Raw genomic sequence first — 64,103 nt, 5'->3', positions numbered from 1 at the left:
GCTTATCCCATCAGGTTAGGTTAGGTCAGGTCAGGTCAGTCAGGGCAAACCAGGCCACCCGGGCTCATCTCATTAGGCCAAGTCAGGTCACCCGGGCTCATCTCATCATTCTAGACTCATCTCATCAGGTCAAAAATTTTCACAAAGAACAAACACCTATTTGCCGGGTATATTTCTCACTCACTCGGTAGATTGTCTACTCAACTCACCCAATCTACGAGGACATCATCAAGTAGTTTCATCAGCACAAAAATATAGAGTACGTAGATTCTCTTGTTAGTTTTGCGTAATATTATAGATATGAACATGAAGTAACGTTAATGTGAATGTTTATCTAAAAAAATTCAAATTCATGATACGAAAAGCCAAAACGCCCAACTTCCATATAAGCTACGACGACTTGAAGAATATCGATGTTGCTTTTTGAAAAATTTGAGCAATTTTTCTAATTTATTTTCAAAATTTAAAAAAATAATTTCTTTTGGGCCTGGAGTACTATTTGATAAAAATGTGATATTTTTGAAAATTAAATTAAATTACTCATCTATCTAATTTTTATTTTTTTGTGCAGTTGGTGTGAAAATGGTCCAAATATTGATGCCTATGCAGGTTGAAGGAGATTTTATTTGCTAGCTTGGTGATCATGACCCGAATTTTTACAATTCACCATTTTGTATTTGAGTGAGTCTCATGTGAGACAGTCTCACGAATCTTAATCTATGAGATGGGTCAACCCTACCGATATTCATAATAAAAAGTAATACTCTTAGCATAAAAAGTAATACTTTTTCATGGATGACCCAAATAAGAGATCCGTTTCACAAAATACGACTCGTGAGACCGTCTCACACAAGTTTTTGCCTTTGTATTTACCTATTATATTTTTCTAGTATGATGATTTTATTCTTCCATATCTCAATCTATGTACTCAGATTTGTATAAGATTAGAATGAATTTTACAACCACGCAAATGTTCCTGGATATTTAATTTTTTAGTATCCATCATATCTTTTAGTTTGTTTTCCACGCGTCGTCTTTAAAAATTAAGTGACGATATTTTAGTTTTGTATTATGAGCAGTCTAAGATATCTGGTTTTGTGATATAATGTGATCCCTTTAACTACGATAGAGTTCATGACTTATATCCAATATTCTATTTATTATGCCTTGATTTTTATTGTTGCAAAATAATTTTTTTGAGATTAAATTATTTTCATAACTCCTACATCAACAAATAAATTTGTATTTCAGCAAGAATTCTTTGGCATTGCGATATTGTTTACTTTTTGCTTTTGATTATATCGCATACATACAATGTATATGTCATGTATTATTGATTTTGAGTATATCATGACTAAATCATAAAAAGAAAGACATATTACACATACAATATATAATATTTATGTATTAATTCTTAGGTATACATTATAACATACAAATCAATTTATTCCACTAATAAACACCTGCAATTGATAAGTGTGCACTCATCCTACCAATCAAAAACAAGTGTACACTCATTCTAGACAAAATCAAGGAGATTCAGTTTAAATTTTTAGCTCCAGAAATATTCTTAAAACAGTAGTGTACATTTATGAAATCATAGAAGAAATATTGCAGGACACGAAAAATGAGCATATATATCAAACAAGGGATGACAACGATACGGGTTAGGGACGGGTTTGCCCAAACCCAAGACCAGCCTCGTGATCAAACTTTCTTATACTGAAAATCTTTAAATAAAAACAAATTTTTTTTATGTTCGATTAAATCGCAAAGTGCACGCGTCAAGTTATAATACAATGTACAAAGTACATATATCGTTCTCACAAATATTGATTAAAAAAATTTACTTCAACCACAATTTTTTTGTTAATTACAACGAGAAGATGAAATTTATTAAACTAAATTGAAAGTAAAATAAAATAATACAACAAACATAAAAAAAAATTAATTTCAATCAAATGAATAAATAAAAAACTTTTTTAGGATCTCGGTTCACCTACCTCTTAATCTCCTCTAATGATTGAATTCTAATTCATAAGATATACTTTTAATGAGATTTTCTAATTTACCAATACATTTTATCGAGCTATATTAATATAATTAAAAATTAATAGTAACCAAGATAACCAAGTGTCCTTATGTTATTTAACAACTGCAATCATATTAACGAACCGTGAAATTCTCTAGCTTTCGATCTATTGGACAATGATTATCAACATGCACACAACCTCATATGTCTATGCAAGTTATAGATCCATAGATTATGTTATTCTATCATGTTATAAAAATTTATCTCGGTCTCAATTATAATATATAAAATAACTTCGAAGTTGATTATGCTCCAAAGATGCAATAGAAACCAATTACATAATCAAGTATACTCAATAATAAAATTTAATCTTTAAAAATAAATCGAAACATAATTATATGGGGGTTGGATCCCCTAAATCCTAATTAAAAGAAGAAAACGATTGTCTGTGTTCTTATTCTTCTTTTGAATGCTTCATATGGCCTCTCTTCGCATACATATATATAGGGCAAGAGTTCAACAAGGTAAGAAATACGCACATACAAAAATTTTCCTCGTCGAGACATGCTGGGGCGGTTAGAAACTACCGCTAACTGCCCTAGCGTGAGAAGTTATGTCCGTGTACTTGTTTTGTCATCCGGGCGCGCTGGGCAATTATAAATTTCCGCCCTACCGCCAGGTCTTCTCTCTCAGCACTATATTTTTCCTTCAAGCGCGTTGGGGCGATCAAAACCAACTGCCCTAGCGCGACATCTTCTGTTTTGCTCCTCAATCTTTCATATGTTCGCGCTGGGTCAGTCGAAAATAACCGTCCTAATGCAATTCCTTCTGTCTGGATCTTCAGTCTTTCACCTTCACGTCATTATTTTGGTTCTTTTCCTGAAACTTCACCACCACCAACTATGATGAGTGCCTGTGAAACCCCGATTTTTATTCTGGAGATAAGAATTTTGATGATAAACCTAATTTTAGGATAAATAAACCAGATCTAAAATTTGACATGATATTAATACCAGATAAATATCTAAGATTTGACATGCTATTGATACCAATTAAAGATCTAAGATTTGATATGATATTGATACATCTGGTCTAAGATTTGATATGATATTGATATCAGATAAAGATCTAAAATTTGATATAATATTGGTACCTGGATAAAGATCAAGTAAGAGGATAATATGATCCCTAAATTTCGAAATCTTGGAATATTTAATTAGCATTTTCGAAATTATGAAGATAAGAAAAATTTTGCATGATAAAAAAATACAGGCATGGGAAAATTTAAGAGTTTGCCAACCAGAATTTTAGGGAAAATCAAAAGTATAATTTTTGGGATAATTTACCACAAATTTGAAATTACTAAAGAAGATTTTTGGGATTTAAGAGAAAGGATTTAATTGAACTGGAAAATAAAAGATCTACCGAATATTGGGAATTAGACACAAAATTCAAAATTTTTCATGCTTGGATAAGAGAATATTTCGAAAATATATCCAAGGAATGGATATATAGATTTCGAAATTATCCAGTATCATGGATAAGATATGATAATTATCCTAGATTTAAAGTTTGATTCAAAGTTCAAATACGAGGATAATACATGATCAGGATAGCAGCCAACCCCTATAAATCTAGAGAGTCATGCCATTAGAAATTCACACCTCCACATTTTCAAAATTTCCTCTCTATTTCTCCCTAGGAATTTTAAAAACTTTGCTCTCTTAGTGTGCCGAGTATCGAAGCTCTGCAGCAGTCCAGATCCAGGCTCAGTTTCGAAATCCTACCATCATTAGTTCTCATTTTTTTTCGAATTATTCAAGGTAAGTGGGTTTTTGTTATACTATAATTTGCACACTTTTCCTTCGTAAGTGCGCTGTTGTTATGTATATATTCTTTCGTAAGTGAGTTTTTGTTTGCCACACTTGTTCTTTGAAGTGGGCTTGCGTTTAAAGAAATTATAATTTGTGTACGAATCTCCCTTCATTTTTTGAAAGTTCGTTCGAGCATAATTCCTTGTTCATGATATATTTTCTTCAAGATTTGTCAAGTTATTATGTTCAAAGCACTGTTAGGATTCGATTGGATATGGGAAAAGATTTCCGAACTATGACCCTTATACAGTGGGATGGTAACCGTTGTACGGCCTCACTCCATAGAGGATTAACATATTGGACATGGTCTCACTCCTTAGAGCATTAACATATAGGAGACTGATATCAGGAAGCCAAGGAAATGAGATCACTTTCAGTGCTAAACAATTATGCTATACGAGTATGATATGTGATGACATGTTATAATTATGAAGTATGAATATTCGTTATTATTCAATTTATGATATGCTATGTAAAATTTGAATTCAAGTATATGTATATTTTGCTTCATGTCTCGAACGGCCCTCACTTGCTGAGTATTTCCCAAAATACTCACCCCTTACTTCCTCCCCACCCAGATAAGAACGAAGAGCAATTGGATGAAGAAGAGCAAGAGCAATTTTGGGAATGGTAGAAGATCCCAAATTATTCCAGAAGTTTTAAAGATTAGTTTATATTTATCGCTTCCGCACTATTAAAACTTTTTTAATCAGTTTATTTTGGTATTTAAGTTGTAAAGACGATTCTTTTGTTGATTATGAGAAATAAACTTGTTTTGGTATATAATATACTGCAAGGCTTGTTGTTTGACGATTATGTGATTGTTGAGCAACGCTGGCGTCGACTAACCCCGGTCTCGGGCAGTGATATTTAAATGGTATCAGAGCCTCCAGGTTCATAATCTTGATGGGAAATTTTTTTTCTCGAATTAGTAATTCGATGATCTAGGCCCTCGAAATCGTGTTTTAGGAAAGTTTCGTAGAGCCTATAACTTTTCGTAAGAAATTCCAAATTCGGTTCCGTCACTTGTTTTGAACTCCATGTAACATATGCTTTAAATCCATATGTTTTTATCTAAATGTAATGCCCGAGAATTTTATGTTGATAATCTGAGATTAATGATTATGACTTGTAGCGCTTATAGATGGATCAAGTCGCGATCAGAATGGGACATGCACGAGCTAGCCTAAGTTGAAATCCCGTAGGTATCGCGCACATGCGCGGCATAGAGACGCGCATATGCGCGAGTTCCATGTGCCGAGGTCGAAGGCCTCACGCATATGCGCGAGAAGCGACGCGCATATGCGCGAGTTGCTGGAATTGAATTATGCGGAGACCGTAGGTCTCGCGCATATGCGCGAGAAGAGTGCGCGCATATGCGCGAGCAGCAGAACAGCCAAAATGCCGAGACCGAAGGTCTCGCGCATATGCGCCGGTTGAGGTCGCGCATATGCGCGAGACGTGCAGAATGAAAAATAAGCCAAGTGTCCTTGCCATGCATATATAATGTGTATTGTTTCATTTCCTTCGAGATTTCAGCAGGAAAGTGAGAGAGAAAGTTCAGAAATTCCCTCAAGCTTCATCTTACCTTAGATTGGTGATTTTGAAGAATCCAACCATCCGATTATCGATCCGAGTTGAGATTCTTACTCCTCTCGACAAGGGCTTTGAAAGGGTATAGATTTTATTACTTTCCAGCATGTTTTGATATTTTTGGGTTGGAAAAATCAATATATGTTTGATAATATATGTTGTTGAGATGATGAGGCACATTTTTTGACACCAGAGCGAAGAACGGATATGTTATGCGATGTTGTGTAAATTCCAGCATGTCTTGAGTTGAATTATGTAAATGTGGAGGTGATGGAATATATTTGGGAGGATTATGAGTTATTGATATTGATTATTGATGTTTGAGTTGATCGGCATCGTGAAATTACGCCGTTATGCTGTCGAAACGTACCGAGATTGCATATTGATCCGTATATGTATTCCTTTGAGTTAAAGGTTGACATGGGACATTTTATACATGTCATTTCAGATTTGTATTGACTGATTAGTATCAAGATTTCAAGACTTCGACTTGTTCAGACCAGGATTACGACAAGAAAGGTATAATTCATGTTGATTCGGGAAGATACAACTCGAGTTAGACTTGATTCGAGTTTCCCAAAATCACATACTAGATTGCTATACATTGCTATGCTTGTTCTTTATATTGATTTGTATACAAGCATTGAGATAGGAGAGTCATTGGCAGAGTTGCCAAAATTTCTAGATGTTCGGTGGTATCGACGCATAGGAGCAGATGTCCTCCGATTGTAGACACTCGATACAGACAGGACCGAAGTCTAGGAATAAGACGTACCGCCACCACGATTGGGAGAGTAGGTGGGAGACTTGTTACGTCTTATTCACACCGGGATCCCTAGACTTAGATTTGAGTCGAGTCAAAGAATAAGAGTCGCTGAGTTATATCTGTATTCACTAATGTGTCATAAACATTGATTTATGTTTTATTACATTGTATTTAATTGCATGACATGCATGTATACATGTTTTATACTGGGATTTGTTCTCACCGGAGTATCCGGCTGTTGTTGTGTCTGTATGTGTGCATAACAACAGGTGGGACAGGATCAGGGTCACGCAGAGGATGAGAGATCGAGATAGCCTGGAGATTACGGGCGTAGAAGATTACTAGTGGTTTCTTACTAGGCATGTACTGAATTTATAAACACTAGTATGTTAATTGTAGACGAACATGTGAATGTTATTTAGAGTTGAATAAGATGACAGTACTTTATATAATGTTTTGTGCTTGTTTATATACATTTGAATAAATGTTAAAAGCAAAATTTTGACCCACATTTTCTAGCAAAGATCCAATTAATCCCAAAGATAATCGAGTTAGAGCCCGGGTCCCCACACTAAACTTTCCATTTTTGAAAAATTTCTCGAAAAATCCCGCCCAACGCATTTCCTGTAGTTTTTGTCTGACTTCAATGGAATTGGATTAAGGAAACAATTAGTATTGACATATATTGTTGGGATTATATCTATCTGACATAAGTTGACTTAAGCTTCTGACTTAGATGAAATATTTGATTTGGGGACAATAAATTATTTATGGAAAAAAAACTAGTATGTGAAAATCTAATATAAGAGTTATAATAAGTTTTGAATATTCCAATATAGAAGTTGATTTTGGGCAATAGTTAAATGTGATAACATTAATTTGGGTTCTTAAGAATGTTAAGCGTTTACTTTAAATATGTATGATTTTGGGTTATCTTGTATAAATGAGTTTGGAGACAATATCTTCAGGTTTAGTAATTTATATTATTTTGGGATAACTAGTAGATTACGACTTTATATGAATAAAATAAGTTACGAGATATTATTTGATATTGAGAAAAATACAACATAATAAGTTTTGAATTTTATTACGGTACTAAGAATGATTCAAGGAGAAAGACATTCAATGAAAATAGTTTGTGTTAGAGCCCTCTAAGCTCATGGTCTTGAGGAAAGTAAGGTTTAGGGCAAGTAAGATTTAGCACAAGAATTAATTGAGGATTAATTTTATTCGTATAAGGTTGAATAAGATTTTATTTTATGACGACTGAGTTATAATTTTTGGGATTTAAATCAATAGGATATAGATTGATATTGAGTTAAGTTCCAAGATTTTATATTAGTTTTAAGTTTTGAGCTATGTTAATATTGGGTTACAGTAAGTTGTTGTAGATTCAATGATTCTAATAATTCTGGTTCAATACGAGTATTCTAACTTGGTGTAGCAATAGAAGTAATAATAAGAAAATATTGTGTTACAAGTATAATTCAAAGTATAAGTAAATCGACACTTTAGTTATTAAGATGTCTGAAAAGAATCATTGGAATATGATTTAGGAATTTTAGACGATTTTCTAATCACGTAGAAAGGAAGCAGCATGGGAGAAAGAATGCGAGAAGAATATTTTTATTTATTCAAAGATCAAGTCAACCCAAGTTTCGTGGACGAAACTTTCCATAAGGTGGGAGGGATGTGAAACCCCGATTTTTTTTTCTGGAGATATGAATTTTAATGATAAACCTAATTTTAGGATAAATAAACCAAGATATAATATTTGACATGATATTAATACCAGATAAATATCTAAGATTTGACATGATATTGATACCAGATAAAGATCTAAGATTTGATATGATATTGATACATCTGGTCTAAGATTTGATATGATATTGATACCAGATAAAGATCTAAGATTTGATATGATATTGGTACCTGAATAAAGATCAAGCAAGAGGATAATATGATCCCTAAATTTCGAAATCTTGGAATATTTAATTAGCATTTTCGAAATTATGGAGATAAGAAAAATTCTGCATGATAAAAAAATACAGGCATGAGAAAATTTAAGAGTTTGCCAACCAGAATTTTAGGGAAAATCAAGAGTATTATTTTTGGGATAATTTACCACAAATTTGAAATTACTAAAGGAGATTTTTTGGATTTAAGAGAAAGGATTTAATTGAACTGAAAAATAAAAGATCTACCGAATATTGGGAATTAGACACAAAATTCGAAATTTTTCATGCTTGAATAAGAGAATATTTCGAAAATATATCCAAGGAATGGATATATAGATTTCGAAATTATCCAGTATCATGGATAAGATATGATAATTATCCTAGATTTAAAGTTTGATTCAAAGTTCAAATACTAGGATAATACATGATCAGGATAGCAGCCAACCCCTATAAATAAGAGGGTCATGCCATTAGAAATTCACACCTCCACATTTTCGAAATTTCCTCTCTATTTCTCCCTAGGAATTTTAAAAACTTTGCTCTCTTAGTGTGCCGAGTATCGAAGCTCTGCAGCAGTCCAGATCCAGGCTCAGTTTCGAAATCCTACCATCATTAGTTCTCATTTTTTTTCGAATTATTCAATGTAAGTGGGTTTTTGTTATACTATAATTTGCACACTTCTCCTTCGTTAGTGCGCTGTTGTTATGTATATATTCTTTCGTAAGTGAGTTTTTGTTTGCCTCACTTGTTCTTTGAAGTGGGCTTGCGTTTAAAGAAATTATAATTTGTGTACGAATCTCCCTTCAGTTTTTGAAAGTTCGTTCGAGCATAATTCCTTGTTCATGATATATTTTCTTCAAGATTTGTCAAGTTATTATGTTCAAAGCACTGTTAGAATTCGATTGGATATGGGAAAAGATTTCCGAACTATGACCCTTATACGGTGGGATGGTAACCATTGTACGGCCTCACTCCATAAAGGATTAACATATTGGACATGGCCTTACTCCTTAGAGGATTAACATATAGGAGACTGATATCAGGAAACCATGGAAATGAGATCACTTTCAGTGCTAAACAAGTATGCTATACGAGTATGATATGTGATGACATGTTATTATTATGAAGTATGAATATTCGTTATTATTCAAGTTATGATATGCTATGTAAAATTTGAATTCAAGTATATGTATATTTTGCTTCATGTCTCGAACGACCCTTACTTGCTGAGTATATTCCAAAATACTCACCCCTTACTTCCTCCCCACCCAGATAAGAACGAAGAGCAATTGGATGAAGAAAAGCAAGAGCAATTTTGGGGATGGTAGAAGATCCCGAGTTATTCCAGAAGTTTTAAAGATTAGTTTATGTTTATCGCTTCCGCACTATTAAAATATTTTTAATCAGTTTATTTTGGTATTTAAGTTGTAAAGACGATTCTTTTGTTGATTATGAGAAATAAACTGGTTTTGGTATATACTATACTGCAATGCTTGTTGTTTGACGATTATGTGATTGTTGAACAACGCCGGTGTAGACTAACCCCGGTCTCGGGGCGTGACAGTGACCATAGTCATAATCTGGCACTCAAATGAATGAAACATGGATTCAACACACATAAACTCGTGCAAAATAAACTTTAAAAATATCAATTAAACACGTAAATATAACCCCTATCAATTTTCTCATGCTGACCATAGTCAGAATCCGACATTCAAAAGAATTAAACTTGGACTCAACACATACAAACTCATGCAAAATAAACTAAAAACAAACCAATAAAACACGTAAATATAACCCCTATCAACCTCCTCATACTAATCTGTTTCTTGCCTTCGAGCAAAATAGTTTATAAAACAAGATAAAAAACAATAAAAACTAGTTTAATGTTGATTTCATGGCTTTCATTTTAATGCCTCGACGAATCTTTGGCATATTTTCCACCGATCACACTGCAACACAAGTCATCACAACCCTTGAATCTGGACACTACATTTTTCTTTGAATATTAACGTGTGTGTGTTATGTTGTTGCTAGTAGCATGCAATTAAAATACATTCATTCTCAAGAATTGCAAGTCACTCGGTCAACAAGTTAGTGCAATTCTTTCTCTCATACATCCCCTATCCATTAGTTACTCACCAACAAATACAAATCATCAAGACTTCATAGGTGCAAAATATATTTCAGATGAATGCTACAACAGGGAATGAACAAAAGGTGAGAGTACATAGGTCATTTTCATTTATGCAATGTAAGATTTTTCATATGACATTTTTTTCCCTATACATTCCATTCTTTTTAGCCTAGGAATAAGATTTTATCCTTTTATTTGGCTCCCCCTCACCTTACATATTCTCTTTTGAAAAGTTTTTTTTGGCAAGAAACATTTTTCTTTCACAAGTGCAAATACTCCTATAGGATATGAATGTATGGCTTTTGAGTTCATTTGTTTAAGGTTACAATATTGAGGCTTGATGTAAGGATGAGTTTGTAAATGTATGTTTCAAGACAGGCTCGATTCAATTCCATAATCACTAAAATTGTCTAAGTCATTTTCATGCAACTGGTGAGTACTTCATTTCAAAGGATATGCACTCAAGTTCAACAAACATTTCATGTTTCTTAAGTTCCCTACAAAAATTTTGAACTTCACTATTATTCACACAATTAACCATTTCCAACATTCGTGTTCAAAGTTATTCAACATTTAAATAAAAATTTCATGCTACAACAAAAAAAACATCTTAAATTAATGAAGTTATCAAAATCAGTGAACATGTATGTCATCAATTCATATTCATCATTGACCAATAATTACCAATCTCGTCACCACCTAAACGAAATATGGCTCGACACAACACAATGCATGATAAATTTTTTTTTTTTTTCATATGACAAAAAATAAATAAAAGAAAAGAATTACCCCCTCCCCATACTAAATTTGTGCATTGTCCCCAATTCACTGAATGACACATAAGACACAAAATCAATTGAACACAATTCTAAATGCAAGAATAAGAAATGTAGAAAAAAACTCACTTGGTTGATTGTAAGGCAGTGGGCTTGAGGACTAAGGATATATGAACATTAATTTTCTTCTCCTACACCGAATTCTAAAGCCACCACTCTTCAACTTTCTCCAATTTGCTCATCTTGAACGAAAACTTAACGGATTAAGCTAGGTTAACTCACAAAAAACAAGAACTCAATGCAAAAAAAAAAATTAATTTAAATAAATAAAAATGAAATAAAACGATTGGATTGCCTCTCAAGTAGTGCCTGATTTTTAGTCGGCAGCTTGACACTCAAAAGCATCCATCAAAGAGTGGTTGACACCCAAAATAGATGTCATATGATACCACATATAGGTCTTGATTCCATGTGCCCTCAAATCTGGCATGATGTACAATCTCTAAGCTCGTCACCTACACTCCACAAATAATGATAAAGAAGGGGAAGAGAATATCGGTGTTGGCTCTCGAGGAACAAAATTTTTAGAAATCGGTGTTGGAGGAAGAGAAGTATCACGTGGATGTCTATATCACAATACTAACGATGAGATCAAATCGATAGTCACGAGAATTTTGTCATCTCCAAACTTCATTAATGGCTCATTTTCATATGATATTTTTTAAAGACTTTTTCCGACTGAGCCCGATTTTTATAGCTTTCTCAGTCAATGCCACATATTCTTCCCTGATAACATCGAGTCGATCCATGATCAATTCCAAACTATATTCATCTCCGTCTTGATAATCATGATACCTAGAGTTGTTTGCAAAATTTTTGAACATATCACATGCTAAATAGAATGGCTTTCCCTGTTGTTGGGCAAAACTTGTAAATACTTATTGATGGAACGTTTCGAATATTACACAAGAAAAATTCCTGGAAAATATAATAGAAAACGATAAAGCACGCATGAATGAAGTACAATAAATAAAGAAAAAATAAACTAAAGAAAGTAACTAAAATAAAAATTTCTCAATTTCGATTCCCGGAAACGACGACAAAAACTTGATCGAGCATTTCTTGGACTGAAAATCCCCAATAAAAAATAAAACTTTTATTCTCGAATAAGTGCATGAGTCAAATTATAGTATAATGTACAAAGTACGAGTATCATTCCCATAGAAACTGATTAGACAAATTTATCTCAAACACAATTATTTAGTTAACTACAATGAAAAAATGAAATTTATCAAAGAAATTTGACAATAAAATAAAATAATTCAATAAACACAATAAAAATAATTTAAATCAAGTGAATAAATAAAAACTTGTTAAGATATCGGTACACTTACTCCTTAATCTCCTCTAATGTTTGAATTTCAATTCATAAGTCATGCTTTTGACGTGATTTCCTAATTTATCAATATATTATGTCGAACTATATTAATCTAATTAATAAAATGCAATAACCGAATGTACTTGTGTTATTTAACAATTGCAATCGCATTAATGAACTGTGGAATCCTCTAACTTTCGACCTATTAGACTATGACTATCATTACGTACTCAACCTCGTATGTGTATGAAAGTTGTATATCCATGAATTATGTTACTCTATCGTGTTATAAAATCTTCTGTCGATCTCAATTATAACATAAAATCACTTCGAAATTGATAATACTCCAATAATACAATAGAAACCAATAAAATAATCAATTATGCTCAATAATAAATTCAATCTTAAAAAGAAATTAAAACATAACTGTTTGGGGTAGGGTTCCCTAAATCCTAACTAAAAGAAGAAAACACTTGTATGTGTTATTGTTCTTCTCTTGAATGCACACGTGGCCTCCTTCGCTTTTCTCTTGTGCGGTTACTGTGTTTTGTCATCAACCCAGAGTGAAGCATGCTACAGTGAGAATATAATCACTATTACAGATTTAATGACTATGAGTTGTTCAAACATGAAGGGTTCATACTCGATCACATATTAACGAATGGATCCACAATAATTAAGGATTAGCTCAAGATGGATTGATTCCAAACTCTCAAATAAACCATATTGAAGGAGCACCCATTTGACCATCATTTACACTGGAGCAGGGCCGATCCTAACAATATTTGGGCTTGAGTCTAACTTTTAAAAAGAGGTCTCTGAATCATAATGTGTGTTCATATTTTTTAAGTTCCAAAGCAATTTTTCAAATTAAATCAATACGTTAAAGATAATATAAAAAACTAAATGAATAAAAATATCAAACATGTCCAAAATGATCACTAAAAAACAACATTTCTAACAGTTTTAGAGCTAAAAATACTACTCAAGTCTGTATAATTAAGTTGTTTAGTAATTTCTTTCTCAATCGATAACATAGTCAATCCATTCAATTTTTCTTGTGACATGGTTGATCGGAGAAAAGTTTTGATGAGCTTTAACTTTGAGAAACTTCACTCTGCACTTGCTACTGTGATCGGGACAGTCAACAAGATTTTATAAGCAATATGAGCACTTGGGAAACACTCATCCATTTTCTTCAAGTAATTCACTACATCAATGGCCGATTTTGCTTCTCTTGGTAATGAGCACCTCAAAAATGTCAACTCTGAAAATAGATCATCCCCATTAATATCAGAACAACCCTTATGAGTTAGAATTTTCAAGATTTTTGCAAGACCTCAACAAAGTTTCATCGTCTGCACGTTGTAACCTCTCTAGATTGAACAAAAAACCAAATGTTTCTTCATATTTTTGAAACTGTTCAAATCGAGCTTTTTTGAAACATATTTGCTTGTCTTCATATTTCTCAATCAACCACTCGATTTTTGTGAAGGAAGATCAAACATATTTCGAGATCGAGCCGTCGTTCGGGGTTGAGGTCTCGGAGCTGTATCCAGAGGTTGAATATAAAACAGTGGAAGAGTATCTTGATCAGTTTGTGCGATGTCTGATGTGCCTATGGTATTGTTGTGTGTGCGCTTATTTATCTGTTTCTACAAATCAATTTCAATCCCGAATGTGATCGAGTACAATTAAAACACATTACAAATTTGTATTAAGTGCTTGCTAATTGCTATATTTATATAAGTTAGTTAATAACCAATAATATAACAGATGTAGCGAAATCAACCAAAAATAAAATTAAAAAATAGCTTTATGTTCCGATAAACTAGTAGTTTTTTAAGCGAATTAAGATCATTTTATCAATCGTTTCAAAAAAAGCTACTTGCTCATAAATATGTTTAAGTTTTAACTTACTTATATTTTTTTTATATAACACTAATTAATTATTTGTATTGACCAAGGCTAAAATCCCAAAATAACTCTTTATTTTTTGGGCTATCTAGTATTATATATAATAAATTTTTTTTAAAATTTTTGGACCCAAAAAAAAAGATGCACCTGAGTCATTGGACTCATTTGACTCTTAATAAGCACGACCCTGCAATGAAGTTAGAGATTCCTATTTAACTAAGTAATTGAATTACTTCACAACCATTCATTCATTTGTAACATGAAAATACATCAATTTTTTTTTTAAAAAACATGGCCCATAATAAATTTATTGAGAAATCATAAAATAATTTTGATGATGAATATCCAAAAAAATTATAAAAACTCATTTTTTTAAAAGGGTATATATTATATTCAATTAATGTGGATATATATATATATATATATATCTATATGTATGTATAATATTGTTTGATATACAAATTAATTGATTCCACGTATTTATTTCATCAAACATTTGATTCAAATTATTTAAATAATTGGTTGTAATTTATTTTGTTTTTTTATATATATTAATTTAATAATAAAGATGATGTATTGAATTAATAAACAAAACTTTTAGGTGGCTGGGTGCAATGAAAAACAGTCAAAACCACAAGGGAAAAGACCGACAGTCAAACCACGGCGGTCAAACTAGGCGGCGTGGCACTTGTAAACAATTAGTTTTATTTCAGATTGTATGGGGTCAAGGCACTCTAATCAACAATTGCGTCTGGCCTTAAATTTCGACAGGTTTTTTTTTTTTTTTTCTTTATCGGGGACTTCATTGTATTGCATTTTGCTCAGGTTTTTCTCTTTCCTTTTTCTTCCAGAAGATCTCTGTTAAGTCCAGATTTATATTTGGTCTTGAAGGAGAAGATAAGGTACAAATAATTGATTTTTGGGAAACTGTGTTTATTATGAATGTTTTATGATATGTTGTGTGGTGATAGTGATGAGCCTTTTGGCCACAAAAAGAAAAACCCGATAAAGCGAAAAGAAACAGAGAAAAGGGTGAGGGGAGGAAAAATAAAGGTTTCCCCTCCGAAAGTGAACATTGTTGCTTGCTCATGTCAATGAAAGCCAGATACTCCGAGGAAAAAAAAACATTATTTGTTTATTCCCTTTAGCGAGCTTCATGCACATCAGTTGTATCTGTGACAAGATTTCTTGAAAGGCTGTGGGGGTGGTCAGTCCTTTTACAAGAGACTTCAGTCTTATAGAAGTTGGGCATTTTTTAAGAAAGATTGCCAATATACCTGTGTTTCAGCCTTCAAAAAAGATGTTGGGTTTGAGGATGGTGGAGATGGGAGGTCAAAGATGGATTCTTGGGTGGACTTCCACTTGCTGGTTATGACGGTGGGGTTGCGGAGAAACTGGATCCGCAGAAAATTATTGAAGAGCTAAATCTACCTGAAGTTCCATCAGTGTTTATTTTCCCCATTTCACTTGAACCCATGCAAGAACCTGTTACACTTTGCACCGGGCAAACTTATGAGAAATCCAACATTCTCAAATGGTACAGCCTGGGGCACTACACTTGTCCCACTACAATGCAAGAACTTTGGGACAATTCGGTTACGCCAAACAGGACCCTTTGCGATTGATTCTATGCTCGGTTCTCTCAGAAGTACGCAAATGAAAAAGAAATCCGAAGATGCACAGGGTCAGGCATCAGAGCTTCTCATCACCCTGAAAAAGGTCAAGGGAAAGGCAGGATCCAATCATTGAAGGAACTGAGATGAGTAGTCGGAAATCATTCTACTGCTAGGAAGAACATTGTGGATGAGGGTGGTGTAGCTCTTCTATCATCTTTGCTAGGTCATTTTACTTCCTATGCCGTATGCTCTGAAGTTATTGAAGTTCTCGTGAATTTGTCTTTAAGTTATGAACCGAAGACCAACTTGATGCAACCTGCCAAGGTATTGTCCATTGTCTTGAACGTAGGTTCCATTGAAACGAAAATAAATTGTGTTAGATTGATTGTGACTTTGATGGAGAACCATTTTCGAACAGAAATTGTAGCAAACCATAGCTTGTTGGTTGCTCTGATGAGACTGGCGAGGGATAGGAGACACCCGCATGGACATCTACCAGCGCTTGGTTTCCTAAAACTAATTTGCGCACACAAGCAAATTGGGAGTTTGATGGTATCCATTGGAGCTCAGTAGAGTTGATTAATGGCTTGAATATGGAGTGTACTGATTTAGCCTTGTTCATATTGGATGCTCTATCATCTGTGCCTGAAGGGAGACAAGCTTTAAAGGATTGTTCAAATACTATTTCTATCATAGTTAAAATACTGATGAGAATTTCATAAAGTTCTATTGGTTATGCACTTTCGATCTTCTTGTCTGTATGCCAACTTTCCCCAGAAGAATGTTCCTTGGTATCTGTCTGTGGATGCAGATCTTGCTGCAAAGCTTCTTCTTGTTATCCAGAGTGGATGCAGTCCCGTACTTAAGCAGCGGGCGGCTGAACTTTTGATGCTCTGCAGTTTGAATTGTTCTGATTCCATTTTCATTTCTAAGTGCAAACTGACCCGAACATTTCAACGACTGCTGAAGATTGACCATCTGATACAGATGTCACCCCTTGTGTGGTAGCTGGTGCTAAAGAAATTGAAAGGCTTCCAGATTTGGAGGATTCTATCTCAAACTAACTGGGAAAATTCTAGATTTTGGTGTTGCCCTGCAAATTGTGTAATAGTTCCAGCTGTTCATTCGACTTATGTGGAGGCCCACATTGTACGTAAACATGATTTGTTTTTTCCTTACAACAGTTGGCTCCAGCTGAAGTTCTCAATAAGCAGCAGATAGAGGAAATTTTCTTCGCAAATATTTTATGGTTTACAAAGACAAAAGATATGATGCAACTGCTAACATGGCATTTGGTGGAGCTAAGAATTGCAACTGTTCCTCGCTCCTATTCTTGGGTACCGTCCAATTTTCCTTTGTAGAAGTTTTGTTTTGGCCTTAAATGAGCGTGTAGTTGGTAGTAAGTATTGGCTTCTTTGGCCTCATGTTCAATGTGTACTATTCTCACAGTTTTTAGTTTGTTATGAGCAAAGCTAAGCTGCACGGCTTTATTTTCCCCGTGGTATTTTGTTTCTTGTTATGGCCCATTCTCTGGGATTATTCTATGCTACATAGGAGTGTTAGGATTACTCTCTGTGTATTTTTATACAATATATTGCGTAACATCAAAATTCAATCAAAACTTGAGGAGGCAATCAATACTTTTTTGTTTTGAATTCAGATGTTCACGTGAACATTTTATATAGAATGCACGGCATAGCATAGACAAATCCCATTTTCTGACACTTTCGGTGAGATTGTACGATATGCCCGCAACAAGGATTTCCCTGATCAATATGATAAAAAAAAGTATAAGAAATCACAAACTAAACAATTATGGTGGAAGTTCAGAAACCCCAGCTATCATCTTGATTGAAGAAAAAAAATGCAGGTCATTTTTCACACCTCCTCATCGACAGTAGAACCTGTTTAACATACACAGAAACAGCGTACAACACTTGAGCTAAAACTCATAACACAAAAGACCAGCACAAAGAATATTTAAAGTTACAATGTTTTGAACTTAAGACGACAATTTTTTGCAAAGTCTTGATATGGTCAAGTCTGCGCCACCAAATCCATCTATCACAGCCATTGCCGTAGGAAATTCAGCTCTTGCAGTTGAACTTCAGGAACCACCATAACAAGATGACAGAGCAACATAAAACACAAATAAAAAAGAGTAACATAAAACACAATACAAATTTAGAATCAAACAACTTAAATAAAAAACACCATAATATTTTTTACTCGTTTCAGAATACCTGCTACGAAGAACTACACAAGGCATGCCAATTTGCGCAGCTGCGGAAACTCCAAATAGGCTTCCCGCAACCAAAAGGCATTTTTCAACTGGAACTTCTGCATATTCAGCCCCCGCCCTTAGTGCAGCAACAACATTTTGCAAGCTGTATAAACACCATAAAGTTCATAACGGTCAACCAGAAGCATCAAATCACCTTCTAGACCAACCAATAGACAATATTGTCAAAGATCGGAGAATAATTTCATTGTATAATTTTCCAATAGCTACATGATATTTATACAACATACTAAACTATTTAGAATGGAAACTCTAGATCTTAATCCTAGCAATCCGTGATTTAAGAAAATATATATATATATACCGATATCAATCTAAGATACATAATATCAATTAAAGATCTACAAGATAATTATTATATAATCTTCCAACATAATTACAATATCTTCAGTTTTAACACTCCCCTGGTTCTGAAATACACAATGAGATGGATAAAAAGCACATTACATTTCAAGTCAGAGCATAGTTTCAATGGCTCAAGGCGCATCAAGGCCATGGAGCCTGAGGCACAAGGTGAGGCGCACATTTTTAAATTTTAAAAAATATATTTACCTTAGAATAAATATATTAAAATATGAAATAATTAAGTCACAATGTCACATCAAAAAAAATAATTAATAAGTTCATAGTAATTAATAACATGATTAAAATTTTTCAATCATCCAAATCAAGTTCATCTTCTTCCATCGAATCATCAGAGATCCCACTTGTGTTCTTCTTGGACTTTATCATTTTCTTGATCAACATTAATTTCTTCACCATCTTGTTGTTTAGGATGTAGATGCGCTCACCTCGTTCTTTTGTTCAGAGCTCTCATGTTCTGATTCCGGTGTTGGGTCGTTGGATTGCTAGGATTTGGGTTTTGGCTATTTGTTTTAAACAAGTAACTAAAAAAATTCACCCAGGCGTGCTTGAGTAAACTTCCAAGGCTAGTCCAGGCTCGCTTTAGTGAGTCGCTGCGCCTGGTATCCTTGCCTGGTGGGCGAGATGCACTCGGCTTTGACAACTATGGGTCAGAGGAAGCTTTTTCATAGATATTAGGCTGATGGATAATCTTGGCACGTGAAGAACATTGTGAAGTGCAATTGTGGGGCTGATTTGGATACTTCCTATTCCAACAGCAGCGATAAGAGAACCATCAGCAATGGTTATCTTTCGGTTGCTTGGACAAGGTGTGTAGTAGTTGAATTTAAGTGAGGAATGGGTCACATGGTCTGTGGCTCCTGAATCGACAATACACAAATTTCTAACAACAATATCTGAGGCACAGCGATAAGAAACTTAACTGAATGAGCTAAGGAACTAAAACCACTGTTCTTCTCTTCATTCCCAAGGAGTTTTTGAAGTCTCTCAACCTCTTCCTTACTAAGTTCATTCAGTCTCTGGGTCACCTTCTTGGCTTGCCTGCTTAACAGTAAAGTGGGCTTGGTTTATGCTTCTGGTCTGTCCCCATCATTGATTCCAGTACTTATTTCTGCCGTGTAATTTCCAGCACTTGTCCTTAGTGTGTCCAGTCTTTCAACAATAAGTGCACCATAAATCTTTCTTACTTTCTTGGCCTTCAACTTTTGATATTGCTGCCCTTCCATACTCCTTCGCTTGACGTTGTTCTGGAATCTTCGCGACCATCACCGGCCCCTCTGAATTTTCAGATTCAAGCATCACCCTTCTCTGACTTTCTTCAGCCTGAGATTGTTTCTTCCAAAGATGGTATCTCATCTTTTCCTAGAATTTGGACCCTTGATCGAATTTTGGGTTTCATCCAACTAAGAAATCATAAACTCCGTCCTTATCAATGAATTGTTTCAGAGTCGAGGCATCTTCTGAACCTTTCATCACAATGAACTCGATAGTGATCGTGTTCTTGCCAAAGATTTTGAAGTTCGCTGGCGTAATCATCGGTTTATTTTCTTGATCCCACCTCTATTTTGATTTCGTAGACATGGGCAGTACACGAGCCTTCGAATAGGTTCGTTTGATTGACTCCAAAATGGCCTTTGCAGACGTCAAAAACATAACAGTGTCACTAATCCTTGGATCCATCGACTCCCACAGCCACGACGTGACCATAGAATTAGCTTCATCCCACGTGTCGAAGCCTTCTTCCCCTGGTTTGGGTCTAATCCCAAGAAGGTGATTAATTCTCCTTTTTTCCCTTCAAATAAGTCCGCACAAATTTGGACCATTTCAAGTAGTAATTTCCATCGAAACGATAGTTCGTCCGAATGTTTTGCAATTCGCCAGTCGTTGGATTGAGATTTAAATCCTCCGATTTGGCAGTAGATTGCTTCACAACTACAAGTTTTTTTGAAGCTTCAGAATCGAAAATGATTAAAGACCGAAGAGAACGATAAGCGTTATTTGGTAAGAAGAAAAAAACGTGAATTTAGAGGAAAAAACAGTCTCTGATACCATGTCAAAGATCAGAGAATAATTTCATTGTATTATTTTCCAATAGCTAAATGGTATTTATACAACATATTAAACTATTTAGAATGAAAACCTCAGAGCTTAATCCTAGCAATCCCCTGACTTAAGGAAACCAAATATATACCTATATCAATCTATGCTACATAATATAAATTAAACATCTACAAGATATTATTTATACAATCTTCCAACATAGTCACAATATCTTCAATTTTAACAAATATATAATTCTAATTTATGCCATGTGCACATATGAGAAACTAACCAAAATAATCATGTCCACCAGAAAGCATCAGACAAACAAAGCCAGTTTGGCTGGCTAATTTATAAGTTTTTTTTATAGAAAACTAATTTTATTATAATAATTGGACATTACAATTTGTACGTGGATGAGCATTCCACGACAGCATTACAGCAAACAACAGCCTCAAAAGCTCACATAATGCCAAGGATCCCTTGCTGCCAGGGTGAGGCCCCGAGACCCAGAGGTCTTGTATTCGAGTCCCACTTGTGTGAGTTGTGTTTACTCATTTGTTGTTGATTGTTATTTGTAGTATTTGATTACTTGATGGTAACTTGATTAGTTGATGGTGGGCATAAATAGTTTACCAGTTGTATTTGATTGCTTGAGGGTGGTATTGATAGTTTACTAGTAATGATTGTCATAGTTTGTTGTTGATTGATTGTAGCGATGATGATTGTACCCGTTCAAAAAAAAAGAAAGGAAAAGCTCACAAAATGACAACTCTGAGTACATGTTTCAAAGTACATGCTTGGTCAGATGGTCTATCTGAATACTGATGCAATGACTCATACATATGAAGCATACTAAGAAATCTGCAAGCCAAATTATTAAGAGTTTGAGAGAACGAGCAAAACCTTTCACTTGAACTAGTATTAAGTTCAACTTTCACCTTCAGCATAGAAGCAAACTCTTCCGCAATTCTTTGTCTTTCGGAAGAAGCTATTCCAAAAACAATAAACCATCTCAATTCTTACCCTTATGAATATGCTGAGAAGAAGAAATTATGGTACCAGGATTTATGTCACCTGCTTTGTACACTTCCTTAGCTAATTGTTCATCCAAACTGGAGGATACTCCTTTGCCAAACACAAGTTGTCCGTAGAAACTTTGTTTGACCTCTTCAACTCCAATGGTCTGTATCTTTAATATTCGATCAGCTCCAAGTTTTTCAACAACTGATCTATAATCAATGATATATCCTATCAATAAACCATAGATATCCACTGAAAAACGTGATGTCGCATCAAGTGTTGATACAAACATTAGAAGATGACATCGTTACCCCCGACCTCCAGCCATATCATTTAAAAATGGACAAGTTTTGAATGCTCCATTGCAGACATGATAAGTTGAGCTAACCTTGCAACATTTTCCCCGTGTATACTATATGATGTCATGATTACCACATGCACACCTTCGTTGAATGCATCATCGACGAATCTGTCATAAAGACAACCAAAAAAGAATAACCACCAAGGAAAGAGGAAAGAAACCTGGCAGTACCACAAAACAAGTTATAAATTATGCTTATAACTAAAAAGGATCATGGATATATGGGAGAAGACGTGTTGTCAGCTCCAAATGGAAGCTCTAAACAAGGTAGAACTGCATTGTGCATCCGAGGCAATACTATATAAAAATGATGCTACAATCTCTGCTCAAGCAATGGACCTGACAGGAAGTAAATTCCGTGTCAGGTTAAATCACATTAAGCAGAATCCGATTTCTTACTCTTTGGCACCAGGTCTCAAAGAAAAAGCTTTTGACGTGATCAGACCATCCAATGCATTCTTCTGCAGACAGTTAAATCAATGATTCAGCTACTTCTGGAAGAATTAACCTTTCATTAACTCAAGGTGGCTGAGAAAAATTAAGTAACGTGACATTATTGAGATCTAAAAATGCAAATAAAAAGATACCACTCCAGTAAAAGATTGATAATCAAAAGCGAAATGGAATAATGATTAATGACAATCAACGTCTTCATCTGCAAACAAGAACAAGTATAATTTCCAAATGGATGTATCAAACAACTTAATATTCCTATCCCTATCGGACTCAAATTAACGCTCAACAAAAACTATCTAACCCAATATTTTTATCACAAGAAAAATACATGAAATAATGTTTATTATACATTTAATCAAATATTTCACAAAACAAACTTAACCTAGCAAACAGGGAAGTAGTAACTTCACATACAAAATTGACATTTAATTAATAAATGGTTTCATAGAGGTAATATGTAAGCAAAATGGATAAAGATACTCATTGCATCAAAAGCCCCAAAAGTGAGGTATACAGTACTCAAACAGTGGCAATAATAGTTCTATTTCCTTTTCAAGACTCCAAAAACGACATTAAAAAGTTGCAGCCATCTAGAACCACAGAATTTGGCAATAACATTTTATGAAAATCAGAATGAAGCTCAGTTATTTCTCATCAATACCTTTTCTCGAATAACATTTTTCATAAAAGTTTCCTTCTCATTGGTAGCAACTGAGGTTGGCCAACCAATCTGCACAAACAGCAAAATCACAATTACTTGATTAGAGCTTTTCACAGACATAGAGGAACATCAATCATATGTAAGCTTGCTAACGGGAAACTTGCAGGAGCTCACCCTGTTAAAATACAATACTAACATCCTTTCCTCATCACCAGCACTTTTCCTGAGCATCTACGAATAAGTCTGATTAGATCGATAGTGCAGAAATTATTCAAGAAGTTACGAAGTATGTTAAAAAGTCAAAATATTTTATGAAATGGACAAGCGTGCTTGTATTCAAGCATCTAGATGCTATCATCTTTCAATAACGCAAAATTACTTTGTGTTGCTGAAAAAAAGAAAATTACAGATTTAAGGAAAATGGCAAACTTCTCATTTTTCTAAGGATTCTTCAACCTTTCACGTGCAGAAAATGTTTGCTGAAAAAAGATGGATTCATATGGAAATATTACTATCAACATTTTCCTTTCCAGTTTGTCAGTTGTCTCATCAATTTGTGATCACCCCAAAGAACATAGGATGGACAAACTAACAAACAAACATGAAACACAAGTTAACACAGACCAAAAAAATATGATTTAACCAATCACCTCGTTTTCTCTGCTACAAGACTAGTGGAATTCCACAACACTATTTTGTCTGCCCGATCAAAATATTAGGAAACTCTCAGCACCCAAAGTTTTATTGAGTTGGGTGATTCAAGGTATTCAAGTGAAAGCAAGATCCAATTTTTTAATCAGAATTAACACTGTTCTCACTAATCATGAAGAAATTTATCATACATTATATCGATTTGAAACACACCAAAGCCTCAAACCAACAAAAGAAGATGAAAATTTTGATTCACACGAGCATGATGATATATCAAATAAGTGGCTCATAGTAAATTGATTTTCCCTCATTTGATTCACATAGCAGACCTAAAAGAACCATTTTGTTTAAATATCGATGCATCACACCTTGCAAGGTCGGAATAAACTGGTTTGGTCCAATTCGCACAGTCTAATCCAAGCTTTTTAAATGCTGAAAATATCATTCGATGCCACAAGAGAATCAGCATATAATCTAGTCAATCAAGGTAAAGAAGAAAAACAAAAATCAAGGTTAGCAGAAATATATGCTTAATGCATTAGTAGTACCTGCATTAAAAGCTTGGCGATTGCCTGATCGGTTCACATCGATTAAAACCCTAAAGAAATAACTTATTAGGCATTAGCCCATAAACAGGGTAGTGCATCATTAGCGTCGGTTTACAGCACACATGATACAACTATTCATCTATAAGCACAATAAAACATAATCTATTTTGTTTTCTTATTTATGAAAAGAGTAGTGACCCATAGCTTTTTAAAGTATATGTGTGAAGTAATTATACATGTCTGCCTCCCACCTGGAAAGAAAAAGGACGCAGATAGGATAATGAAAAAGAAAGGAAATCCCAGACAAAACATAAAATATCGTCACTAAACAAGAATCATAGATGGTAATACAAGAATAATAATAATAACAACAACAAACGCATAAAAGAGGAAAGCTAAAGATAGCCGCAAAATTAAAAAAGACAAAAGAAACCGACTGACCCTTCAACTTCAAGAAGAATGGCGAGTTTCCGGGATGTGTTATTTTCAGCACCGTTTCTTAGGGAGGCATTTATAATTAACCGGTCAAAATCCAACGTGTTGATTTTTCGGCCAACACTGTAACAATGACAAACTTTTGAAGAAAAGCGAGTAGAATTACTGCAAATTTTGTTGCCAAACATATGATAGCTCAACTTGATTGTACCCCTGCTGCCGCCGCCGCCGCCAAAGCTCGGCGTGTTTAGAATCGGATAAGGAGCGGTTTCCATTAGATGTTTGTGTTTGGACCAACTAATTTCGATTCGAATTATATAAATAATGCGATACTGCAACCAACACAATTTATTTATATAAGAAATTAAAGCATAACAAAATAATAAAAATTCAAACGAAGGTAGAAGTAATAAAAATAAAAAACTGATTACATTTTTAATGATCTGTATAATTAAATCAAATGAAATCTTTTGTATATAAATAAAAAAAACAAATTCAATAAAATGGTCCAATCCATTGATTTTTGTTAAAACACGAGAATTTTTTTTCAGACGATGTCATGACTCAAGTTTATAAAACAAATATTCTGAATAAATATTGATAAAAATATTACTTATAATTATAAACATAATCATAAATAACCATTTCATAAATAAAAATCCATTAAAATTACTGTTATTTTTTAAAAAAAAAGAGCCAAATGATTTGTTAAAGAAGGTTTTAACCAACGCAAAACATTTCGTTGTGATCTTACATTTTTCGGAACTAAAAAAATTAAAAATTTGATGTTCATTGATTTGTTTTCGGACGGAAAAAAAATGTTGTTTATTGCCAGCAAATTGTTAGTTTCTGATTATTATAAAGTGTTTCTTTATAAATTAAGTTTAATGGAGTTTCTGTCTCTCGCATACCCCACAAGAGATACTACAATCACCCTACTTCCTTCTCTTTGGTATGACCCCATAAAAGTTAACAATATCTACATCACTACTGGACAAGAAAAATGGAAAAAGGATCGTCACTTCCTTGAGCACAATCATATTTAGTTTTTTCTTTTTTGCAACTTATAAATTTTCATAATAATTCTAACTAAATATATATATATACACACACATATATACATACACACACTATGAATCTTAATTTTTAGTTAGAATTATTATATATAGAGGGAAAGAGAACGTCTTCTGCAGTGGGAGCACACTGTAAGTAGCAGCAATGCGATACAACTGCTATACACTGTACTCTGCCTTACCAGTCCAAACCATTCAACAACCGCTTTCGTGGACCTTCCATATTTGCAAGCAACAAACACAAGAGTCACTGCTTTTATTCAATGCTCATATTTCACGATGCCACCTCATCAAGTCAAAACTTCAAGATATGTGTTCATCGAGTTACCAACCAACCAGGCTTAACTAATATATCTTTCTTGAAATCATGATTTGTGACAGATGTTGACTCACCCTGACGACGATAACACTGCAATAAAGATGAGTTTCAACTTTCAATCACTTAAAGGCATGATATCAACCTCATGCATTACACTAACCAGACAGAACTTTAGAGAACATATGCAATGAAGGGTGGAGGTATGGTGGTGGTGGATATAGGTCAAGGGCAGCCAGCCACCATCATCGATACCAAAACTGCCAAGATATCCTTCATATAGAGTGTAATGGAATCAGATAAGTCTAACATGCCCGACCCTGGCCCAAACCAAGATGCAAAGCACAAGGATGTGGTACATCAACGATTCACTCATGGAAGATTCTAAAAAATAAGCTGAAGGATTATGATGACTTCAAGAATGATAGGATTTTTGTTTCCTTACCTTTTATAGCTTTAGATTGCATCAGTCTTGGGATTATGGGATTTGATATTATACATTAGTCTTGGGATTTGATATGCATTAATTTCACAGATCTCTTGACACCCCATAATGCAATCCATAACTAAGACCATGACATTGAGCCATCTAATTTAATTTCAAATAAGAGTTCAAATACCTTGTAACAAACAATGGTATCATCTGGGTACATGGCAAAGAGTTTAGTGCCGAGACGCGCATGACAAGAATCACAAAAACTTTCATCATCAATCGGCACATGACGGGATCTTTCTTCCAATCTTGCCAAGCTCAAATCAACATGCAAAGCATGGGACAAACTGTGCGCAATCTGGCAAGAACTCAAAACAGTTTTCAGCACATGACTAGAAATCGACAAAAAGTGCCTCGAAGAATAGATAGCTTCAAAGAGAATCATTATACAATATGAAAAACAGCTGGAAGATTGAGAATCCAAACCACATTCCTAGAATAGAGGACCAAACAAACTAATGTAAACATAAAATTCCAAATAACTTAATACTAATAAGGGGTCCCAAAAACATGATTATGTAATTTCAGGAAGCCATAAAACATGATTACATAAAAAAACATACTAGTCCTTGTCGATGATGATGATGCCGAGCTCTAAGAATCCTTAGTATTGTGGTTGAGGCAAGCTGCAGGGGTATATCAGAAGACAATCTCTGCGGAAAAACAGAAGTGTGGAAACTAAAACAAAAATTTATGTTAACAAATCATTAATAATCATAGAAACTTGCAACTTTCTCGAACCATTACAGTTCCAGACACCGAAAGATGGCAGCTAAAAGTTACCGAGATAATTTGCACTCAAAGACTGATAAATATATAGTCATTGTTTCTACTTGATTCCTTCTACCAAAGTTCTCTTATGTACACTTATCATAAACAACATATAACAGGACAAGGGGATATGGCATAGATGTAGTGTAAAGCAGGAATATCGACCTCCAAAAATAAGAAAGCATAAGAGGGCTCCTTAAATCACCACCATGAAAAGAGAATTTGCACCGCATCGAAAGGATTTCATTACTAATATCAGGTCAAACCTAAGCCAGTGTATCCCAAACCACATGCTACCAGACAATAAGGGAAATCAGCTTCACACTAGAGGTAAGAACACCTTGACCAGAATATTTATTTCTTCTTTTTATCTTTTTATATCTTTAACGCATTTACCAGATAATTTGCAACATTCTATCAATTTTTTCCATCTTTAGGCCACCTTTTCATCCCGGTGTCACTTTCAATAGCATACTACAGTATAATAACAAGTGTTTAATGCATTGACATGCCGGAACAGGTAGGATGTCATGCCAAAAGAAATTATAACACATATGACAACAACTATGCAAACCTAAAGCAAATACAGAAAATTCTCCCACAAAGAATATTATTATGTAACATTTTTGTGTGACAGCAACTGGAGACTGGAAATATAGAATACAGTCAAACATCTGAGAAAGATAAATTATTAGCCTTTCTCCAACATATCTGAACATCTATTATTCAGAAAATACCTGCAAAAGAAAATGGGGTTCCAAACAAAAAAAGGCAGACTACTGTGATCTCTTTAACTCTTCATTATAAAAAAAGGTAAGTAGAACTAAAAGAAAAGTTGAAAACTTATATATACTAAACAATTTGGTCTATCCTATAAAATAAGATGCAGGATTATTTTGTCTAGCATAGAAGCATTGACTTCATAGATAAAAGTATTTTACTGCAATTAAAGAGACAAGATTAAGATAAAAAAAAAATAAGTAAAGATGCAGTTTGACCATCAAGACATAACTTTCTAAAAGTCATCTCCTCATCATGAATCCAGAGCATTTCCAGAACAAAAGTTATTGGTTTACTGGAAAAGGAGGATGATAGATTTCATACCTCCAAGACTTGCATTGGGTCTAGCATTTCTCCATGATTGTGAAGAAGATGGACAGCAGCTTTAAACATGGGCCCTCTACCATCCTTCGGATCCAAATACATCTCAAGTAACCTAAGAGGAGAAAAATATCATGAGCATAGCAACAAGACCAATATTCATGGAGCTATCAAAATATCAAAATGGACTGACTGGATATAAGCTTCTGGTCTACCAATCTCCGCACAATATTGTTCAGCAGCTTCACAATTCTCCAATCTCCTAATACAAGATGAAAAGACAAATCGCACAAGTCCAATCATACTATATGCAGGACACATTCATCAATGCAATTATGGGAATGTGTCTTCCATGTTTACAAAGGACAACATAACAAGGACAACATAATGCAAAAAGCATCGTGCTAATAAGATATTACAGAGACCATACATAAGGAAGCATGACAACAGTCGTGAATATTGAAAAGCCTGAAATCACACATGATATATCATAGTTCAATCGATCGAAAGAGGAAAAGCAGTGACATACAAAATTTTAAAAAACAAAATCATTACAAACTACTCTAAGGATAAAGAAGTAAGGTTGAACAACCATTATCACTTAAACGGTAGACTTACAAGGCCAAAATCTGAAGCACTAGCGTTTCTTGACCAAGCTTCCGGTATAAAATAGCCTGCCAAAAACAGTAGAGCCAGATTACATATATTGATAAAACAAAAAAAAATGTGCCATTACTACCAGCTGACAGTTCGGAAAGTGCACAAACATTTCAAACGCTTCAAATTCTGAAGGGAAGTGCATGCATCATAAGGTATGATGACCAGAGAAATGCTAGTGGACCTTTTCTAGCCATAGGTCAGACTCTTTAATCATATCAAGGACCTCTTGTGCGTCGTACAAGTCTGATGACTGTAAGAAAATCTGCAATCTTTCTCTGACAGGACTTTCAAACATTGTTCTCCTTCCAGCATTAGAAATATTTATCTCATCATCAGGCATTCCAACAACAGAATTTTCTGATGGACGCTCCATCTCATACCTTTGAAGAGCTGACTTGGCAAGTAGGAGGGCATATGCTGTGTGGAACCGAGAGTCGTCAGAATCTTGATCTTCAATCAACCATTGTAGATATCTGCATCAATAAATTAATAACAGTAACGCATGTGATGCTCTAGAGATGATAGTGTTAAACTATCAAGAGGAAAAACTGTATTTGTACTGATAATTTTACTGCTTTTGTACACAAGTCAGCATTGCAATATCTAAGAATCAATCCACAGAAGAAAAATGATAGGTGTAAAATTGAACCGATCAATTTAATCCTATCTTAATTAATTTTGGTTAGAACTATTGAGCTACAAGTCAAATTGGAGTAGTAATAAGCGAAAGGTATAATTACAATAACCATTTCCATAAGAGCTAAAAGCTAGGGATCATTTGGGTTTTCCAGTACTTTCTAACTCAAAAAAGTGGTTCTTCAGAAAAAAAAATTACATCACAAAATTAGGTTGTGTGTTTTTAAGATATTATGAAACATGTGCTTTATTAAGGTGTGTGTTCAAAGATCATCTCCAAAACACCATTATTAATGTATAAAACAGTACAAAACTCTTTCTAAAATAATAAACTTAAAAATAATCCAAAGCCTAACCAAACACCATTGAAGCTCATTCTACTAAAGCTAACATCATCAAAGGTTTGCCATCATACAACCTTGAAAAGCTATCTATTTTTAACAAAAGATCTTTAACATGTGACCGAGTGAATAGTCGGTGTCCAAAGAAAATGAGAACATGCAACTATCACATTCGTACGGTTAGAATAACTGGATTAATAACTTTTAGAGCTTCTGTCGTGGGTGAAAAATGAATGACCCTTAAACAAGATAACAATAGCAAACACTAGAGCCATGAACACACCATAAAGAGGAAATATGGACAAGGAAAGCATATTAAATAGTCTCTATTTCTTTGTCACTGTCCCAAACCCTTAAGAAGCAAGTAATAATTGACAACACATTCACAAAAGGCTATAAGTTCACTCTGCCACATAATGCCAGGGAAAATTTAAAGAATACCAGGGCATACCTTTGAAGAATTTCCACTTTCTTGGGATCAATAGCAGATATTACTTTATCTGTGAGAAAAATAGGGAAAAATTCACTAACAATATAAATAAATAAATCTAACTAGTTAAATCACAAGTCCAATCGAGGCATTTTCTTCTCTCAGGAATCGCTAAAACAATTTATAATTCAAAAGTCACTGGTCCCTAGATATAATATTACTGAGAAAACAGTCAGGTTTGGTATCTGATAAACTTATAAACATCATAAACCACATGCTTATTATTATTCTTGCCTGGTAATAGTAAGTTTGATCTTTTCTCTGATATCAAAATTTGGACTGCTAACACCTGGCTGAGATCTGCAATCTAATGGAAAACAAGTACCATCAGCAATTAGTATCAAGCAAAAAAGATCATTTAACTGACAAGGTCATAATCCTTTAGTAGAAATGAAGAAATAAAGACTTTTTCTTCTTATTCCCATAACAATATGCAGTCCAAATATATAGTTGATGTGATCCCATCAACTAAGGAAACAAAATAGCACAAAATAAGGAAACAAAATAACCAAAATCAAATCTAAATCTTAAATAGAATATTCTTCTACACTCTCCCTCAAAGCAGGGTTGTATATATTATGCAAACCAAGCTTGGAGTTTAATTCATCGAAGCAGCTCTTGGAAGTGCTTTGGTGAGAACATCAGCAATCTGCTGTCGTGTTGGAACATAACTGAGTAGAACAATTCCCTTGTTCATCTCCTCCGATATGAAATGTATATCGATATCAATATATTTAGTTCTGTCATGATGAACGGGATTCTTGACTATGCTGATAGCAGCTAGACTGTCACTAAACATCTTTACTTTGTCTTGTATCTGAACCTTGAGCTCTTTTAACAGCCTTTGAAGCCACATTCCTTCACAAATTTCTAATGCCAAGGCACGGTACTCTGATTCAGCACTACTGCGAGAAATAATAGCTTGCTTTTTGCTTCTCCACGTCACAAGGTTACCAAACATATGAACAATAATCAGTGATTGATCTTCTATCTGTTAGTTCTCCTGCCCAACTAGCATCAGCGTAGATTTCTACATCCCGATTTTTAGACTTTCTGAACAGAAGACAATGTCCCGGAGTCATCTTCAGGTATTTCAAAATTCGAATCACTGCTTCCATATGATCCTCATTTGGATCATTCATGTGTTGACGGACTACGCTAACAGAATATGCAATGTCAGGTCTAGTATGAGATAGATAGATGAGCTTACCAACTAGTCTCTGATACCTTCCTTTATCCACGAGGCTGCTGTCCCCGCTCCTGATTATCTTCTTATTAGGATCCATAGGCGTGTCCATAAGTTTGCATCCAAGTAAACATGTTTCACTTAACAAATCTAGTCTATATTTTCTCTGAGATATCATAATTCCTTCTTTGGACCGAGTCACTTCCATTCCTAGAAAATATTTTATGCTCCCAAGCTCCTTCATTTCAAACTCCACAGCCGACATATTTTTGAGACTGATAATTTCCTCTGAATCATCTCATGTCAGTATGATATCATCAACATATACTATGAGAATGGCAATTTTCTCTCCTATTTCATCTGCCTAACACTGGTGGTACCCATTAGAGATCACAGCCTTAGCAAACCTATCAAACCAAGCTCGTGGTGGCTGCTTCAGGCCATACAGGGACTTCTTAAGTTTACATACTAACCTGCTGTTTGGCTTGGTTTCCATTCCTGGAGGGATAGTCGTATAAACTTCTTCTTCTAACTCCCCGTTCAGGAAGGCATTTTTTACATCAAGTTGGTGACGAGGCCAATCTAGATTCACTGCAAGAGAGAGTAAAACTCCTGTGTTGAGTTTGGCAACTGGAGCAAATGTCTCCTGGTAATCAATCCTATATGACTGCGTGAAACCTTTGACCACAAGTCTAGCATTGAATCTTTCAACACTGCCATCTTCCTCGTATTTTACAGTGAATACCCACTTACAACCAACTGGGTTTTTGCCGTGTGGTAGCTCTACAAGAGTCTATGTATTGTTCATTTCTAAAGCCTGAAACTCGTCTTCAACTGCCTTCTTCCATGCTGGAATCCTTAGAGCTTCTTGTATAGAATTAGGCACTTGTATGCTGTCAAGGGTTGAAATAAATGTTCTGTACGTCAGCAGCAACTTCCCATAGGCTACATTCTTCTCAATAGGATGATTAGTGCACCCTCTTAACACCTTTCCGGTGGGAAATTGGCTGATCCAAATTGCAACGTCCGAAAAACCAACCTATGTAAACCACATGCATGCAAATTATTTTAATTACTTAATTGTTTTATTTAATTGATTTTAAATGCTAGAATGATATTTATTATATGATTAAATGTATGATTTGCATGATTAAATGATAATATGACATAATTACATGAAATTAAGGATTTTACCCGAATATTCGATAATAGGCAGGGAAAAGGAGATCGAAGACGACCAAGACAAGAATAATTATTTTTCTTTATATGATGGCAAAGCTTCCTAATATGATTTAAAAATGATTCAATTTTCCTAAAAATGTTGGAGTTCGAATTATTTTACGAGTCGAGCTCGATTTCTCCCGGGAAACCGGTTTTGGGCAAACAAGGAGTTTTAAAATATCAAAAATATTATTTTATGGAAACTAATTTTATAAACTTTTATGTTTTAATTAAATACGTGTTATTGGGCCCAATTTAATTAATTTAAGTAGGCCCAATTATTCTTAAGCTTGCAAGCCCAAAACCAAAGCCCATTAACATGTTAATTATTTATAAATAAGTGACCAAGGACTTTTAAACACCAAAAACCATAACCTAGCAGCCGTGAATTACCCTTGCACACACCTAATATTTTCGAATATTTGGGAAAAGAAAAAGCTTGTGTTCTTCGTCGTCCGGTCGTCCAACATCGCACCCTCGCCGAAGATCGTATATTCGAGCGTTATAAACGCAAAGACACGTTTTCTAAACCCCTTTCAAACATCATACAAATCATAATATGTGTGTTTTAATTGATTATGCATGAAAAATACGTGGGTTCTATTATTTTACGGTATGATACGCATTTTCAACGTTTTTACGATTTTACGCTTGTCCTAACATGGCTAGGACTCTATGTTAGGACCCGTGTTTCAGGCTGGTGAGGAGTCCACGAAAGCTAGGACTCTCCCCAAGCCTTCTCGAGATCAGCTACTGTACAGGGGGCTGTGGCTCGGTTTGGGGCTGGGCTAGGTGGTCCATAAGGGTCCTAGGGTTATGGGCAGGGGTCGGGCCAGGGTCTGGAGCGGTTGGGTGCGCTGTGGCTCTAGCCAAACGAGAGAAACGAGAGGGAAGCTCCAAGGTGACGCGCAAGCTGCTATCCTGGTTTCAGGCGGCTCGTGCGTGGGGTCCAGGGTCTGGGCTGGTCTCGGTTGGGTCTGGGCGTGGTCCAGGGTTGGTTAGGGTCAGGTGGGCTCGGTGGTGGCTCGGCTGGAAGAGTCCTAGTGGGCACTGGGCTAGGAGTCCATATGCGTGAGTTTCCTTCCATGTGCAGGTTTGTGCTTCTGTCCAGGTGAGTTTGAGCGAGCTAGGGTCTGGTTCTCGGGGCTGGGATTGGTCAGTAGGTTGCATAGGTGGGTTGGCTCGGGTTTGGCTCGACCGTGGCTCGAGTATTTTGGGAGATGGCTACGTGTGTTCATATACGTGTGAAAAACGAAAATAATAAGACTAAAATTGGAACCATGGGTCAACGGGTGTGGTTCATGGCTTACAAGGGTAGAATAAATAATAAAAATCTTATGTTTAAAATTTGGGATCAAAATAATGAGTTTTAGATTTATTCGGGATTTAATCGCCTCACGAAACGTTAATTAAAGAATTAATTGAAAAGCCTAGTTTAAGCTTTATAAAATTATGAAAAATTATATTTAAGCTTAAATAATTATTTAGAATAAGCCCATGTCATTAAAAGTGAGAAAAAGATAAATTCGAGAATTTTTACGTCCAGGGGCAAAACGGTAATTTTGCACTAAGGAAAATACGAAAATGCTTGACAGCGTCCCGAAGGATCATAATGCTTGTAAAATGATATTATATTATTTAAAATGATGATTTGGATGATAATATGTTATTTTATGATTTATAGTAAAGCTGTGTAATTTATATTGTTTAAAATGTTATTTTTGGAAAGTTATGTTATTTTATGATTTTAAAAGAAAAGTAAAAATATTTTGAGGAATGTGAATTGACTGTGACATATGATATATGATTTGTGGGGGATCCGTTTATGTGAGGACGGTGAACTTACAATTTTATGGGGATGTCGTGAGGGGAAAAAGGCCCCAGAGGGTGCCCATTTACAGAAAAAAGCCAAAAGGGAACCCATTTATGGGAAAAGGCCCCAGAGGGAACCCGTCTAAGGGAGAAGGCCCCCGAGGGAACCCCGACGATCATATTTCCATGGTGGAGCCTAGTGCACACCCCCATGGGCCATTTGGAGCTGAATACTGATCAGTCGACCGGAGGATAAAAGCTAGTCACTTTCAAGGATCAAACTTCACCCAAAATGATATATGATTGAAAGCTTTATGATTAAAATGATTTTATGATATATGATTTATGATGATGATTAAAGCTATTTTTAAATGATTTTTAAAGGATTTATTTATGCTAAAAGTTATTTAAAATGATTTTACGATTTATGATTTAATTATGCTAAAATGATTTTAAATTGTTTATTTATGTTCAAAAGCTATTTTAAATAAAAATATAATTTTAATGTATGTGAATGTATATGTATTATTTGCTATCCATGTTTAGAGCGTGCTGAGTCTTTAGACTCACTAGGTTTATATGATGCAGGATTTGATGATTTATGAGAGGCGCTGACAATTGAGTGGATCGAATGCAGCAGTACACACCCGAGGGCCTTTATGTTTCCGCACTAGCTAGATAGATAAATGATTTAAAGATTCATGTTAAAGATTTTATTTAAAGATATTTTTATACTTTATTTTATTGTTAGTTGATCTTTTAAAGGTCGATTTAGAAATTTTGGTTAGTTGATGATATGTACTTGAGATTTCAATTGTTAATTTATTATGATGGTTAGAAATGTTAAGTTATTTTATTTAGTTAGTATTCTCGAGTTTATGATTTATGATTAGAGAAGAAGAAAAAATCGAGGTCGTTTCACAAATCATCAATCATTAATCATCATGGGCAGGAGAGTCTGGTGCTGATGATTGAGAGTTCTGATTTGTAATGATGTCTTGTATATGCTCGATGGGTTTTCTCCTTCTATGGACACGTAGTTCGGAGTTGTGAGTGTCGACTTGTGGTTGTTTTAAATCAAGTGGAGCTGTTTCAGTAGTAGGAGTAGCCAAGGTTGGAACTATTTCAAGCCTAGGGATGGACACAGAAGTAGATATCTGTTGGGCTGGAGCTAAAACTATTTCAAGCTCGAGAAGGTACACAGGAGCAGGTATTTTTTAGCATTTTCTGCAATGCCTCTATTTGCTATCTGGTGAAAGGACTACCCTCGATACTAATCTCTGTGGTAGTAGCATTATTTGCACGGGTTTCCTCTCAACCCGAGTGTTGGATGGCTTCCAATCTACTGGTTTGCCGTGTAATTTCCAGCAAGTAGCCTTGACATGACCCAGTTTCTTGCAATGGTCACACCAGGGCCATCTTTTGCCAGACCTATTGAATTGAGAGGAGTTGTGGGTGAATAAAGCCGAGCCTTCCACTCCGGGCTTACTTTCTGTTAACATCAACCTTTTCCTACTTTCCTCTCTCCTAACTTCTGCGAATGCCTCTCTAAGGTTAGGAAAGGGCTTGATTCCCATGACTCTCCCTCTGACTTCATCTAGGTCCTTATTTAGGCCAAGGAGAAATTGAACTGTTCTTTTCTGCTCAACTATCTTCTTATACAATGCAGAATCATCAACACACTTCCAAGAATATACTTTGTATAGGTCTAGTTGTAGCCAGTAACGTGTGAGAGTGTTAAAGTACTGAGTAACGCTCATATCCCCTTGTTTAAGATCATACAGTCGTCTCAACCTCATGTATTTCAGAGGTATTTTCTTTGCTTGAGTATGTTTCAAGTGCCGCTTCCCATATGTCCTTGGCTGTTTTGTGAAGTAGGAAATTTTCTCCGACTTCAGTAGTCATGAAATTTATCAGCCAAGACATAACAAGGTGATCATCAATCTTCCAGGATCGGTGTTTGGGATCCGTAGTCTGCGGAGCTGTGGTTTCACCCATGAGATGTCCATCCTTCCCTCTACCGCAAATATACATGAACACATATTGTGACCATTGAAGATAATTCTGGCCATAGAGTTTGTGGTTTGTAACAATATTAGAGGAGAATTCAGGGATGGAGGAGATTGGGGAATTGACTTCCGAGGAAGATGTATGTGATGTCTTGCCGTATTTGCTGCCGTATTTAGTCATGAGTATGGCCGGACGAATGAGGATCGAATGAGGATGAAAAAAAAGGTGAGGATTGCCGGACGAATAAGAGTGAAAAGAGGCGGATGAAGAAGGAATGAAGACTACCAGACGAATGAGAGTGAAAGAGGCGGCTAAGGATGGCTAGGGTACCGAGATCGGCTCTGATACCATGAAGAAATACAGACTTTTTCTTCTTATTCCCATAACAATATGCAGTCCAAATATATAGTTGAAGTAATCCCATCAACTAAGGAAACAAAATAGCACAAAATAAAGAAACAGAATAACCAAAATCAAATCTAAATCAATCTAATTCGAATCAAATCAAATCTAAATCTAAATCTTAATCAAATCTAAATCTTAATCAGAATATTCTTCTACAAGAAATATGAATGAAGTATTTATTACTGTCACAAGAAAATAAAAGGCTAACAAGATCTTTTTCACGTACCCATCCAAGATGTTGAAGTACAAGATCTTGGTCAGAAGACTCCTCCAGAATCCTAGATGCCTCAATTGCAGCCATCTCCGGACTTAAGGGTTCTAGCGTACCAGTTACCTCATGTTGATCTATATGATAGCTGGTTGAATAATTTCTTGCCAATATACGCCAGACGGCGAGAGCCTTGTCACTCATCCCCTTACCAGTATATAAAAATGCAAGAGCACGTAAATGCCCAGATTCATGTAGCAATGGTTCAAGCTCCTCCTGTACTGCCCATTGAAATACAGTAGTCATTGTTTGACGTCAAATTTTGCATTTTCTATAGTTATCCAATCTTAAACTTATTAAATTATATGCTAAAACTAAGTAACCATGCTAGTGTAAGTTCATTAAGCTTACCATCCACTTGAACTGACGCCATAAATGACTTTGGAATAATTGTTAAGTAAGTGACACACAACATTGCAATCATAAAAATCAGAAATCATCCAAGTGAGTCTAGATATTTGACTGAAGTTTAATTATAATTTATTTAACATTAAAAGCATAGTTGTTAAAGGCGCAAGGCGCAAAAAAGTCCTGGAGCCTGAGGCACAATGCGCCTTATCAAAGCAAGGCGCACTATTAATTTTTTAAAATAATATATTTATTTACTACTATTTTATTACAAAACAATATTATTGAAATAATTAAGCTAAGCAAAAATATATTACATCACAAAAATATATTTAGTTATTTATCTACTACTGCAATTATCTTTTATTATTGGCAGATTCTTCTAGATTTTGGTAGGCTTTTAAGAGAAAAAAGAAAAATAGAAAAGAAAAGCCACTCAGGCGCGCTTGGCTTCAAAGGAGAGCCAAGGCGCGCGCCTAGGCTCGCCTTAGTACACTGCAGGGCCTGGGTATATATACCCAAGCGTGGAGGGATCATCTGGTGGTGGCGAGAGGTGCCGCCTTTTAACAACTATGATTAGAAGTGATAGAAAGGCAAGTGATAGAAAAGGCAAGTGAGCAATAAATTTCAAGAGAAATGTAAAGTGATGCCTACCACTACACAGCTATTCTCAGATGATGCAAGTTTCTCCATATTTTCAACACAGTTGAGAGCTCTAAATAGGTACATTAAAAGCGTATCAACTCCCTCCTTAACTGAAAGGTCCAAATCTTTATCATGGAAAACTCGCAAATATCTGTGGCAAATGAGCAATCATAAGGGAAATAAGTGGATGGAAACTGGAAAGCATATCATCAAACTTTAGAAAAAATTTGAAAATGATGAATTTCAAATAAAACCAACTTAAAATAATAAACACCTTATCATGTTTTCAATTGCAGAGTCCAATAGATCAGACCTACTGGGTGGACTTAGAAGAAATTCATCATCAACAGAAGTCTCCACACCTGCCTTTTTAAAAAACACAGCTCTTTGAATGGCTGTCAATCCGTTATCTATTACATTTTCCAGAGGTGTTGGAGGAGGATGCAAGCCCCAATACCGGTTCCTTGGAACCTAAAAATTCTCAAAACAGTTAACCGAACATCGTGTAGGATTTATTATCAAGTGCGAGTGAAATCATGGCACATACGCTCAAAAAATCCCACTTACATCCAAGTGCAATTAAATGGATAGAAGATGAAACAAATAAGATATTAAAGCATTCCACTGCATCAAATGCTCAGCAAGCACATTATATATCAGAAGCCACAAGATAGTTGCATATTCTTTTTCTTTGTCCATCATTGGATAGCCTTCAATGAATATATCTCAAGCACTTCAACATTTTTATTTTATAACACAAGGCATAAATACTTAGCTACACGGGATAACTATTTTAAATGACATACAAAAGTAATTAACTTGCACGAATGATATTGCACGTTACTGTGGAATACATCTCCAGAATCACCGAATGAGACTTCTGGAAGGACATAGCAAATAAATTCAATTGGGTAAAAAAGACCTTGCAAACATGAAATCAAATACATAGGCATAATAATTGGCATTCAGGATGTACCAGAAGGGTCCAGCGATTAGGGTCCCGCATTATGAAGGGAAAAAGTTCAGAAGGCTGCATGTTTTCGGAAAGCAGGAAGTGATCCACTGCTTCCTTGAAATGTAAGTCAAAGAGCAAGAGGAATCCCACTTGTGCATGAACAAAAGAAAGCATATCTTTTGTCATTTCACCTTCATTCTCAAGCTCATCAATCAATGATATGGCTTCTTTGAAGTTCTTTTTCCGCAGGAGATCCTTGATTTGCTTTTCTCCAGAAATTTTCCCATAGCAAACAACCTTGATAGGATATAGCGAGTGAATAATCAGGACCTTTTGTAAGCACTTAACAGGAAATTGGTCATTTCTCAGGACCTTTTGTAAGCACTTAAGAGGAAATTGGTCATTTCTCTAGTAATACTCTGTCTCACACTTATTTTAAACTTCATAATAGCATAAAATTGAGATATTTAGAGAAGCAGAAAGTGTTATCCAATGTGTTTGTGTCATGTACATCAGCAATACATGCTGGGAAAAAGTTAACTTTTAGCTCAAACTTCAAACAACAGATCCAAGTGAAAGTACATTGGTTAAAATGTACCTTTGATTTTGTCACAACAGCAACAAGCTTCCCATTTTCTGCCCCCTCGTCTGTCACCACGCATGGGCCAGCACCTTCATCCCCAAGATCCAAACTCTGAACATAAAATCCCGTTTTCTTGTGGTACAATTCTACCTTCATTTTCCTGGCAGACACCAGATAAGTACCTATTTCGGCAAACGAATCTGGAGTCTCCTTAAACACCAAACTACCCCCTACAGGGTTCCCCTCCATATCCGTGATGATACCAACATTATCTACCATTAACAACACCCTCGCCTCATTGGCCAACAATCTCAGTTGTGGCACACTTGAAGCATCGGGAAGCGAAAAGATTAATTGACATCTCCCATTTAAAATATTATATAAGTAATACCCACTCTTGGTACCAACAAATATAGATTCATCGATCCACGATGAAGTCGTAATGATACCATCAAAAATCCCCTGAAATTCCTTCAAGATTACTAACGTCCCACTCAAAATCAACTCCGCCAATACCAACTTCTTCCCTATCCCAATAGCAAAGAAGTCGTTATTGTGATTGTGACCATTCCGGCTGTTGTTTTTTTGGGTCTGAAATTTGCGAGAAAAAGCAGTAACGCCTTTAATGAGACTGATTCTTTTAGGAGATTCAAGTAAAGTGGCGTCGATAAGAAACAAAACGCCATCGGCGAAGACAATGACTTTACCAATATGGGGTAGGGGAGAAATAGAATTAAGGGGACTGGCACAGACGGAAATGCGCTTAAGGAAAGAAATTGCAGTTCGAAAGGAGTATAAGAACAAAGTGCCTGCTAGATTGCCAACGTATATGAGGGTTTGATCTTGGGAGGGTTTGGAGAGTGCGACACAGGTGGTATGGGTAGCGGAATCGAGGGGGGATTCTGCGAGGGGTTGAAGAATTGTTCGACACTTGAGTTTTACGGCCATTTGCACTTGCTTCCCCGATCACAATCTTCTTCTTCTGAAACCGGGGCAACGGCGACCTTCTGGTAGAAATCTTCATTTATTCTTTAGGCATTGGGCTGTGAAAATAACATAGTAACGGGCTTTTGGCCCATTATTAATTACTTTTGAAGTGAACAGTTGGGATGCATAATAGATTTTGTAAAATAAATTATCTAAACTAATTACTTTAAAATAAAATTTCATGATGTTTAAATATTATTTTACATCGTGTGACCATTGTTGAGTAGGTTGAAAGTTTTTTTTGGACGATTTTACGAATTAATTTTGTGAGGTGGATATTTTGTTTCAGTAAACTATAAAAATATATTATTTTTCATATTAAAAAGATATTAATGTAAATATAAATAGAGTTACACGCGCACACACAAGAAATTTGTTATTATTTAAACTAGTATTTAACCCGTGCAATGCACAGATTGATATTATTAAAAATTAGTGAAGAATGAATAGATATTTAAATTAAAAAAATTAATATAATTATAAAAACTATTTTTTCGCTAATTTTAAAAAATTTTCTTAAATACAAAGCATGTCGATTAATTTTTTTGGCTAATAATCACTATCATATATCAAAATTTTAGATTGTGTTAGCCTAAGACAATGACATGATGCTTATCGTGTTTAGTATATTGATGTCGATCATCAACCTTAATACATATTAATTTTTTAATTTTTTAAAAGCTATATATTATTATTTTTTAAAATGTGATAAAAAAAAATATTTGTAAATCAAATTCAATAAAATTGGTTTTTTTAATGTAAACTATTGATTTATTTGGAAACGTACAACATTCTGTTTCGACGTGAGTTCTTGCATTTTCCGATCCCTGCCAACTAGGAACGACTCCCCGCTTTTTGTCGTACGTCCTCTTGTTCCTTTTTTGTTTGGTGATTATAATTTAGGAATTTTATCTTGTTTTTCTTACTTTTCTCTGTGTGTTTTGGTGATTGCATTGAGACGATCGTCCTTCCCTTGTGGTTCTTCAGATCTTCTTGTCGTATAACGCATGCACACATGTGCGGGAAAATGTTGAAAAAATATAATCTTTGCTCAATATTATTACTTTAACGTGTTGAATGACTCACGGTTGTATAAAATTGGGGTTTTTTTATGTGGGCGTGTTATCCTTTGTTCGTTATTACTTTTTCGTTTTTTTTTTTTTTTTTTTTGTTTTTTAGAATTTGTTTTTTTAATTTTTGTTTTTTGTTTTTTGTTTGTTATTTTACTGGTTTTTTTTTTTTTTTTTTTTTTTATTTTTTTTTGTTTTTTTTTTTTTTTTGTGTCGACTTTAAGAATTAGTTAATTCAATTTGTGATTTTGGTTTTTGGACTGTAATCTGACGGATCTTGAGAGTTTTTTGTGTTTGAATTCTGACTCATGTATCTTGTTCTTCATGTCCATATTCTAATTAGTTGGGTGTTTGCAACACGATTTTGAAAATTGCGTTAGGTTTTAGTGGTTTTCTGATCTTGGGTCAAATTACATGCTTAAATGGGAAATTTTATTAGTTCCATTTTCATCTTTCGGGCCCAGCTTGTATTTGGATGGAAGGAATTGAATTCGTGGGAGGTTTTCAAAACCATAGGATTTGAAATGCATGGATTTAGAAGGATTTAAATCTTTGTATTTTTTTCTTTCTTACTGATCAATACTCATTCTTTTGTTGCTGCAGATTTGAGAGCTGCAGAAGGGTATCTGCTGACTGTTGATATCAAAACTTGATATAATTTAATTAATTTGTCTGATTACGATTGGAAAGGAATATCCTCAATGCTGAGTTTTGCACGGATAAGAACTCAGCAGAGGTCTAACAGATCTCTGTCTTTAGGAGGTGTTAATCTTTTTTTCTTTTGCTGTTATTATACTTGTTATTTTGTGTTGTATCATTTTTGTTGTCAATTCTCACTACAATTTATATTTTGCTAGCAGGCATGGATTACACTGACCCAAAGAAGAAGAGTAATATTTTAGGAAAAATTTTGATGGCTGCTATTCTTACAGCATTGTGTATTCTTATGCTGAAGCAATCCCCAAATTTTAACACACCCAGTGAAGTAATTTTCTATTTGTATTTCCTGTTTCATTTCTTGGAAGATTTGATTCCCATTTATCTGTGTATTTATGCTTTATTATCTTAAAACTATGCTGCAGTTTTAGGCCTTCCCTATTTGTTATGTATTTTGTTAATAATTTTCTTTGTTCTACTGGTCTCAAGTTCTGTTTTCATTGGTTACCCCTTCATCTACCTTGAAATCAAAAGAAGTGAATCTGACTTCATTATTGGTTGCCAGATTTCTTTTTCCATTTTATTTCAATTTCATGTTTTCTTTCCAATTACTGGCAAAAAAAATGCTAGAGCGAGACTAAGACTTTTTTTTATCTTCGACTAACTATATTTGACGTCCGCATTAATCATTAAACAGTTCTCAAGCCATGAACCTGGGGTGACTCATGTCTTAGTTACTGGAGGTGCCGGTTACATCGGATCACATGCTGCGTTACGACTTCTCAAGGACTCATACCGGGTGACTATAGTGGTATGTTTCTGGTATCGATAGTTGTCGTCTAGAACATTCGTTACCGTAAATATTGCCTGGGGCCTTGAAAAATGTAAATATCATTTGACAGGATAATCTCTCAAGGGGAAACCTTGGCGCCATAAAGGTCCTACAACAACTATTTCCTGGACCTGGAAGACTTCAGTTTATACATGCTGACCTCGGGGATGCAAAAATGGTATCTTTATTGGGCATATTTATTTTCATAAGATATTCTTTTGTTCGATTATTTTCAACATTCATAACCAAAGAACTAGCTTGACCCTTATCCAGGTGCACAACATTTTCTCGGAAAATGCTTTTGATGCAGTAATGCATTTTGCAGCTGTAGCGTATGTTGGGGAGAGTACTCTCGATCCCCTCAAGTGAGTTACTCTTGGTTTTATTTTATGCTCTTCAAACATGAGTGTGTCTTGAGGATTCCACTCGTTGGAATGGTAGTTGACTCTTCAAGATTGTCAAATTTGTAATTGGTGAGTTCTAGCATATTCCCGGTAGTGGATAACATTCACGCAAGAAACTAAAATCTTTATGGCCTTTATTTTAGTATTTATGGGACGAGACTTGATGGATACTCATGATGCCTGTTCCATTGAAGCCTGGAATATAGACTTATAATTGAATATGATATTCTCGTTTCTTATGTATAAGGGGTGAGGTGTTCCAAAATGTGCGATATCAACAGTTAGAAGTGAATACTGATGGTAAATGGAAGCTCATGGTTTCCACTTTGTCTTCTGATTGTCTTACCTTTTCGTAAAATATATTTCTTGTGCCAATGACTTCTGCAACACAGGTATTATCACAACATCACATCCAATACGCTTCTTGTGTTAGAAGCAATGGCAGCTCATGGAGTTCAGACTTTGATTTATTCTAGTACATGTGCAACTTATGGGGAGCCTGAACAGATGCCCATTACAGAAGACACTGCACAGGTGAGAACTGCTGCAGTTAGACACATGCCTATACAAAGATGTAAACGCCAACTGAACTGCAATGTTTTTATTTACACCAAGCAGGTTCCTATAAATCCTTATGGAAAAGCCAAGAAGATGACAGAAGATATAATTCTGGATTTTCATAAAAACTCAGATAAGGCAGTAATGATTTTAAGGTTGGTATTTAATGTGTACGACTCTATATAGCTCAAATTTGTTTTATTTCTACGTCGAGAAACTTCAATTTGCATTGAATACTATTACTGAACTGTGGCTGATACGGTTTTCTGTTTTCATGTGTGGAAAGTCTGAAGCAGCATTCTTTCTTATCTTTCGCAATTTTTTTATGTTTCAGATACTTCAATGTGATTGGCTCTGATCCTGAGGGAAGACTTGGAGAAGCTCCCAGGCCAGAACTTCGTGAGCATGGGCGGATATCTGGTGCTTGCTTCGATGCTGCTCGTGGCATCATCCCTGGTCTCAAGGTATCTCCATCTCCAATGAACATATCATGATATCCTCACATCTCTGACCACGTTTTCAACAACTAATATGTCATTATGTGATCATAATTCATAAATTCGTTAAAATAGTTCCAGAACTTACCATATCTAGATTCGTAATGCAGGTTAGAGGAACAGATTACAAAACTCCTGATGGCACATGCATACGCGATTATATTGATGTTACTGATCTGGTTGATGCTCATGTCAAAGCTCTGGAGAGGGCAGAGCCCGGTAAAGTTGGCATCTACAATGTCGGTACGGGAAAAGGTACAGGCCACCTTCACACCTTGATCTTTATTTTTGTATAAACTTTTTCACAGCTAGTCTCTGTCAATATCAGGAAGATCAGTAAAGGAGTTTGTGGAGGCTTGTAAGAAGGCAACTGGGGTGCCCATGAGAGTAGATTACCTTCCACGTAGGTCTGGTGATTATGCAGAAGTATATAGTGATCCAGCCAAGATCAAGAACGAATTAAACTGGACTGCAAAATTCACTAATCTTCAAGAAAGTTTGCAGACTGCGTGGAGATGGCAGAAGGCACATCTTAATGGTTATGGAACCACCCCTCAAGTCATGTCTGCGTAATCATATAAGCTTGACATTCACTGCAGGAACTAACATGAAACACCATTTACAGCTCAAATTTTGACCCAGTTTAGCGTTATCAAGGCCAGGGGATGAAGATCAGGGGTTTGTGTTGTACTAAAAAAGAGCTTTAGTTTAATTACGAGTCTCTGATAGGTATAGTTTATTTTTGTTATCAAATTTTGTTGTGGATAAGATGAAGAGCTGGGGTGCGCGTGACCACAATCTGAGCAACATTCCTCGTGTGTTGGGGTGACGTATAAAACTTTTGGAAACAAATATATGTTCGAGAATATGGTGTTCTTTGTTAGTTACCGCCATATATCATACATATAGTACGAAGGCCCCACGTTATTTGGAAAAAAAATTTGAATAACTGTTGTACAACACTAGTATGGTGTTTCAAGAACATTACACCTACTGATTCACGAAGTATGCGAAAAACAGGAAAAAGCTATATGAAATTGATTAGAGATAATTAGACTCTAGGAGCACAAGATAATATGGCCAACAAGGTGCTCTTTTCCTGGGAAAGTTCTCGGGACAGCTTTACGAAGGCGGCATTTCAAGCAACAGACTGCCTAACTGGCATAAAACAAAATTTTGAGGACTTTGGTAATATGTGTACTCCCCATTTAACGAGAAAAAAAAAAAAAGGTCTTTCCGAGTGTAAGATCAGTGAAAGTATCGATGAGATGATAATTGACACAAAGCCACCGTCTATCCAAGCTCGGATATTAAACTTTGCTCCCTTCAAGTCCGAGAGTATTATCGACAGTGAGCAGTCCATCTTTTGAAGCTCTCACTGCTGTGCACCTGGCATTTCCCCAACACACAATATTGCTAATTGACTAAATTTCTAATCTCCAAGGGTGTGGTGTCTTTTGTAATGCCGGAGAACTTAGTTCATTGGATCAGTATTCAATAGTCTGAGCCACGTGGTACTGAGTGTTGGGATATCAGGGAAATAAACGAGGTAACATTGCAGCGGAATATCGTAAGTGATATCAACAATGAATAAGATGAACACCAATATTTATACTGGTTCACCCCAAGATTGAGCTACGTCCACTCTAAACCTCTCAAGGAGATCACTTCTTTATTAATAACAAAAAAGACAAGAGAATTGAGAATACAAAGTATTTCACTCACTTTCTCTCCACTAATCATATTCCTTCTAAGGATAAATAATCCTTAAGAAATTTCACACTAAATCATTTGTCTCACTTCTACACTTATGATTGTAGATGAGAGGATTTTGTGTTTTGGTGTGATTTTGGAATGGATAATGAATGAGTATTTATAAGTGAAGTTTAGGGAAGAAAACAAAAATTAAAACATCATTGCTTACATAATCAAGCCAACCATTTTTTACTAACTCAAACCATGTGTTAATTGTATTGTTTAATTCCAAAATGGTGTATTTTGAATTCAAATTTGACTTGCTTTGAATTCAATCTTGGCTTGATTACTTAACACTAAGAAACCTCGAACAAAATAAATGATGAATGGGGAGACGAGTTTTATGTGACAAGGTAAGGCGTATATAGCACCTTTCCAACAGAAGAACAGCTACTTATTTTATTTAAATAAGACTGCATATAAAAAGGAAATGATACAATTTAAATTGCAAGTTTGAACAAGGTGACAAAGAGGAGTCAACAAACTTCTTATAAAAAAATAGGGAAAGAAATTTGCTCAGTAGGATGCAGGACCATTACCAAGATTTGGAATTGGAGATGTAAATATTACATCCAAAACATTATGCTCTTTTTTAGTTACTAGCATAAAAACACGTGCATCTGCACGTGAACTCATATTCTAAACAACTAAATTAAATTAATAATAAAAATATTTTTTACTCTTTGCATATTGATCATCAAATTCACCAAACAACATTTCGTTCGGAAAAAATTAGATCAAAACAAATTATAAAAATTTGGAATAATGATTTGTCAAATTAAGCACTAAATTGAACTAACATAACAATACAAATACAATGATATGAAATGATTTGAATTGATTAAGCAATATAAAAGTGTAAATAGAATTATATGAATGTATTTTAATTAAATAAGCAATATACGAGTGGAAGAAAATATTTTAGTATATGATGTCGATATTTATCTACTCATTACATCAATTAATTGATAAATATGTTCTTAAAGTTAAAAAATTACATATTAAAAATCTAAAATAGTACTTACTTATAATTTTGGAATAACTAAGAACATGTGAGAACAATTTTCATTTTAAGTTATATTCTAAATTATAACCACGTAAATATTATAAATTCAAAATCTTTGAAAAACCTACATTTTGTTAGTCTGAGTTATATAAAAAATAATAATAAAACATTACATTAGCTAAAGAAAGCATATGGACACAAATTGTATTTTGAGAAAAAAATTAATATATTTAAACATAAGAATTGAAAATAAAGTAAATAAATACTCCATCCACCCCTTCTAGGGAAGACAATGTGGCGGAGCGGGGTTCGGAGATGAGGATAGTAAGCTTATATCCGTCCCAAAAGACTTCGGAGATTTTAAAAAATACCCGAACCAAACCCGAAAAAATCAGGGATCTCATCCTCTTTTCGAGTTTTCCCCGTAGGGCTCCAAACCCGTGGGGAAGGTTGTCATCCCTACCCCTTTATATGCCCAAGATATATTTGCTTAAAGCAGTGAACTAAGAAAACTTCATTTCCAACAATTTTAGTAAATGAAGATTCATTTCCTTAAATTAATAACTGAAATACCACTATTCTATCTCAGTAAAAAGAAAAAAAACCACAACTCTAAATTAATCTTCAGTGTCATGTATCATCATAATCATTATCCCCTTCTTTTTTTAGAATTACATTCGCTAATGTTCGAAGCTATTAATAGAAAATTTGAATTCGTTTTCACCGTATATTTATATTTTAAGATTTTTCTTATTATCGTTTGAAAAGTAAAATCATGTAGTATAAAGATGAGTTATTTGATAAAATTAATATATGAGTTACATTCTATTCTTGAAGTGTGTATAGAAGGTTAATTTTGTCATTGCACAATTGCAAAACAATGCCCTTCATCCACACTTTTATAGGTATATATAGATATAGATTAGATCTACATTCGCTAATGTTCGAAACTATTAATAGAAAATTTGAATTCGTTTTCACCGTATATATATATTTTAAGATTTTTCTTATTATCGTTTGAAAAGTAAAATCATGTAGTATAAAGATGAGTTATTTGATAAAATTAATATAGGAGTTACATTTTATTCTTGAAGTGTGTATAGAAGGTTAATTTTGTCATTGCACAATTGCAAAACAATGTCCTTCATCCACACTTTTATAGGTACTAGGTAAAGACACGTGCGACGCACGTAAAAATACATTTCTGTTATCGATAATTGTTGTTAAAGAAATGAGATCGGAAGATATTAATTCACATAAAATTATATATTAATGATTTTCATGTTATTTTAGTCAATAGAAAATGAATAATGCTACATGTACAACTAAATTTGTACAATAATTGTTACAACACAAAAAAATATACACAAATTTTTTTTCAAAAATCTCATGATAAATTAAATATAAAATCTCAATAACAAAATCTCACGATATAATTGTTGTAAATATCGTAGTACAATATATTGGTTGTTCTTTTAACATTATCCGTATAAAATTCAATGTAATATAATTTGTACAACAAGTATTATAAAATGAGTGCAAAAGATATTTGTTTAAAAATTTTATGTGTTATAAATCTAAGGTTATTCTTAAATGGAAGTATTTCAATACATTCAAATCTATTTTTGCTATTTAGTGAAGTAACATCGTAAACTTCAAATCCACTCATTTCATGTGTATATAGTATTATTTCATGTTAATTATGATATATTTTAAGTCCACCCAATAATGATGTAATTTGAAATTCATTCTACTTTATATAAATAATAATATGTAAAATAAGTCGTTTGTAGATTCAATATTATATTGTTTCATTGTTAATAATAAAATTATAATTCTAATCCATGAATTTGAAATCAATTCATCCAAGCGCAATCTAAATAAATTAATAATTGTTGAAAAACATATTATAGTAATAAATCTTATAATTTTGTATAAATTAGACATTGGAGAAAATATAATATAGAATTGATATCATAATAATAATTAAAATTAAATTTGAGAGAAGAAAAAATTATAATACATAGCGTTGACCATTTATTTTACCACGTGCAACTTATTTATGAAAAATAAAAATACAATATAGCTAGATAATATATTCTAAATCTTAAATTAAATTATTGCGTCAAATGTTTTCTTCCTTTATATTTTCAATTTTTATCGCTTTCACGATTTTTTTTTCATCAGCTTTTTCTTCTTTGTGAAAAAAAAACAATATTCTCATCATCTTCATTAGCAAATCTTATGATGCTGTCGACATCAATCATTTGCATTTTCATATCTGTATTTTTTGATTCTTTTGTTGGACGACTTCTTTTTTATAATAATTTTGATGCTGAAAATCTTTCCGTGCAACAATTTAATTATCATCAATATTCATTCTTGTGTTGTTATCGTCTTCTATTACTTATATTTCAATATTGTTACAATTGAGACAGTTGATGATCGTATTTTTTCTTTTTAATTTCTTGTTGTTCGGAATCTACTGATATCTTTTTGCATTCAATATTTTCGTTGTTGAAATTTTTTCTTATATTTTAATGTGTTCAATTATAAATTATTTAAATCTTTTTGTTTATTTTGAGAAGAAATGTATATTCTTCTCTATTTGATGTCTCTACATGTCTCACACAAATTAAGTTTTTTTGTAAAAAAAATTTTTCGTTTAATCTACAAGCAAATAAAATCAAAGAATTTTGTTATTTCAGTCTTCTAAAAATTATGTTTCTTTTTTGTAAAAAATATTTTAACTTAATCTACAAGCAAATAAAACCAATGAATTTTGGTTATTTCATCTTCTAGACAACTGAAAAATATGATTTAATTAATATGATATTAATTTATCAAAATGTGTTCAACTCTTAGTGATATAACAGATTTATGCAATTTATTATTTAAATACAAAAAATTCAAAATTACGATCAACATATTTTTTTATATTTCATACTATATTATTGGAGTATTAAATTTTTATATATTAATTTTTTTCTTGAGAAACTTCTTACATATATAAACTCATTCAAAAGATTATAGATTTACAAAATAAAACAAATCATATTCAATTTAATATTTTGTGAAAAATATATGTTCACTTCATCTATAAGCAAATAAAAACCAAATAATTTCGTCCTTTCTTATTTTCAATCATAAGGAGAAATATTGAGTAATGCTAATGTAATTTTTGTAAAGATTTATTCATAATAATTTTAAAAATTTACCTTCAAACATATGTCATTTCAGATTACATAAAGCTATAATTGATTTTCTTACATCCATCTTTTATAAAAATACATTTTTGTCAATTGCAAGATCATCAAATAAGTAATTGTTATAGTTTCTGACCTTTACAAAGACGAAAAATATTTAAAATTAGTAAAACTGTATGTATTCAATCATATATTATTAAATTTTAAAAATAAAATAAGGCTTTGAAAAATATTAGTTGGATTTTTTTTATAAAGAAATATTGATAGAATAAATACTCACGAAATATTTATAAGGTCATCTTTCTTCTATATTCGATAATGCTTTATATCATTTTTGTGAAATGTAATTACCTGTCGAACCTTCTTCATAACACCAAACCACATGATTTATTTATTTGGCTTCATTATTTTAATTCGTCATTTTAAATTAAATAATCTCAATTAATGTAAAATAAAGGATATTTAACATCATGTCCTTACACAAATTATGTGTTTTTCGTGGAAAAAATTCATTATATTTATAACCAAATAAAACAAAAGAATTTTGGTAATTCAATATTTTACAAACTAATTGTTTTGGGAAAAAATTATTTTCACTTCATCTATAAATAAATAAAACCAATGAATTTTTGTATTTCAATATTCTCAAATTAATATTTTGTGGAAAAAATATGTTCAATTCATCTACAAGAAAATAAAAACCAAAGAATTTTGGAGTTCCAGTTTTCTTGGCAACTTGATCCTTACCTAACATACGTAGATTGACAATTTTGACATCATTAGAATAATTGATTTTACAAAAACATCCTCACCAAATTTAAGATAAACTTCTTGCATATATAAAATCATTCAAAAGATTATAAATCTACAAAATAAAATAAATCACATTCAAATTAACAAATATTTTTGTGAAAAACATTTGTTCACTTCATCTGCAAGTAAATAAAAACCAAATAATTTTGACATTGTCTTTGGAGAAGTAGTGAGTAATGCTAATGAATAATTTTTATAAAAATTTATTTATCATAATTTTAAAAATTTAGATTCAAAGATATATTTTTAAGTTTATAAAAAGCTGTAACTACTTTGTCAATATATATCTCTTATAAAAATACTCCTTCGTTAATTGCAAGAATATCTCATAAAGTAATTGTTATAGTTTCTAGTATTTAAAAAGAGGAAAAAATAGATAAAATTAATACAAATATATTTATGCAATCTTATATCGTTAAATTTTAGTAATAAACCAAGGCTTTGAAAATTATTAGTCGACTTTCTTTTTTATAAAGAAATATAGATAGAATAAATACCCACGAAATATTTATTAGGATTATATATATTTATATCTGATAATTCTTGTATCATTTTGTAAATGTAATTAAATGTCTAACCTTCTTCATGACACCGACCTTGGTAAAACAAAAAGAAAATTAGTTTAATTATTTGGCTTCATTAGTTTAATTATTCGTTTTAAAATAATTAATATTAATTAACGTAAAATAAAAGATATTTAACATCATATCCTTATAAAAATTAAGTTTTTTGTGAAAAAATATTCACTTTATTTACAAGCAAATAAAACCAAAGAATTTTGGTATTTAATCTTCTACAAATTAACTTTTTTGTGAAATAAAACTACAAATTAAGTTTTTTGTGAAAAAATCCTTTTCACTTCATTTATAAGAAAGTTGACAATGCACAATAGAAAAACTTTGACCTTGGTTCACACTTTTATAATATGTATATGTATAGATGTATAGATATAGATGAGTGGAAAATAACCTCCTAATGGATTCACAAGCCCAATGGATGAGATCTCTTCCATACCCTGATACAAAAAGGTAAAATAACAGTAGAGATGACCTTTCTACACAAATCATAGTCGACACATCTGAGTTCAAAGGTCAAGTTTAACTAAATCGATACACCACTCACAACCACTCAAGCTCCTATTATTACATGGGATGCTTCTATATCTAATGGTAAAAGTGAATCCATCCAATTGATCTGAAATAATATTTAAAGATGTTACTGGAAACGACAATAAAAAATTTATTATAGAAAAGCCCAATAACTTGCATTTGACCTCATAGATTTTACCAGGGCTAGAATTAATCCCTCCACACACCTCTATACCGCTTGCCCATAACAATGAGTACAAGTTTCTTGGTTCCTTTCAATATCATCTGTAAAGCAGAAGTAAGCAATGTATCTGAACAAGAAAATCCACCGTGAAATGGATACATGCATTAAAGAAGCTAAGACCAAAGGCGGCATACCAAAATCATGCAGAATATGATTTTAGAATTAGATATCAATAAAGAAGTGCATTAAAATTTGCAGTAGAAGTGCCCGAGATCAAAATTCACATGCTATTTATCTCTGTTGGTCCTAAAAATCGCATTTAGAATATGAGTTTTTCACCAACCTTGTGAGAGCCCAGCCCATTTGTTCCAAAGCCCAACCCATTGAGTAATTAAGTTTTAAAAAAAAGGAAAAAGAATGATAATCATCAATTTCTCTTCCCTCTCCCGTACGATCTGTTGAAGTTTTCTTTCTTCTTCTCAAAACTTCATCCGTCGATTAGTGCCGCTCCGCTTGCCCAAAAATTAAAGTAAATACATATTCGGAAAGCCCGTGACGAGAGCTATCTATTGATACCACTTTTGCTAGGAAAACTCGTGACTCCCGGAAACCCGTCGGAGACCGCCGCTTGTTTTTGCAGGAAAATTAGGAAGAAATATTGGGTTATATTGTCTGGAGCTTGAATTCAAAGCTTAGAACAAGATTCGAAACTTTCAGAGGTATAATTCAGATTTTAGAGTATCGAATTTTGGGTATTTTGATTTATTTGAGTTCCAACAATTAATATATGGTGTATTATTGATTGCAGGTGCTATATCGGAACTAATTGAAGGTATTAATCGACTTTCAGACTTTATTTGGGCATAATTTCGAAAAAATTCAGAATAATATAATCGGATTTTCGAATTTTAGTGTTCAATAATTAGATGTTTAGATGCTATAGAATTGTCATATATTAATTTTAGAAATTGCAAATCCTAAATTATGGATTTTTGGAATTTTAGGATAAATTTTCAAATAATAGGAAAAAAAATGGAACTTGATATGAAATGTATTATTTGCCACAGGTTGGATTCTGCGAGAAATCCTTAAGATATTTCGGTAGTAAATTAGGTATCAGTTGAGGTACGCATGAACTGTTTTATTATGACGTCTATAGTTATGTGGAATGACGTTAAGTATTTTGTAATAAGTTGTGGATGCTTTAAGTGATTCTGTGAATTACGTGATTGCATTCATGCATTTAGTTGAGTTGATACTAAGTGCATAGCATTTCGAGCCTTGACTCCGTTGATTGCTATCATTATTGATCTGTTATGATGTTGCGTCATCTATGGAGCGAGTGATAGGATTAGATCACTCCTGACGTCTTATCGATGGAACGAGTGATAGGATTAGCACACTCCTAATGACTGCTCGAGGACTGACCGCGTCGCTACCGGACCCTCGATGCTACGTGCATGGATGAGCGGCGGCATGATATTACGTTGCTGCATTCCTGGTACGGGTCGCCACTGTTCCTGTTGCTGATGCGTTTCATTTGGACTCCGTTTTGGTATCCGTTATTTGGTTGTTACCGACACGCATTGCATTGCATTTCATTGCATTTTACTTGATTTTATTTCATGTCAGTTATATTTGTCATAATTTTACCGGTTCGTCGTACTGGGGCCTGACCCTCTTTTCTTTGTATGTTGTGGATGTTTTTGATGCCATAGCAGGTTATCCAGAAGGCTTTGATGCGTCTGGTGGAGCGTCAGGTAGTGGTGCCCAGTAGTTGGGTAGTTGATTGAGAGTTCCCAGAATATATGTATGTATTATCTTATCGACTTAGATATATATGCCAGGGAATGCCCTGCGTAGTTGTAGTGGTACTTTTACGATGTTTTGGATTGTTGTTGTGTGATCGAGCCTTGTCGGCTCTGCATGTGTTAGTCCTGGCCAGTGCGGCTGTAGGTTTGTGAAATTGATGTAATGACTTTATTTCGAGTATATAAATGATGTTTGTGTTGTTTGAAAATTTTTGGGATGTCCTACTTACGGGAAGGTTATGCCGAAATTTCTATTGGCCCAAAAGGAAAATTTTTAATCGCTTTCGCTGTTTACATTAATGAGCCCTATTTGTTTGGTCATTAAACGTTAATCAAGAGCACGGGCCCCCACAGTTGGTATCAGAGCGTAACTGGGATATGCTCGAATTAGAGTTTAGGGCACTTGAGTCTAGACACAAATAACATGATTGTGTATGTGTTTGACTATTTGCTCTTGTTTGAACTATGTGCTATGATTTATTTGAATTTGCTTGAGTTAGCACTGCTAATGGATTAGATTTTGAACTTAGTTTAATAACTACCTACGAGACTAAGTTTCAGCTTTCCTTTGGTTCTTTCGTGCTTCTTAAATGATTTTGCCTTGGTATTAAATCCTTGTGTCTTATAGAATGACACCTGGAGGAAAAGGCAAAAAGAGAAAAGAAGTGGTACATGAGTTAGAAGCACAGAATGTCAGAGGACTTGAAGATATTGTCAGGGGTAAACGTGGTCGTCCTGCAGCTCAAGTTACTAGAAACGTGGAAGAAGAAGTGAACCAAGAAGTAGAACAGTTAACTCAAAAGGTTGGAGGGATGCAGATAATAATATCTCAATTTCAAGAATTACGTCCTCCTAAATTTTTTGGCAATGAAAGTGGCGAAAAAGCAGTGGGATGGTTGAAAAGTATAAACCATCTATTCAATTTGCTTGAGTATTCCCAAAGTGTCAGACTGAAGCTGGAAATCTATCAGTTAAAAGACCGAGCACGACTTTTGTGGGAAGTTGCAGAGGAAGCACTTAAAGCATCTGGCGAAATCATTACTTGGGAAGTATTCCGTGCTCAGTTTACCCAAGAATTTGCACCACCGTCATATTATTATGCCAAGGAAGAAGAGTTTAATCAATTGGTGCAGGGCAATAAAACGGTTGTTGAATATGCTTCTCAGTTTTCTGCTCTTTTGCCATATGTGCCATATGTTGCAAGAAATGATCAGTCCAAACTTTTCCGTTTCCTGCATGGACTACAAGAGACTGTTCATACTTTGGTTATGACTGGATCGCCTAATACCTATGTTCAAGCAGTAGAGATGGCGAAAAAGATAGAGGCTAGTTTGCTCAGGGGAGAACCGCAACCAGGTCCAGTTCCAGTTTCTATTTCTCAGGGATCTGGAAGTAATATGCCGATGCCAGCGGGTTTATCTCCTTACCAGCCTCAACAGTCATCCCAGCAATAGAAACAACAAAAATTCAAGGCAAGAGGCAAACAATTCAAGAAAAAATCGTAATCTAGCTCCTCCAACTCAGGTAGTACTAGAGGGAGCAGTGCTGTTGGGTCTTCAAATGTTGTGTACTGTGACTGCTGTGGTGGAAGACATTTTAGTACACATTGTGTAGGAGTTCAGGGGGTCTTGCTATATATGTGGTCAAGTTGGGCATTTTGCCAAAGTGTGCCCCAATGCACAGAGACAACAATTTCACCACGACAGTATGGACAGGTTCCTCGAGGACCAGCTTTTAGGCCGTACGCTCCTGCACAGTCATTTCAGCAGTCCAGTTATCCACCACCTAGAGGTCCTCCTCAGCAACAATTTCCAGTGCCGCAGCAGGTTCGAGTTCATGCATTGACTCAGGATCAGGCTCAGGATGCACCAGGAGGAGTGACTGCAGGTATTTTCTATGTGTTTGATTATCCTGCACGTATATTGATAGACACTGGAACATCTCATTCATTTTTATCTGCTGTATTTGTTGATGAGCATGAGATTGCTATTATTCCGTTGTTGGATATTGTGTATGTGGCTACTCCTGCCGGTGTATACTTGATGTCTCGTAAGATAGTCATAAATTGTGTAATTAGATTTGAGGATAATATTATGATAACTAATCTAATCAAGTTAGCTATGTCTGATTTCTATTGTATCCTCGGTATGGATATATTGATGAATTATCGAGCTACCGTGGATTGTTTCCATGGAATTGTCAGACTTAGACCGTATTATGGAAGCAAATGGAATTTTTACTGTTATGATTCATAGTCTTGCATCCCGTTAGTATCCGCAATGGAATGTTCAGATTGTTGTCGATAGGTAATGAAGGATTTATGATTTACGCTCTTGACGCAGCACAAGAAGAACGATTGAAAGTTTCTGATATTCCTATTGTCAAGGATTTTCCTGACGTATTTCCTGATGAGATTCCAGGCTTTCCGCATCAAAGGGAAATCGATCTTAGCATTGAATTGATGCCAGAGACAAATCCTATTTCTAGAGCACCATATCGTTTAGCCCCGACAGAGTTGAAAGAACAGCTTCGGGATTTACTGGAAAAAGGCTATATCAGACCCAGTATGTCTCCTTGGGAGCTCCAGTATAGTTTGTCAAGAAGAAAGACGGAACGATGAGAATGTGCGTCGATTATCGGCAGTTGAACCGAGCTACTGTGAAGAATAAGTATCCTCTGCCACATATTGATGACTTATTTGATCAGTTACAGGGTACTTCTGTGTATTCCAAGATTGATCTTTGTTCCGGATACCATCAACTCAGAGTCCGAGAGGAAGATGCTCCTAAGACCGCATTTCGGACACGTTATGGACACTATGAATTCTTAGTCGTGCCGTTTGGTTTGACTAATGGTCCAGCGATTTTTATGGATTTAATGAATCGTGTATTCCGGGAATTCATAGATAAATTCGTTATCGTTTTTATTGATGATATCTTGATTTATTCCAAGTCAAAGAAAGAGCACGAAAAACATTTGAAATTAGTTCTCCAAACACTCAGAGAAACGCAATTGTATGCCAAATTTTCTAAGTGTGAGTTCTGATTGGACAGAGTTTTATTTCTAGGTCATGTCATATCTGCACAAGGAGTATCTGTTGATCCTAGTAAAGTTGAAACTGTTATCAATTGGCCTAAACCAACAAATGTGTCTGAGATTCGAAGCTTTTTGGGATTAGCTGGGTATTATAGGCGTTTCATTGAGGGATTTTCTAGTATAGCTAGGCCTATGACCCAGTTGACACAGAAAGATAGACGTTTTGTGTGGACTGCGGAATGTGAGTCTAGTTTTCGGACTTTGAAAGAAAAGTTGACCACAGCTCCAGTGCTAGCTTTGCCTTCAGGCTCAGGTGGATTTGTTGTCAGTACAGATGCTTCTCTCAATGGACTGGGTTGTGTTTTGATGCAAAATAAGCGAGTGATTGCAAATGCATCTCGTCAATTGAAGCCACATGAGACTCGATATCCAGTTCATGATTTGGAGTTAGTTGCCATTGTGTTTGTATTGAAAATATGACGTCATTATCTGTACGGAGAACAATTTGTGATTTATTCTGATCACAAGAGTCTGAAGTATCTTTTCACACAGTCCGACTTGAATATGAGACAATGTCAATGGTTGAAATTACTTAAGGACTTTGATTGTGAGATTCAGTACCAACCAGGGTGTATGAATCAAGTTGCAGATGCTCTGAGTAGAAAGGTTCAGCCTAAAATGTTGACATCTTTGACTATTTCAAAAGTTTATGAGCATTTGAGAACTTCAGGATGGACTTATCATTCTAAGGGCGACTATTTTATAGTTTCATCTATTGAGGTGCTTCAAACAAAATATTCTCCAAGAGTAGGCAAAGCTGTGAATATTGTTTCTAAAATCAAAGCAGTACAGAGAACTGATCCGCATGTTCATAGATTGAAAGAATTGACTCAGGTCAATCAGACAAGTTCAGTGTTGCTTCAGATGAATGTCTGCGCTATAATGGTAGACTTGTGGTTCCGAATTGATAGACTTAAAAGAAGCTATACTTCGAGAAGCTCATTGTAGTCGACACAGTGTTCATCCTGGAATCAGAAAGATGTATCATATCTTGAAATCTCATTACTGGTGGGAAGGTATGAAGAAAGAGATTTTTGACTTTGTGGCTAGATGTTTGACGTGCCAACAAGTTAAGGCTGAGAGAATGAGACCTGGTGGTATGTTACATAGTCTTGAAGTGCCACAGTGGAATTGGGAGCACATTGCTATGGATTTTGTGACACACCTACCTCGTTCTAATCGTGGCTGTGATGCGATTTGGGTGATTGTGGATAGATTGTCTAAATCAACCCATTTTATTCCTTATGATCGTACTTGTACTTATAAGAAAATGGCAAAAATGTACATTGATCATGTAGTGAGATTGCATGGTGTGCCTGTAACCATAGTATCATATCGTGATCCCAGGTTTGCTTCAAAGTTTTGGGGCATTTTGTAATCAGCATTGGGTTCAAAGTTGGCAATGAGCACTGCATATCACCCACAGATAGATGGTTGGTCAGAGAAGACCATTCAGACACTCGAGGACATGTTGCGCGCAGTCATGATGGATTTTAGTGGTGGTTGGCAGGAATTACTGCCACTTGTTGAATTCTCTTACAATAACAGTTTCCAGGCGACCATCGGGATGACACCATTTGAAGCCTTGTATGTCAGAAAGTGTAGATCTCCGATATGCTGGGAAGATATAGGAGAACGACAGATGTCAATGTCAGAATTTATTCAAGAAATGAAAGAAAAGATTGAAATGATCAGAAAAAGAATGAAAGCAGCGCGGGATTGTCTAGCTAGCTATGCTAATAAAAGGCGTAGGCCTTTAGAATTTCAGGTTGGCGATCAGGTTTTCTTTAAAGTATCATCGTTTCGTGGTACTATGAGATTTGGGCGCAAAGGGAAGCTAGCTCCGCGTATCCATATGCGATTGTTGAGAGGATTGACACTTTGGCTTATCGTTAGGACTTGCCGCAGAGTCTATCTGCGATACATGATGTATTAAGCTTTAAAAAAAAAAAAAGAATGATAATCATCAATTTCTCTTCTATCTCCCGTACGATCTGTTGAAGTTTTCTTTCTTCTTCTCAAAACTTCATTCGTCGATTAGTGCCGCTCCGTGACGAGAGCTATCTATTGATACCACTTTTTCTAGGAAAACTCGTGACTCCCGGAAACTCGTTGGAGACCGCCGCTTGTTTTCGCTGGAAAATTGGGAAGAAATATTGGGTTATATTGTCTGGAACTTGAATTCAAAGCTTAGAACAAGATTCGAAACTTTCAGAGGTATAATTCAGATTTTAGAGTATCGAATTTTGTGTATTTTTGATTTATTTGAGTTCCAACAATTTATATATGGTGTATTATTGATTGTAGGTGCTATATCGGAGCTAATTGAAGGTATTATCGACTTTCAGACTTTATTTGGGCATAATTTCGAAAAAATTCAGAATAATATAATCGGATTTTCGAATTTTAGTGTTCAATAATTAGATGTTTAGATGCTATAGAATTGTCATATATTAATTTTAGAAATTGTAAATCCTAAATTATGGATTTTTGGAATTTTAGGCTAAATTTTCAAATAATAGGAAAAAAAATGGAACTTGATATGAAATGTATTATTTGCCACAGGTTGGATTCTGCGAGAAATCCTTAAGATATTTCGGTAGTAAATTAGGTATCAGTTGAGGTACGCATGAACTGTTTTATTATGACGTCTATAATGATGTGGAATGACGTTAAGTATTTTGTAATGAGTTGTGGCATGTTTTATGTGATTCTGTGAATTACGTGATTGCATTCATGCATTTAGTTGAGTTGATACTAAGTGCATAGCATTTCGAGCCTTGACTCCGTTGATTACTATCATTATTGATCTGTTATGATGTTGCGTCATCTATGGAGCGAGTGATAGGATTAGATCACTCCTGACGTCTTATCGATGGAACGAGTGATAGGATTAGCACACTCCTGATGACTGCTCGAGGACTGACCGCGTCGCTACCGGACCCTCGATGCTACGTGCATGGATGAGCGGCGGCATGATATTACGTTGCTGCATTCCTGGTACGGGTCGCCACTGTTCCTGTTGCTGATGCGTTTCATTTGGACTCCGTTTTGGTATCCGTTATTTGGTTGTTACCGACACGCATTGCATTGCATTTCATTGCATTTTACTTGATTTTATTTCATGTCAGTTATATTTGTCATAATTTTACCGGTTCGTCGTACTGGGGCCTGACCCTCTTTTCTTTGTATGCTGTGGATGTTTTTGATGCCATAGCAGGTTATCCAGAAGGCTTTGACTCGTCTGGTGGAGCGTCAGGTAGTGGTGCCCAGTAGTTGGGTAGTTGATTGAGAGTTCCCAGAATATATGTATGTATTATCTTATTGAGTTAGATATATTTGCATGGAAATGCCCTGTGTAGTTGTAGTGATACTTTTACGATTTTTTGGATTGTTGTTATGTGATCGAGCCTTGTCGGCTCTGCATGTGTTAGTCCTGGCCAGTGCGGCTGTAGGTTTGTGAAATTGATGTAATAACTTTATTTCGAGTATATAAATGATGTTTGTGTTGTTTGGAAATTTTTGAGATGTCCTACCTACGGGAAGGTCATGCCGAAATTTCTATTGGCCCAAAAAGAAAATTTTTAATTGCTTTCGCTGTTTACATTAATGAGCCCTGTTTGTTTGGTCATTAAACGTTAATCAGGAGCACGGGCCCCCACAATCCTTTTGTTCGAGTATTGACTCACCACCCTGCATCTTTTGACGCCCAATGAATGCAGCAAGTGTTTCTTCATCTATAACATCAGCATCGTCAAATGTTAAATCAATCTAGATATGGAAGGTAATTTGGTTAATCACCCACAAAAAAAATTTTATGCTGACCTGCTCGCAACAGATTAATATCATGATGCAGTTCCATGTCAATAGAGATATTGCTTTCTTAGCATCCGAAACATGATTGCACACCAATTTTACTATTATATGAACAGAGAAGAGCATTGCTAATTTTTTTTTATTTCATATTCACGCAGATGACAAACATTTTACCTGATTCTACCACCAATTTAATAAATAGAAAACTATTCTTCTTGCAGATCGAATGATACTAGTTCAAATCGTCTCCCAACAATATTTCAACCAGATAATGACATAATTTGAAAATTAAAAATAAAAAATAAATTGTGCACTTTAGAGCTATCTCTGTACTGATCTAAAGGGACTCCAGCCTTTGCTGCTTCACTTGCACTGCTAATAGATCTGCATCACACTTTTGATGGTTGTTCATAACAGAAGTCGTGTGATAAACTAATTAATGAATAACATCATATTGAGTTTGGCTTTTTGAAAAGCTATGTGTAAGAACTCGTGATGTTCGACAGATACCTCAAATACTAACAATATCAGAATAGGATGTAAAAAATGTAAATTTGTGTTTAATCAGAAGTAAGAGTTGTGCCAGATGTTACAACATCTCAGACAACATACAGCGGAATATTATATTTTGAAACACAAATTAACTTTAAATAAATACTTGATACGAGATTAAATATGCACAAGTATAAATACTTGTCCAATGCCTTATGACAAAAATTAATCACTAGAAAATCTATCCGATTACAAAAAACTTATCACTAGTGATTGAATCAAAAATAAATTTCCTCAACAATTTTGAGAAAACAAATGCTTTCTAAAACAAAGATCACGAATAAAAACTAGAACAAGAAAGCAAAAGTGTGATGTCGAAAGGAGATCCACGAGAAACAGTCTTCAGCCAACTTCTTCCCAGATGTTGTCCGCAGATGTTCTCAACATTCACGGCAACACACTATCACCACTCTTCAAAACACAGCACGTCACTTCAATAGAATTTTCTCTAAACTTCTGAACGTGCACACGTGAATGTATATTGACCGAGGAAGAGCCACTTCAACAATATCCTTGATCTCTTATATATAGACGTAGAATTTTAACTCCACAAAGAAACCTATTTCACAAGGAATGTTAAAGTTTAATTAGATAAACACTCTATTTAACCATCGATACCATATCTGATTAATTAAATATCATATCTAGAATATTTTTGTATACTTATCTCATTATCTAGAAAGGCAAAATCTCACGAGATAGTATATCAAATCATCTTAACATGGAAAAGATAATTTTAGGAAAATACTTCAAATCTAACGAATTATATCAATTATTCTCAGAAATATTATTTCTCTTCAATCTCTCCCTTTTGTCTTTCTGGACAAAATGAGATCAAACTCAATTCTTTATATTCTAGCTAACTCCCCCTGAGTTAAAGAATCTTCTCCCCCTGAATAAAGTAATGTTAACATGGGTGTTGTGGGTTTTGTTGACAGCACATGAGACTACAGCTGCATCATTTTATTAACAGATTATTTAAGCACATATATCAGGCATAAAGACAACACAAAACCTACTCAAAATACTGACTGATAGATCTAAGTAACACACCAAACAACATAAAGCAAACCAAAAAGATATAACTCTTCAACCAAACTACTTAATTCTCATTTTCCCTTTCATCAGAATCCTGTTGCTCATCAGAATCCTCTTGCTCTTCAACTCCGTCAGTGGCTTTGGTCCCAGATGGACCAGCTTTAGTTTGATTATCTCCCCTTTTTTGTCCAGAATGAACTCCCACATCCAAAAGAAGCCGATAGGTTGCAGCCAAATCTTCATAGTAGACAATATCAGCCTTTGCTCACTCAATAGCAGCCTTGGCTTGTTCAATTTTTTCCAGAGCATGATCAAGTTGGGCGTGCACCTCGGGGACAATGAGCAGTATAAAGTCAGAGGACATGAGGGCGTCAGTCTTGCATTTAGAAGTGGAATTCTTAGCAGGGGCAGGAAAAGAGTCTTTCCAGGGAAGATCAATCTTCCGATTGCCCTTAAAGAAGGCCGGAGCAATTTTTAATGATTCTCCACTGGTAGACAGTGGTTCGCTCACATCCCGAATAAATCCTTGAGA

General features: G+C 34.6%; 3 protein-coding genes and 1 pseudogene across 8 annotated transcripts; 2 read left to right on the top strand and 2 right to left on the bottom strand.

Moving 5' to 3' along the window:
- Positions 1-13,579: 13,579 nt before the first annotated feature.
- LOC140988540 (U-box domain-containing protein 30-like) lies at positions 13,580-17,673 on the top strand (annotated as a pseudogene).
- Positions 17,674-17,866: 193 nt separating this feature from the next.
- LOC140987577 (CBBY-like protein) lies at positions 17,867-25,208 on the bottom strand. The gene is made up of 11 exons (XM_073456144.1): positions 24,894-25,208; positions 24,453-24,502; positions 24,273-24,336; positions 23,428-23,476; positions 23,254-23,322; positions 22,536-22,597; positions 22,164-22,244; positions 21,830-21,984; positions 21,659-21,743; positions 18,291-18,434; positions 17,867-18,152 (listed from the first exon to the last, which is right to left on the bottom strand). The coding sequence occupies exons 1-11, from the start codon at positions 25,160-25,162 to the stop codon at positions 18,050-18,052; spliced, it is 1,131 nt and encodes a 376-aa protein (XP_073312245.1). The 5' UTR covers positions 25,163-25,208; the 3' UTR covers positions 17,867-18,049.
- A 705-nt stretch (positions 25,209-25,913) lies between these two features.
- On the bottom strand, positions 25,914-41,248 carry LOC140987583 (vacuolar sorting protein 3). Its single transcript, XM_073456149.1, has 14 exons — positions 40,217-41,248; positions 39,640-39,915; positions 38,938-39,134; positions 38,673-38,814; positions 37,629-37,886; positions 31,003-31,075; positions 30,730-30,778; positions 29,483-29,774; positions 29,260-29,315; positions 28,835-28,903; positions 28,645-28,756; positions 27,333-27,422; positions 26,897-27,067; positions 25,914-26,369 (listed from the first exon to the last, which is right to left on the bottom strand). The coding sequence occupies exons 1-14, from the start codon at positions 41,147-41,149 to the stop codon at positions 26,277-26,279; spliced, it is 2,811 nt and encodes a 936-aa protein (XP_073312250.1). The 5' UTR covers positions 41,150-41,248; the 3' UTR covers positions 25,914-26,276.
- A 715-nt stretch (positions 41,249-41,963) lies between these two features.
- On the top strand, positions 41,964-46,072 carry LOC140988133 (UDP-arabinose 4-epimerase 1-like). Of its 6 annotated transcripts, none has more exons than XM_073457086.1 (11): positions 41,964-42,048; positions 42,862-43,020; positions 43,119-43,243; positions 43,613-43,726; positions 43,818-43,925; positions 44,021-44,112; positions 44,544-44,685; positions 44,770-44,864; positions 45,044-45,173; positions 45,317-45,461; positions 45,535-46,072. In XM_073457086.1, exons 2-11 carry the CDS (start codon positions 42,960-42,962, stop codon positions 45,777-45,779), a joined length of 1,257 nt encoding a protein of 418 aa, XP_073313187.1. In that variant the 5' UTR covers positions 41,964-42,048; positions 42,862-42,959; the 3' UTR covers positions 45,780-46,072. The 6 variants fall into 6 exon arrangements, with proteins under 6 accessions (XP_073313187.1, XP_073313184.1, XP_073313186.1 ...); XM_073457083.1 differs by having other exon boundaries at positions 43,116-43,243; XM_073457085.1 differs by having other exon boundaries at positions 41,989-42,060; positions 42,871-43,020; positions 43,116-43,243.
- Positions 46,073-64,103: the final 18,031 nt, after the last annotated feature.

Source organism: Primulina huaijiensis, chromosome 11, assembly GCF_012295235.1.
Source record: "Primulina huaijiensis isolate GDHJ02 chromosome 11, ASM1229523v2, whole genome shotgun sequence".
In the NCBI taxonomy this organism is placed as follows: domain Eukaryota; kingdom Viridiplantae; phylum Streptophyta; class Magnoliopsida; order Lamiales; family Gesneriaceae; genus Primulina; species Primulina huaijiensis.
The sequence above is the reverse complement of the archived record's forward strand: the minus strand, read 5'-3'. Positions and strand labels throughout refer to the sequence as shown.

Excerpts from the sequence above, each read along its gene's own strand:
- LOC140988133 (XM_073457083.1), top strand. The coding sequence starts at position 42,960 with ATGCTGAGTTTTGCACGGATAAGAACTCAGCAGAGGTCTAACAGATCT. Across the intron at positions 43,021-43,115 it reads CAGATCTCTGTCTTTAGGAG|CAGGCATGGATTACACTGAC; the intron begins GTGTTAATCTTT and ends ATATTTTGCTAG. Across the intron at positions 45,174-45,316 it reads GCATCATCCCTGGTCTCAAG|GTTAGAGGAACAGATTACAA; the intron begins GTATCTCCATCT and ends TTCGTAATGCAG.
- LOC140987577 (XM_073456144.1), bottom strand. The coding sequence starts at position 25,162 with ATGGAAACCGCTCCTTATCCGATTCTAAACACGCCGAGCTTTGGCGGC. Across the intron at positions 24,337-24,452 it reads TCGCCAAGCTTTTAATGCAG|CATTTAAAAAGCTTGGATTA; the intron begins GTACTACTAATG and ends TGATATTTTCAG. Across the intron at positions 22,245-22,535 it reads TTGAGACCTGGTGCCAAAGA|ATTCGTCGATGATGCATTCA; the intron begins GTAAGAAATCGG and ends TCTTTATGACAG.
- LOC140987583 (XM_073456149.1), bottom strand. The coding sequence starts at position 41,149 with ATGGCCGTAAAACTCAAGTGTCGAACAATTCTTCAACCCCTCGCAGAA. Across the intron at positions 38,815-38,937 it reads GCAATTGAAAACATGATAAG|ATATTTGCGAGTTTTCCATG; the intron begins GTGTTTATTATT and ends CATTTGCCACAG. Across the intron at positions 37,887-38,672 it reads CTGAGAATAGCTGTGTAGTG|GAGGAGCTTGAACCATTGCT; the intron begins GTAGGCATCACT and ends TGGGCAGTACAG.